At 37.1% G+C, this 72,089-nt stretch overlaps 1 pseudogene across 1 annotated transcript; it reads left to right on the top strand.

Moving 5' to 3' along the window:
• Nucleotides 1-37,225: 37,225 nt before the first annotated feature.
• On the top strand, nt 37,226-62,755 carry LOC309855583 (glutathione S-transferase A4-like; annotated as a pseudogene). Its single transcript has 2 exons — nt 37,226-37,677; nt 62,472-62,755. The product of its transcript is annotated as a glutathione S-transferase A4-like (transcript).
• The last annotated feature ends 9,334 nt before the right edge of the window (nt 62,756-72,089 follow it).

Raw genomic sequence — 72,089 nt, 5'->3', positions numbered from 1 at the left:
TATTTAAACATGAGGGTGGGTAGTTCACAAGACAAATAATTGAAGAAAAATTAGACACTAAGTGACTGTCAGGGTCTGTTAGTGTTCTCAGGAAGCAATGTTTATAACCAGTGGGAAAAATAAGGAAAACGTGGCAATAATATGCTGGAATTCCATAGCCTCACTGTGACACACATAGGATTTCACTGTATAAAGCCTGATTCTGCTTTTACCCAATTGCATTCTCAAAACATAAGCTTCAGATAATCCAGATTACTTATATCTTCAGGATAAGAAGTACCCCAAAACATTATAAATGCCCCTGAATAATAATGTCATTTCATATTGTGACATTTTTCAGTTTACAAAGGCACATCCACATATATTTCTTTATACTTTCTATACAACTCTACAAGTAGAGAGAAAGAGGCACTGTCCTAATCTCTCAGATAAGAAAAATAAGTTTGAGAAAGTCTTCATGGCTTTTCCAGGGTAGCCCAATAGTTAACTGGTAAAATGAAGATTCAAATACAGGCTTTCTGGTAGTATGTCCTGTGCTATGTTTACTTCAGTACAGAGGAAAGTGTATTGAATCTAAGAATCTGCAGAGAGGTTGTAAAAAAATGCATCAGAAAGTGCAGTGTCTACTCTCTGGAGATTAAACACAATTTGAAACAGCTTTACTCTTAACTTGTGCCAAGTAAATTAGCTGTATTTAACCTATTTATTGGATCATTTATTAGAGTACAGGATATATTGGTCCCTTTGATTATTCTACTTTCCAAAAGGGATCATTGTTAGTGGATTTGACATGAAGTTATCACATGTAATCAAAACACCTTGGTGTGGAAATAAAAGGAAAAATATATACTTATGAAATGCTTATTATGTACCTGGTACTTCATTATATATACATTTGTTTAATCCTTACAAAAACTGAAAAAAAGTAAATATATTATTACCTCCTTCATGCAAACAAGGAAACTAAAACCTACAAAAATTAGGTAATTTGTACTAGATCTAGATAATTGATATCCGAAGTAAAATCTATGTGGTTCAGAAGGCCATACTTCCCCCTAACATAACAATTTGTTTTTGCAAATATTGTTTTACTTGCCAAAACACTTTTATATAATGTCAGCTTCACCTTTTTCCACAACATTCCCAACAATTGCTTCTTAACAGCAATGAAGGCAATATCCACAAATGACAGATTAGAAAACTCAGAGATGGAGAAGTCAAGTGACCTGCCAAAGTCCTCACAGAGATATAATTACTAAGGCCGCAACTCAGTATGAGTATTCTATGCTTTTGGCATTTAATTCATGCTGCCTAATAGAGAAAAATAATCAATAAAATAAAATAAGGCAAATTATATAAAATGGCAAAAAGAAAAAGAAAAACTTTAGACATAGAAAAACTATGCATGACATCATCAACAGATTTAAAATGGGGCAATAATTTTTGAGGTTTGGGCACTGGATGAAATTACAAGGAAAATAGAATGTCAATCACAATTCTTAAAAAGCATACAGTATTGAAAAATACCAAAATTCAGTCCATTTTCATATTGTTAAGAAGATAGAGAATGAAGGATAAGGGCTGGAAAAAGAGGATAAGAGAAAAAGGTAACTGAGATATAAAGTAAGGAAAGAATAAAACAATACTGGTTCAAAGAGGAAAACCTAAGATTGGTGGTTTGAAGATCCTGGGTGAAGGTGACTTTTGTTTAAGAAAGAATATTTTAAAATAAAATTATACAACATTATACTTCTATTTGCCTAATTCGATGGTCTTTTCTGAAGCTTCATCAAGCTGAAGGTTTTTTTAACTTTTCTCAGTATGCTGGTAATTAATCCTGTCCGTACTTATCTGTGATATTGGACTTCTCTGGTTCTTTTTCAGTGTATCTGGGAACCAGTGTCAGCTCTGTCAATAATTTATTATTCTTTGACCTTGGGCAACTCATTTATCTCTCGATTGAATTTCTTCAAAATTAGAATGTTGGAATGCATGATCATTAATGTCTTTTCTAGTTTCAGAGGGCCATGATTCTATAACCATCTCTAATAACAATTTCTTATCTCACACTGCAAGCTCTCATTTGGCAATGAGGGATGACTTTCAAATCTTTCTGTCACCTTTGCCCCAAATATCAGACTTCTTTATGTAAACCTTTCCACCTCATGTAGCATAAAACAAACTCATCAAACAAACTCATCCTTGCAAATGTATTCTTCTTTTTACATCTTCTTGTTTCCTTAGTAATATCACAATCTTTTCCAGGTGAAGCCTCTTAAGATCAATACCCTAGGGTGCCTGGGTGGCTCAGTCATTAACTGTCTGCCTTCAGCTCAGATCATGGTCCCAGCATCCTGGGATCAAGCCCCATAATGGGCTCCCTGCTGGGTGGGAAGCCTGCTTCTCCCCCTCCCACTCCCTCTGCTTGTATTCCCTCTCTTGCTATTTCTTTCTCTGTCAAATAAATAAATAAAATCTTTTAAAAAAAGAAAGATCAATACCATAGTGACATCTTCCATTATTTATTTACATAAAGTCAATTAACAATCTATCATGTTTAAATATGAAAGTTTGTTATATTCACCCCATTACTGTTTTCCTAGTGCCCTGTTTTAAGTACTCACATTTCTTAGTGTTCAAAAATAGTGTAACAGTTTTCTAATCTGCAGCCGCCATCCTTCCCATTCTGATCTGTAGTCATTTCTTCAAAGCCATACCTTGTTGCAGCCAGAGCTAACTTCCTTTAACACAGGCCTAATGATATTTGAGAATTACTGCTTATAAAGCATATAGAATGGTCCCTGCAGCATAGTTATATGCTATACAAAAATTGATTATTCTTCTTATGACTCCTCTACACAAAAATCTTTGAAAATTTCCTTTGATATATGGAGAAAAAGTCTATGTTTCTTAGATTAGAATTTAAGAATCATTACAGTTTGGTATCAATTTTAATCTCCAGTTATATTTTCTACTGTATATCACTGAATAATAATTTTTAAAAACCCTTTAATTGCCTGATTTTCACACATCTACATTTTAAGGTGGTGTTGACCATTCCATAGCCACCACTTTATTTTATATCAATTGGTCCTATTCCCCTCCACCCCACACCAGAGCATAAGTGTTTGGATAATGATTAGGCATCGATTATACTATAGAACATCCAATCTGGCTTCCAACTTATCTGTTATATGTCCTGTCACAGATAAAAACTGAACCCAAATCTGATTTTCTTTTTCTTAATAATTTACACTAAAAAAACTTGAAAAGAATTTTAAGAAGGAGTAAAGTGATAATGGAGAAAGAAATAAACAGCAGTGGTCATGATGAGCCATATGTAAGATGAAGTTAGGTGTGGGCAGAAAATAAGCTGAAGCTAAATTAGTTGCTTGGTATGGAAACAAAAAATACCATTTATGCTGAGAAGAGATACACCATAAGAAACTGGGACCACCTGACTCTTAGAGAACTTAAAATAGTAGCTAGATCCTAGAGCTGTTTCTGTTCTGACAACTTCATTTTAGCCCACATGCAATCACCACCCCCTTATTCTTGAGTTAATTAAATGTGTCTTTGTTTCTTGTCACAAATACACAATCTCAATCTCACCTCCTTCAAAAGGCTAGCCCAAATTTCATTCTCAGTTTCATTGTGATTGAGTCTCTCCTACAACAGCTCCACAAGCACACTGTTTGTATTTGAAATACCATCAATCCTACTCACTGTTGCATGAAAGTGGCATGCATGCTAGTCTGATTAGATTGGGATAAGCTTTTACTCACCTGGTGCTCTTTCAAGAGCTGATGTACAGTAAATACTTGATTGATGGAAAGACTGCAATGGAATGAGTGAACTAGTAGTCACTGAGGTGTTCAAGCACAGGCCAGAAAATTTTTTGTCATTCTGTAAGGAGTATTCTTACACTGGGAGAGATAGTAGTAGCCATGGAGGCTTATGTGCTTTTTTCTACTTAAAGATGCTAATACTCTATGTCCAGTGAAAGTAGATTTCTCAGTAAAAGAACAATTGTCATGGTGCTTTATGAGGGGATAGGGACTAGATAACTCCACTAAGAAGCAGAATTATATTTATATATAAATTATATTTATTAAATTTATGTAGATTTCTGTCAATGTATAATGTCCAGAATTTGTAATAACAGGGAAATAGCCATGAACAATTTCCATGTAAAGAAAAAAGAATCATTGAAGAGAAAGATATTAAGATAAGAGATTTTTTAAAAAATTTAAACAATATTTGCTTTGTAAAATGAATATCTTGCATGTATGGGAGAAAAGTCATTGAACATTGCATTGACTATTACCAAAGAGAAAATTTCCCTTAAATAATAATCTTTTTTTTTTTTTTACATTTTTTTTTCATGCTTACATTCTTTTTTTTTTTTTTAATTTTTATTTTTTATAAACGTATATTTTTATCCCCAGGGGTACAGGTCTGTGAATCACCAGGTTTACACACTTCACAGCACTCACCAAAGCACATACCCTCCCCAATGTCCATAATCCCACCCTCTTCTCCCAAACCCCCTCCCCCCAGCAACCCTCAGTTTGTTTTGTGAGATTAAGAGTCACTTATGGTTTGTCTCCCTCCCAATCCCATCTTGTTTCATTTATTCTTCTCCTACCCACTTAAGCCTCCATGTTGCATCACCACTTCCTCATATCAGGGAGATCATATGATAGTTGTCTTTCTCTGCTTGACTTATTTCACTAAGCATGATTCGCTCTAGTTCCATCCATGTTGTCGCAAATGGCAAGATTTCATTTCTTTTGATGGCTGCATAGTATTCCATTGTGTATATATACCACATCTTCTTGATCCATTCATCTGTTGATGGACATCTAGGTTCTTTCCATAGTTTGGCTATTGTGGACATTGCTGCTATAAACATTCGGGTGCATGTGCCCCTTTGGATCACTACATTTGTATCTTTAGGGTAAATACCCAATAGTGCAATTGCTGGGTCATAGGGCAGTTCTATTTTCAACATTCTGAGGAACCTCCATGCTGTTTTCCAGAGTGGCTGCACCAGCTTGCATTCCCACCAACAATGTAGGAGGGTTCCCCTTTCTCCACATCCTCGCCAGCATCTGTCATTTCCTGACTTGTTGATTTTAGCCATTCTGACTGGTGTGAGGTGATATCTCATTGTGGTTTTGATTTGTATTTCCCTGATAAGAGTGATATGGAGCACTTTTTCATGTGTCTGTTGGCCATCTGGATGTCTTCTTTACAGAAATGTCTGTTCATGTCCTCTGCCCATTTCTTGATTGGATTATTTGTTCTTTGGGTGTTGAGTTTGCTAAGTTCTTTATAGATTCTGGACACTAGTCCTTTATCTGATATGTCATTTGCAAATATCTTCTCCCATTCTGTCAGTTGTCTTTTGATTTTGTTAACTGTTTCCTTTGCTGTGCAAAAGCTTTTGATCTTGATGAAATCCCAATAGTTCATTTTTTCCCTTGCTTCCCTTGCCTTTTGCGTTGTTCCTAGGAAGATGTTGCTGCGGCAGAGGTCGAAGAGGTTGCTGCCTGTGTTCTCCTCAAGGATTTTGATGGATTCCTTTCGCACATTGAGGTCCTTCATCCATTTTGAGTCTATTTTTGTGTGTGGTGTAAGGAAATGGTCCAATTTCATTTTTCTACATGTGGCTGTCCAGTTTTCCCAGCACCATTTATTGAAGAGGCTGTCTTTTTTCCATTGGACATTCTTTCCTGCTTTGTCGAAGATGAGTTGACCATAGATTTGAGGGTCTATTTCTGGGCTCTCTATTCTGTTCCATTGATCTATGTGTCTGTTTTTGTGCCAGTACCATGCTGTCTTGATGATGACAGCTTTGTAATAGAGCTTGAAGTCCGGAATTGTGATGCCACCAACGTTGGCTTTCTTTTTCAATATCCCTTTGGCTATTCGAGGTCTTTTCTGGTTCCATATAAATTTTAGCATTATTTGTTCCATTTCTTTGAAAAAGATGGATGGTACTTTGATAGGAATTGCATTAAATGTGTAGATCGCTTTAGGTAGCATAGACATTTTCACAATATTTATTCTTCCAATCCAGGAGCAGGGAACACTTTTACATTTCTTTGTGTCTTCCTCAATTTCTTTCATGAGTACTTTATAGTTTTCTGAGTATAGATTCTGTGTCTCTTTGGTTAGGTTTATTCCTAGATATCTTATGGTTTTGGATGCAATTGTGAATGGGATTGACTCCTTAATATCTCTTTCTTCTGTCTTGCTGTTGGTGTAGAGAAATGCAACTGATTTCTGTGCATTGATTTTATATCCTGACACTTTACTGAATTCCTGTATAAGTTCTAGCAGTTTTGGAGTGGAGTCTTTTGGGTTTTCCACATATAGTATCATATCATCTGCGAAGAGTGATAATTTGACTTCTTCTTTGCCGATTTGGATGCCTTTAATTTCCTTTTGTTGTCTGATTGCTGAGGCTAGGACCTCTAGTACTATGTTGAATAGCAGTGGTGATAATGGACATCCCTGCCGTGTTCCTGACCTTAGTGGAAAAGCTTTCAGTTTTTCTCCATTGAGAATGATATTTGCGGTGGGTTTTTCATAGATGGCTTTGATGATATTGAGGTATGTGCCCTCTATCCCTACTCTTTGAAGAGTTTTGATCAGGAAGGGATGCTGTACTTTGTCAAATGCTTTTTCAGCATCTATTGAGAGTATCATATGGTTCTTGTTCTTTCTTTTATTGATGTGTTCTATCACATTGACTGATTTGCGGATGTTGAACCAACCTTGCAGCCCTGGAATAAATCCCACTTGGTCGTGGTGAATAATCTTTTTAATGTACTGTTGAATCCTATTGGCTAGTATTTTGTTGAGTATTTTCGCATCTGTGTTCATCAAGGATATCGGTCTATAGCTCTCTTTTTTGGTGGGATCCTTGTCTGGTTTTGGGATCAAGGTGATGCTGGCCTCATAAAATGAGTTTGGAAGTTTTCCTTCCATTTCTATTTTTTGGAACAGTTTCAGGAGAATAGGAATTAGTTCTTCTTTAAATGTTTGGTAGAATTCCCCCGGGAAGCCGTCTGGCCTTGGGCTTTTGTTTGTTTGGAGATTTTAAATGACTGTTTCAATCTCCTTATTGGTTATGGGTCTGTTCAGGCTTTCTATTTCTTCCTGGTTCAGTTGTGGTAGTTTATATGTTTCTAGGAATGCATCCATTTCTTCCAGATTGTCAAATTTATTGGCGTAGAGTTGCTCATAGTATGTTCTTATAATAGTTTGTATTTCTTTGGTGTTAGTTGTGATCTCTCCTCTTTCATTCATAATTTTATTTATTTGGGTCCTTTCTCTTTTCTTTTTGATAAGTCGGGCCAGGGGTTTATCAATTTTATTAATTCTTTCAAAGAACCAGCTCCTAGTTTTGTTGATTTGTTCTATTGTTTTTTTGGTTTCTATTTCATTGATTTCTGCTCTGATCTTTATGATTTCTCTTCTCCTGCTGGGCTTAGGGTTTCTTTCTTGTTCTTTCTCCAGCTCCTTTAGGTGTAGGGTTAGGTTGTGTACCTGAGACCTTTCTTGTTTCTTGAGAAAGGCTTGTACCGCTATATATTTTCCTCTCAGGACTGCCTTTGTTGTGTCCCACAGATTTTGAACCGTTGTATTTTCATTATCATTTGTTTCCATGATTTTTTTCAATTCTTCTTTAATTTCCCGGTTGACCCATTCATTCTTTAGAAGGATACTGTTTAGTCTCCATGTATTTGGGTTCTTTCCAAACTTCCTATTGTGGTTGAGTTCTAGCTTTAGAGCATTGTGGTCTGAAAATATGCAGGGAATGATCCCAATCTTTTGATACCGGTTGAGTCCTGATTTAGGACCGAGGATGTGATCTATTCTGGAGAATGTTCCATGTGCACTAGAGAAGAATGTGTATTCTGTTGCTTTGGGATGAAATATTCTGAATATATCTGTGATGTCCATCTGGTCCAGTGTGTCATTTAAGGCCTTTATTTCCTTGCTGATCTTTTGCTTGGATGACCTGTCCATTTCAGTGAGGGGAGTGTTAAAGTCCCCTACTATTATTGTATTATTGTTGATGTGTTTCTTTGATTTTGTTATTAATTGGTTTATATAGTTGGCTGCTCCCACGTTGGGGGCATAGATATTTAAAATTGTTAAATCTTCTTGTTGGACAGACCCTTTGAGTATGATATAGTGTCCTTCCTCATCTCTTATTATAGTCTTTGGCTTAAAATCTAATTGATCTGATATAAGGATTGCCACTCCTGCTTTCTTCTGATGTCCATTAGCATGGTAAATTCTTTTCCACCCCCTCACTTTAAATCTGGAGGTGTCTTCGGGCTTAAAATGAGTTTCTTGGAGGCAACATATAGATGGGTTTTGTTTTTTTATCCATTCTGATACCCTGTGTCTTTTGACAGGGGCATTTAGCCCATTCACATTCAGGGTAACTATTGAGAGATATGAATTTAGTGCCATTGTATTGCCTGTAAGGTGACTGTTACTGTATATGGTCTCTGTTCCTTTCTGATCTACCACTTGTAGGCTCTCTCTTTGCTTAGAGGACCCCTTTCAATATTTCCTGTAGAGCTGGTTTGGTATTTGCAAATTCTTTCAGTTGTTGTTTGTCCTGGAAGCTTTTAATCTCTCCTTCTATTTTCAATGATAGCCTAGCTGGATATAGTATTCTGGGCTGCATGTTTTTCTCGTTTAGTGCTCTAAAAATATCATGCCAGCTCTTTCTGGCCTGCCAGGTCTCTGTGGATAAGTCAGCTGCCAATCTAATATTTTTACCATTGTATGTTACAGACTTCTTTTCCCGGGCTGCTTTCAGGATTTTCTCTTTGTCACTGAGACTTGTAAATTTTACTATTAGGTGACGGGGTGTGGGTTTATTCTTATTGATTTTGAGGGGCGTTCTCTGAACCTCCTGAATTTTGATGCTCATTCCCTTTGCCATATTGGGGAAATTCTCCCCAATAATTCTCTCCAGTATACCTTCTGCTCCCCTCTCTCTTTCTTCTTCTTCTGGAATCCCAATTATTCTAATGTTGTTTCGTCTTATGGTGTCACTTATCTCTCGAATTCTCCCCTGGTGGTCCAGTAGCTGTTTGTCCCTCTTTTGCTCAGCTTCTTTATTCTCTGTCATTTGGTCTTCTATATCACTAATTCTTTCTTCTGCCTCATTTATCCTAGCAGTTAGAGCCTCCATTTTTGATTGCACCTCATTAATAGCTTTTTTGATTTCAACTTGGTTAGATTTTAGTTCTTTTATTTCTCCAGAAAGGGCTTTTATATCTCTCGAGAGGGTTTCTCTAATATCTTCCATGCCTTTTTCGAGCCCGGCTAGAACCTTGAGAATTGTCATTCTGAACTCTAGATCTGACATATTACCGATGTCTGTATTGATTAGGTCCCCAGCCTTCGGTACTGCCTCTTGTTCTTTTTTTTGTGTTGAATTTTTACGTCTTGTCATTTTGGCCAGATAAGAGTAAATGAAGGGGCAAGTAAAATACTAAAAGGGTGGCAACAACCCCAGGAAAATATGCTTTAACCAAATTAGAAGAGATCCAAAATCGTGAGTGGGGAGAAAGGGGATAAAAAAAGGTTCAAAAAGGAAGAAAGAAAAAAAAAGAACAAAGAAAAGAAAAAAAAAAAGAAAAGAAAAAAAAATTTTTTAAAAAAAAAAACACCTGAGAAAAATGTAAAAAAGAAAAAATATATATATTAGATAAACTAGTAAAAAATCGTTAAAAAAGAAAAAGGTAACAGTTAAAAAAAAAAAAATTTCCCCGAAGGCGAGAAGAAAAAAAAAAAAAATGAAAAAGAAAAAATTAAATTAACTGCAAGACTAAAAAAAAATCACAGGAAAAAAGCCATGAGTTCCGTGCTTGGCTTTCTCCTCCTCTGGAATTCTGCTGCTCTCCTTGGTATTGAAACCGCACTCCTTGGTAGGTGAACTTGGTCTCGGCTGGATTTCTTGTTGATCTTCTGGGGGAGGGGCCTGTTGTAGTGATTCTCATGTGTCTTTGCCCCAGGCGGAATTACACCGCCCTTACCCGGGGCCGGGGTGAGTAATCCACTCGGGTTTGCTTTCAGGAGCTTTTGTTCCCTGAGCGCTTTCCGTAGAGTTCCGGAGGACGGGAATACAAATGGCGGCCTCCTGGTCTCTGGCCCGGAGGAGCCGAGAGCCCAGGGCCGCACTCCTCAGGGCGCCCTCAGAGAACAGTGCCCAGTCACTCCCGTCTGCCTGACCTCCGGCCGCGCTCCGAGCTCACCGAGCCTGCGACCGGTTCAAGGTCACCCCGAGCTGCGAGCTTACTGTCGGCTCTGTCTCTGTAGCCGGCTTTCCCGTTCCAATACCCGCAAGCTCTGCGACACTCAGACACCCCCGATCCTTCTGTGACCCTGCGGGACCTGAGGCCACGCTGACCCCGTGTGGGCTTCGCCCTGGTTTAGCCTCTGGAGCGATGTCCCTCAGCGGAACAGACTTTTAAAAGTCCTGATTTTGTGCGAGGTTGCTCCGCCACTTGCCGGGAGCCGGCCCCTCCCCCCGGGGTCTATCTTCCCGTCGCTTTGGATTCACTTCTCCGCCGGTCCTACCTTTCAGAAAGTGGTTGTTTTTCTGTTTCCAGAATTGCTGTTCTTCTTCTCTTCGATCTGCCGATGGATTTTCAGGTGTTTGCAATCTTTAGATAAGCTACCTAGCTGATCTCCGGCTAGCTGAAGCAGTCTCAGCTTGCTACTTCTCCGCCATCTTGACTCCTCCCCTAAATAATAATCTTTAATTAAAAACAAATTCTAGGCGCTCCTGTGTAACTCAATTGGCTAATAAGCTCCTGACTCTTGATTTTGGGTCAGGTCATGATCTCAGGGTCTTGAGATTCTCCTTCTCCCTCTCATTCTGCCCCTCCCTTCTGCTCTCTCTCTCTGTCTCTCTAAAAACAAACAAACAAAACCTAATAATAATAAAATTAAACTAAAATAAGAATAATTCTAAAGCCTAATACTTTTTTTTTATTGATACTTTAAAAAATTTGAGTGTAGGGGTGCCTTGGTGGCTCAGTGGGTTAAAGCCTCTGCCTTCTGCTCAGGTCATGATCTCAGGGTCCTGGGTTTGAACCTTGCATCAGGCTCTCTGCTCAGCGGGGAGCCTGTTTCCTCCTCTCTCTCTCTCTCTCTGCCTGCCTCTCTGCCTAGTTGTTTGTGATTTCTGACTGTCAAATAAATAAATAAACCTTTAAAAATTTTGAGTGTAATTGGCAATAATTTCTGAATACAAACAAAACCACATTTTCTACATGGTCAAGAAAATAGCTCATATTTTTCCTGTTAATTGTTTTCATTTCATTTTAAATATTTAAAAGTTGTTTTAATTTTTACTTTTTATCTCCCAAATAGAACATCAGTATTTTATTTTAAAATGCAGTTTTCTTCCAAAAAAAAGTGTTAGATATATATGAATTAGAATAAGTTCTGCAAGCATACTAGGTAGGATAAAATTAGAAGGACTATATTAATCCTTATGGTATAGGTTATATAGTGATCATTAGCGGAGACTGGGAAGACTTTTTCCTCTTTGATGTAGTATTTTACATTTAGAGTCATTGGGGGTGGGGCAAGGTATGATTTTTAGTGAAGCATCTGATTTTTGCCTCCGCTGGACACAAAGCTGGTCTTGGTGTATAATTGGTTGGATCTGCTCTAGTTCCAATGCTTATCATACTTTGTGATGTGGTATTTTCAAGGATGTAGAGGTTAAAACTTACAACTGGATTACTATACTTTACTAATAAATCATTGTCTTTGTGAAACATAATTATAGGAAGTTTGTATAAAGAGTCTGATTAATATTAAAATGTCTATATGACTAGTTGATGTCATTTTTTCCCACAAGTTCTTTAATGAGACTCCTATACATAAATTGCCACAGTATAAAACCAGCAAAATAAGCGAAAAAAAATTAAAGCCATTTAAACATTTATAGCTGTAAATCGCTATCATCAAACATCTTTGATTTTAAGACTTCAAGATTATTTTTATTTACACTGTAGCCCCTAAGCTATGCCATGATAAATCTGGAAATATCAGAGTATATGAACACATATGTACAATGCACATTTTGAAAAAAAAAAGAATAAAGTTGCTAAAGCTGATAATAAGCACCATTTTGTCGTTTTGCTACTATTTTGCCTTATTTGAACACTTAATATTTTTAAACTTCATTCTCATTAACTTTTCATCACTGCGGTGGAAAGAACATTGAATTCTAAAAACAAATCTGCTGAATTCTTGTCTCAACACTTTTGTCAATAAATGCAAGCAAGTAATTAAGCTAACTATATCTTAATTTTGTTTTCTAAAATTAAGGGACACCTGGGTGGCTCAGTGGGTTAAGCCTCTGCCTTTGGCTCAGGTCATGGTCTCAGGGCCCTAGGATGGAGCCCCACATCGGGCTCTCTGTTAGGCAGGAAGCCTGCTTCTTCCTCTCTCTCTCTGCCTACTTGTGATCTCTCTCTGTCAAATAAATAAATCTTTAAAAAATCAATAAATAAATAAAATTAAATGATTGGTCTAATATTATGATTAAGATTCAGTCCTTTACCTCAAGTGATATTTGTCTTTTCTTTCTCTAAGTATTTTTTTAAAATTTCAGTTAGTTAACATACAGTGCAACATTCGTTTTAGGTATAGAATTTAGTGCTCATCACAATACCCATCACCCACTTAACCCATTCGCCTGTCCACCTCCCCTCCAGTAACCCTTAGTTTGATCTCTACAGTTAAGAGTCTGTTTTTTTGTTTGCCTCTGTTTTTTTTCCCCATGTTCATTTCTTTTGTTTCTTAAATTCCATATATGAGTAGAATCATATGTTTTTTTCTTTCTCTGACTTGTTTCATTTGGCATATTCACTAGCTCCATCTATGTGGTTGCAAATGACAAGGTTTCATTCTTTTTTACCACTAAGAAATATTCCATATCATATGTACATTTATATTTAAATTCCTTATCCATTGATCAGTCAATAGGCACTTGAACTCTTTTTATGATTTGACTATTGTTGATGATGGTACTATAAATATCAGAGTGCATGTAACCCTTCAGTTCCATTTTTTTATCGCTTTGGTAAATACCTAGTGGTGCAATTGCTGGATCATAGGGTAGGTCTATTTTTTAACTTTTCAGGAAATGCCATACTGTTTCCCAGACTGGCTGCACTCCCACCAACAGTGTAAGAGGGTTCCCCTTTCTCAGCATCCTGGCCAACACCTGTTGTTTCCTGTTTGTACATCCTCTTTGGAAAAATGTCTATTCCTGTCTTCTGTCCTTTTTTCAATTATATTATTTCTTTTGGGGGGATATTGAGTTTGATAAGTTCTTTATAGATTTTAGATACTAACCCTTCATCAGATATGTCATTTGCAAATATCTTCTCCCATTCCATAGGCGACCTTTTAGTTTTGTTGTGTCCTTCACTGTGCAGGAGATTTTTATCTTGGTAAAGTCTCAATAGTTCATTTTTACTTCTGTTTCCCTAAACTCAGGATATATCTAATAAGAAGTTTCTATAGCCAATGTCACAGAAGGTACTGCCTGTGTTCTTCCCTACCATTTTGATTTTTTTTTCTTGGTCTCACATTTAGGTCTTTAAACCATTTTTATTTTTGTGTATGGTGTAAGAAAATGATTTAGTTTCATTCTTATGCCTGTTTCTGTCCAGTTTTCTCAACACTACTTGTTGAAGAGCCCGTCTTTTCTTCATCAGATATTTTTTCCTGTTTTTTGAAGATTAATTGACCATATAATTGTGGGTTCATTTCTGGGTTTTCTATTTTGTTCTATTGATCTATGTGTCTGTTTTTGTCTAAGTACCATATTGTCTTGACCAATACAGTTTAATAATATAACTTGAAGAATGGAATGGTGATGCTTCCAGCTTTGTCCTTTTTCAAGTTGCTCTGACTATCCGGGATTTTTTGTAGTTCCATACAAATTTTAGGATTGTTTGTTCTAGCTCTGTGAAAAATGCTGGTTGTATTTTGATGGGGAGAGCATTAAATTCATGGGTTGTTTTGGCTAGTATAGATATTTACACAATACTTTTTCTTCCAATGCATGATCAGGGAATGCTTCTCCATTTCTTTGGGTGCTCTTCGATTTCATTCATAAGAGTTCTATAGTTTTCAGAGTACAGATCTTTAACCTCTTTGGTTAGGTTTATTCTTAGGTATCTTATTGGTTTTGGTGCAATTGGAAATAGGATTGATTCCTTGATTTCTTCTTCTGCTACTTTGTTATTGGTGTATAGAAGTGAACATATTTCTGCACATTGATTTTATATTCTGCAACTTTGTTGAATTCATATATTAGTTGCAGCAATTTTGTGTGTGGGGGGCATCTTTTGGGTTTCCTACATAGTTTATCAGGTCATCTGCAAATAGTGAAAGTTTGACTTCTTCCTTGCCAATTTGGATATCTTTTATTTCTTTTGTTGTCTGATTGGTGAGGTTAAGACTTCCAGCACTATGTTAAATAATAATGGTGAGAGTGAACATCTTTATCTTCTTCCTGACAGTAGGGGAAAGGACCTGTTTTTTTTCCCAATGAGGATAAGCTGTGGATCTTTCATATATGGCCTTTATGAAGTTGATATATGTTTCATCTATCCATATTTTGCTCAGGATTCTTCTCAAGAAATGATACTGTGTTTTATCAAATGTTTTTCTTCATCTATTGACAGGATCATACGGTTCTTATCCTTTCTTTTATTAATGTGGTGTATCATGTTGATTAATTATGAACATTGAATCAGCCCTGGAGCCCAGGAAAAAGTTCTGTTTGATTGTGGTGAATAATTTGTTTAATGTACTATTAAATTCCCTTTGTTTGTATTTTATTGAGAATTTTTGCATCATGTTCCAGAGATACTGGTCTGTAATTCTTCTTTTTAGTGGGGTCTCTAGTTTAGGAATTTATATAAGGCTGGTTTTGTAGAATGGGTTTGGAAGTTTTCCTTCCATTTCTACTTTTTTGAGAACAGTTTGAGAAGAGTACATAGTAATTCTTCTTTTAATGTCTGGCAAAATTACACTGATAAGTCATCTGGCCATAGACTTTTGTTTGTTGGGAAATTTTTGGTTACTGATTCATTTTCTTTGCTGGCTATGGGTGTTTTAAAATTTTCTATCTCTTCCTGTTTCAGCTTTGGCAGTTTGTATGTTTCTAGGATTTGATAATCTCTTTAAGACTGCCAGTTCGTTGGCATATAATTGTTCATATTATTTTCTTATACTTGTTTGTATTTCTGTGGTGTTGGTTGTGGTATCTCTTCTGTCATTCATGATTTTATCTATTTGATTCTTTCTCTTTTCTTTTTCATAAATCTGTCTACAGATTTATTAATTTTATCCTTTCAAAGACCCAATTCTCAGTTTTGTTAATTCATTCTACTGGTTTTGTTTGTTTGTTTCTATATCATTTATTATTACTCCATTCTTTATTATCCCCCTTCTGCTGGTTTTAGGCTTTATTTCCTATTACTTTTCAAGCCCCATTAGGTGTAAGATTAGGCTTTATATTTGAGACTTTTCTTACTTCTGCAGGCAGGGCTGTATTACAATATACTTCCTTTGTAGGACTGACATTGCTGCATCCCAAAAGTTTTGAACTGTCTTGTTTTCATTTTCATTTGTTTCCATGTGTTTTTTTGTTGTTGTTGTTTTGTTTTGTTTCTTCTTTAATATCCTGGTAAACCCATTCATTTTTTAGTAGGATCATCTTAAGCCTCCATACATTTGAGGTTGCTCCAAATTTTCTTCTTGTAGTTGACTTCAAGTTTCACAGCATGGTGGCCTGAAAATATGCATTGCATGTTTTGATCTTTTTGTACTTTTTGAGGGCTGATTTGTGACTCAGTATTTGATCTATTCCAGAGAATGCTTCATGTGTACTCAGAAAAAAATGTGCATTCTGCTGCTTCAGGATAAATTCTTCTGACTATATCTGTTAAGTCCATGTGCTCCAGTGTTTCATTGAAAGCCATTGTTTTCTCTCTCTCTTTTTTTTATTGTATTGTGTTAATCACCATAAATACATCATTGGTTTTTGATGCAGTGTTCCAAGGTACACTGTTTATGTACAACCCCCAGTGATCCATGCAATACCTGTTTTCTTATTTATTTTGTGCTTGGATGATCTGTCCATTGCTGTGAGCAAGGTGTTAAATTCCCCTAATATTTTTGTATTTTTATCAATGTGTTTCTTTATGTTTATTATTAATTGATTTTTATATTTGGGTGCTCCCAATTTGGGGCCATAGATATTTACAATTGTTAGATCTTCTTGATGGACAGACACCTTAATTATGTTATAATTCCCTTCTTCTCTTGTTACAATCTTTGTTTTAAAATCTAGTTTGTCTGATATAAGTATGGCTCTTCTGGCTTTGTTTTGACATCCATTAGCATGATAGATGGTTCTTCATCCCTTCACTTTCAATCTGCAGGTATGTTTAGTCTAAAATGAGTCCTTTTAGGCAGGATACAGAAGATACAGGTGGATCTTGTTTTGCTTTGTTTTGTTAACCCATTTTGATGCCCTATGTCTTTTTACTGGAGGTTTTATTCCATTTACATCAGTGTTATTACTGAAAGATATGGATATAGTGACATGTTACCTGTAGAATTGGTGCTCCTGGTAATTTTCTCTGGTTCTTTCCAGTCTTTGTTGGTTTTGGTCCTTTTTTTTCCCTGACTCAAAGATTCCCCCTTAAAATTTCTTGCTAGGTTGGTTTAGTAGTCATTACCATCTTGTTTGTCTGGGAAATTCTTTATCTCTTCTATTCTGAATGAAAGCCTTGTTGGAAAAATAATTACTGGCTGCATATTTTTCCATTTAGCACATTAAATATTTGCTTCTACCGTTTTCTGGCCTGCCACTTTTCTGCGGAGAGATCTGTGGTGAACCTCGTGTATCTTGTCTTGTAGGTTAAGGACTTTTCTCTTGCCTCTTTTGGGATTCTTTGTCTTTGTGTTTTGTAAATTTGACCATGATATACTTTGGCAGTGGTCAGCTTCTGATGAATTTAATGAGTTCTCTGTGCCTCTTGGATTTTTATGCCTGTGTCCTTCCCCAGTTTAGGGGTGTTTTCAGCTATAATTTCTTCAAATAAACCTTTGGGCCCCTTTTCTTTCTGTTCATCATCTGGGACTCCTATGATATGAATGTTATTCCATTTTAATAGTCTGAATTACCTAAGTCTACTTTTGTGTTCCAATGCCTTCCTTCCCCTTTTCTTTCCAGCTTAATTATTTTCCATAATTTGATCTTCTATATCACTGACTTGCTCCTCTGTTTCATCCATCTTCATCTTTCTTGCCTTCACTTGGGATTGCATCTTGGTAAGGCATTTTTAATTTCATTCTGACTAGATATCATTTTTTTATCTCTACAGCAAGGGACTCTCTAGGTCTCTTGTATACTTTTGTCAAGTCCAGATAATATGCTTATAATTATTGTTTTAAATTCTTGTTCAGATGCCTTACTAATATCTGTATTGATTAAATCTCTGGCTGTAAATTCTACTTGCTGCACTTTCTTTTGGGTTGGATTTCTCCATTTATTCATTTTATCCATAAAAGAAAAAAAAAACAATAACAATAACAAAAAAAGAACAAATAAAACAGAAAATCAAAAACTAGATCCTGGGTGTGGTTTTGTCTGCTAGTTAAAAGAATCGAAATTCCAAAATGAAAAAGGGAGAAAAAGAGAGATAAAGGAAATAAAAGATATATAAAACAATCTATAAACATAAAAATTAAAAATAATAATAATAGAAAATAAGACACAGAGTTGAAAAAATAGAAAACAAATGAAAAAAATTAAGAAAAGAAATCAAACTAAAAGGAAGATTCTTTTTCCCCTAGAGCTGGAGCTTTGCAGTTCTCTACAATCAGTAGAATTGGTGTGACTAAGTTGTTTGTGCTGGCCTTCTGGGGAGGGACTGCTGTGTCAATTCTCAGGTTCCTTCGTTTTAGGGAAAATGGGTTTCTAGGGCACAAGGCATGGGGCTTAGTGTAAGAGGATCCCACCTCCACTAGGTGGTATTGTACTGTGTCCTGAAAACTTTCCAGGTTGAGGGTGGCTGAATATGGCAGAGCCCTGCTCTCTAGCCCCAGAGCTGGAAGTTCATATCCTCACTGTTCAGTGAGCCCTCACAGAAGAGCAATCACCCTTGTTTTGTCCTCTGTTTGGATCTAAACCCTGTGTTCACCCTGCCTGTGTCCTATGTTTTTTATCTCAGGTGCACAACTTAGTTTCAGAACTCCAAGTTTAAGAGACTCCTATGGCCCAGACCCATGCTGTTCCTCTGGCGGAGGGTCCCACCATGTTTTTGTCCTTTGCTAGACAGACTCAGGAAAGTGGGCACATGACTATTCAGCAGTTAGGAGTTTATGGCAAAACAGAACATAAAGCCTGAACCAAGACCTCTTGTTCTTAGAAGATTTCTTAGCTCCTACACCTGAGAAAAACACAGTACATTGGTGCCACCTATTCTTCTTGCTACCCAGGGGATCATCAGAGAGCCCTGTCACTCCTGGGATTCCTCTCCACTTTGCTACCTGAACACCTTTAAGACAGGCATATCCCTCATGGTAGTAGACTTCTATAAATTCAGATTTTGCACTTCATTGCTTATAATACTTGTGGTACTCTCTGTAAGTGGGCTCTCTCCCTGCTGCCATAACCACACCTATATCTCCCCTATGAAAATATTTTGTACCTCTGACTTCCCAAATGGTGGTCACTTTTCTATTTGTAGAATTCATTTTTGTTCTCTCAACCCTGTGATTGATTTCTCAGGTGTTCAGAATGATTTGATAAATATCTAGCTGTATTTGAATGACAGACAAGACAAGCTTAGGCCCCTGATACTTCTCTGTCCTCTTAACTGCATTCCATCTGGACAAAGTAGACTTTAAAACAAAGATTGTAACAAGTGACAAAGAAGGAAAATACATTATAATAAAGGGGACAGTCCAACAAGAAGATATGTCAATTGGAAACTTATGTAGCTAACATAAGAGCACTCAAATACATATCACAATTAATAACAAATATAAGGGAACTAATTTATAATAATACAATAATGGAAGGTGACTTTAACAGCATCCTTACATCAATAAACAGATTATATAAACAAAAAATGAACAAGGAAATAATGGCTTTGAATGACATACTGGAGCAGATAGGTTCAACAGTTATATTCAGAACATTCCATCCTCAAATACCAGAGTACACTTTCTTTGCAGGTCCACATGGAACAATCACCAAAATAGATAACATGTTAGTCCACAAAGCAAATCTTAACAAATTTAAGAAGACTGAAGTAATACCATGCAACTTTTCTTATGAAACTAGAAGTCAACCACAAGAAAACATCTGGAAAGACCACAAATACATGGAGGTTAAATAACATGGTACTAAACAATTAATGTGTTAACCAGGAAATCAATGCAGAAATTTCAAAAAAAAATACATGAAAACAAATGAAAATGAAAACAAAATAATCCAAAGCCTTTGGGATACAGAGAAAACAATTCAAAGAGGGATGTTTGTATCGGTACAAGCCTACCACGTAAAGCAAGAAAAAATCTCAAATAGACAACATTACCTTACACTTAAAGGAGCTAGAGAAAGAGAAATAAGCAACACTGAAAGCCAGCAGAAGGACAGAAATAAAAATAAGAGGAGGAAAAAATGATATAGAGACTAAAAAACCAATAGAGCAGATAAATGAAACTCAGAGCTAGTTCTTTGATGAAATTAAAAAAAAAAAAATAAACCTCCAGACAGAATTATCAAGAAAGCGAAAGGATTCAAGTAAATAAATTCAGAAATGAGAAAAGAGAAATAACGACCAACACAACAGAAATACAAAGAATCATAAGAGAACATTATGAAAAATCCATATGCCAATAACAAACAGAAGAAATGGAGAATTACTAGAAACATAAAAACATAAAAAACAAAGTTGAAATAAGAAGAAATAGAAAATTGGAACAAATAGCAAAAAACTTGAGCCAGTATTTAAAAAACAAAACAAAACAACAACAACAATAACAAAACCTCCCAACAAAAACAAGTCCAGGAGCAGAGAGATTCTGAGGTGAATTCTACCTAACATTTAAAGAAGAGTTGATATTTATCCTTCTGAACTATTCAAAAAAAATTTTTTTTCAAAAAGGAAGGACAGCTTCAAATTTGTTTAATGAGGCCACCCTTATCTTGATACCAATACTGTATAAAGACACAACTAAAAAAGACAAATCAGGGCAATACCCCTATAGAAAATGATGCAAATAACCTCAATAAATTTCTAGCAAACTGAATACAGCAATACATTTTTAAAAAATCACCAGGAACAATTGGGAATTATTCTGTGGTTGCAAGTATTTTTCAATAGTCACAGATCTATCAATGTGATACATCACATTAATAAAAGAAAGGATAAAAACCATATGATCCTTTCAACAGATCCAGAAAAATAATTTGACAAAGGAAACAGCCATTCATGATAAAACCTTTAACAAAGTAGGTTTAGAGGAACATACCTCAACATAATAGAGGCTTTAATATAAAAACAAAACTAATATCATCTTGGATGGGGAAAAATTGAGAGCTTTTCCTCTAAAGTCAGGAAGGAGGCAAGGTTGTCCACTTACACTACTTCTATTCAAATAGTACTGAAAGTCCTATCCACAGCAATTAGATAACAAAAATACATGGCATCCAAGTCAGCAAGGAAGAAGTAAAACTTTCACTATTTGTATATGACATACTATACTATATATAGATAATCCAAAAGGCTTCAATAAAATTTGCTGAAAGTCATAAAAAAATTAAATGAAATTCCAGTATGTAAAATGAACATCCAGAGATCTGTTGCATTTCTTAACACTGATAATGAAGCAGGAGAAAGAGAAAAAAAAATTCTTAAAGGTTTTATTTATTTATTCATGGGGGCGGCTGGGACAGAGGCAGAGGGAGAAGCAGGCTCCTCACAGAGAAGAGAGCCCAGCCAAGGGCTTGATCCCTGGACCCTGGAATTGTGACCTGAACCAAAGGCAGACGCTTAACCGACAGAGCCACCCAGGCACCTAGGCAAAAGAGAAATTAAGGAATCAATCGCATTTACAATTGCACCCAAACCCATAAGATACCTAAGAATAAACCTAACCAAAGAAAAGAAAGTCTTGTACTCTGAAAAGTATAAAACATTGATGAAAAAATTGAAGATGAAACAAAGAAATGGGAAGACATTCCATGCTCATGGATGAAAGAACAAATATTGTTAAAATGTCTATACCACCCTAAGCACTCTGCATATTCAATGCAATCATTATCAAAATAACACCAGGATTTTCCACAGAGCTAGGACAAAAACCCAGAATAGCCAAAGCAAATTTTAAAAAGAAAATCAAAGCTTAAGGCATCACAATTCCATACTGCAGTTATATTACTAAGCAGTATTAATCAAAACAGTCTGATTCTGGCAGAAAAATAGAAACCTGGATCCGCTGGACAGAAGAGAAAACCCAGACAGGAACCCAAATTAATCTTTGACAACACAGAGAAGAATATCTAGTGGGAAAAAGACAGTCTCTTCAACAAATTGTGTGTGGAAAACTGAACAGCAGCATGTAAAAGAATGAAACTGGACCATTTTCTTACATAATGTAGTAAAATAAATTCAAAATGGATTAAATTATTTTTTAAGATTGTATTTATTTATTTGACAGACAGAGATCACAAGTAGGCAGAGAGGCAGGCAGAGAGAGAGGAGGAAGCAGGCTCCCTGCTGAGCAGAGAGCCTGACACGGGACTCCATCCCAGAACCCCAGGATCATGACCTGAGCTGAAGGCAGAAGCCTTAACCTGCTGAGCCACCCAGGTGCCCACAAAATGGATTAAATTCTTAAATGTGGGACCTGAAACTATAAAAATCTTAGAGTAGAACAGTGTTAATAACCCCTTTGACATTAGTCATAGCAACTTCTTACTAGATCTATCTCCCTTAGGCAAGGGAAACAAAAGCAGAAATAAACTACATGGGCTACATCAAAATAAAAATTTTGTTCCTCTGCATAGTGAAGGAAACAATCAAGAAAAGTAAAAGTGAGCTTTTTAAATGAGGGAAGATATTTGCAAATGACATACCTGATAAGGGTTTAGTGCCCAAAATATGTAAAAACTGATGAAAATCAAGAACCCATAAATGAATAATCCCATTAAAATGGGAAGAAGACATGAATAAGTTTTTTTCCAAAGACCTACAGATGACCAACAGACACACAAAAAAAATTGCTCAAAGTCATTGATCATCAGGGAAATGCAAATCAAATCTACAATGAGATATCACCTTACAGCTGTCAGAATGACTAAAATCAATAACACAAAAACAGCAGGTATTGGCAAGGATGCACACTGTTGGTGGGAATGGGAACTGGTGCAGTCACTCTGGAAAACAATATGGAGCTTCTTCAGTTATGTTAAAAATGGAACAGCTCTATCATCCTGCAATTAGACTACTAGGTATTTACCTAAATAGTACAAAAATACAAATTCGGGGTCATACATGCACTCCTGTTTATACCACCACTTTTTTTTAATCCTACATGGATCTATGTATTTTTGTTGTTGTCGTCAGGAGGCTTGCACAGAATATAAATAAAACAGTCTTTTTAAAGCTGATGGCAAATTAACTTCCATTGCATACAAAAGCTCCAACATTTAACTTACCCATTTCTCATATTTTTGATATTACAGTACCTTTTTTATATTACATATTTATTAATAAATTGTGGTTGCCATAATTATTATTTATATTATTTTCCTTTAATATTTATACTATTATTAAGTGATTAGCACTGTTGTCTAAAGCTTATTGTATACTCACATTTACCAGTGTGTTGTGTACTTTCATAGGTTTCCACGTAACTGATTAATATTTTCTCATTTCTGCTTTAAGATCTCATTTCAGGGGGAGGCATTAAGATGGCAGAGGACTGGTAGACCCAAAGTTTGTCTCATCCCTTGAACACAAGTAGATAGTTATCAAATCATTCTGAACACCTGAGAAATCAAATTGTGGTCTGAGAAAACAAATGCTTTAATTCTACAAATTGAAAAACAACCACCAGTTGGAAGGTAGGAGGTATGGAGACTTGAATCCAGTGTGATACAGCTGAGGATACAGTGTCAGGGAGGGAGCCTGCTTAATAAGGCTACTGCCTTCTAGCTCTCTGCCTGCCTCTCTGCCTACTTGTGATCTCTCTCTCTCTCTCTCTGTCAAATAAATAAATAAAATCTTAAAAAAAAATAAAAGAAGGCTACTGCAAAGTGTTATAAGCAGAGAGCAAAATCAGAACATTTAGAAATCTACTACACTGGGGGCACCTGGGTGGCTCAGTGGGTTAAAGCCTCTGCCTTCAGCTCAGGTCATGATCCTGGGATCCAGCCTGGAATCGGGCTCTCTTCTCAGCGGGGAGTCTGCTTCCTCCTCTCTGCCTGCCTCTCTGCCTACTTGTGATCTCTATCTGTCAAAAAAATAAATACAATCTTAAAAAAAAAAGAAATCAATTACACTGGGGGATATGCCTGGCTTAAACATGCTCAGGTGGTGAGGCAGGGCAAAATCCCAGGTGTGATAGTGTGGTCTGAGGGTCCCTGGGGTTGCAAGAAGAACAGATGGCACCTAAGTGCCATTCTGCATGGTTCCCAGATATAAAAGCATGGAAGCTGGCTAAGAACAGTGAGTCTAGGGGGCACCTGGGTGGCTCAGTGGGTTAAGCCGCTGCCTTTGGCTCAGATCATGATCTCAGGGTCCTGGGATCTAGCCCCACATCAGGCTCTCTGCTCAGCAGGGAGCCTGCTTCCTCCTCTCTGTCTCTGCCTGCCTCTCTGCATACTTGTGACCCCTGTCTGTCAAATAAATAAATAAAATCTTAAAAAAAAAAAAAAAAAAAAAAGAACAGCGAGTCTAGGTGCTGGCTTTCTAATCTGTGTTGTCATAAACTGTGAACCACTGCCGAGTCATGTAAGGGCTTTACTAGGACAGGTGTAGCAAAAAGCAAAAGTGTGGCAAGATAACCCCACTACAGGAGGAGGAACTTGGAAGTTCCTAAAAGTTTGAGTTTTGAAACTCAATCACGTGCCTGAAATAAAAAGGCTCAGACACAGGCAGGGGGAACACAGAGCTCTGATGAAAACTGGGAAGACAAAGAAACTGACTGCTCTTCTGTTAGTGCTCACGAAAGAGTGGGGAGCATTAATTTTCAACTCCAGGGCTAGACAGCAGGGTGCCACCATATTCCTCCTGCCCATCAGTGCTGAAGACCAACAGGGAGCGAAACAGTGCCACCTAGTGGAGTTCAGACCTGCTTACACCGAGCCCAGCCTCCCTGTGCACTGGAGGCAAATTTCCACCAAGTCAAGTCTACCTGAGAATCAGCTTAACAGGCCACTGCCGCCAGAACACCAGAATAAACAACTCACTCAAATCAAGTTTATTGATCACAGAGGGCTGCAAAGCTTCAGCTCCTTGGGAAAACGGTACATATTATTCTTTGTATTTTTATTCTTTAGATTTGTATTATTTTTTCAGTTATATTCATATTTTTCCATTTTCCATTCTTGTTAATTTTATTATATATAAATTATATATTATTTTATATATTTTCTATATTATTTAATTTTATATTTTGTTTCCTTTCATTGTCGTGTGTGTGTGTGTATGTGTATATATATATTTATGTGGGAACTAGTTTTTTTTTTTTCAGTGTTCCAAAAATCATTGTTTATGCACCACACCCAAAGCTCCATGCAATACATGCCCTCCTTAATACCCACCACAAGACTCACCCAACCCCAACCCCCGCCCCTCCAAAACGCTCAGTTTCTTTCTCAGAGTCCACAGTTTCTCATGGTTTAATCTCCCCCTCTGACTTCCCCAACTCACTTTTCTCCATCTCCCAATGTCCTCCGTGTTATTCCTTATGATTCATGAGTAAATGAAACCATATGATAATTGACTCTCTCTGCTTGACTTTTTTCACTCAGCATAATCTCCTCCAGTTCCATCCATGTTGATACAAAAGTTGGGTATTCATCCTTTCTGATGGAGGCATAATACTCCATTGTATATATGGACCACATCTTCCTTATCCATTCATCTGTTGAAGGGCATCTTGGTTCTTTCCCAGTGTGGCGACCATGGCCGTTGCTGTTATGAACACTGGGGTACAGATGGCCCTTCTTTTCACTACATCTGTATCTTTGGGGTAAATACCCAGTAGTGCAATTTCAGGGTCATAGGGAAGTTCTATTTTTAATTTCTTAAGGAATTTCCACACTGTTTTCCAAAGAAGTGGCTGCACCAACTTGCATTCCCACCAACAGTGTAAGAAGGTTTCCCTTTCTTCGGCTCAGGTCATGATCCCAGGGTCCTGGGATCAAGCCCAGCATTGGGCTCTCTGCTCAGCGGGGAGCCTACTTCCCCTCCTCTCTGTCTTCCTGCCTCTCTGCCTACTTGTGATCTCTGTCTGTCAAGTAAATAAATAAAAATCTTTAAAAAAAATAGAAGGTTTCCCTTTCTCCACATCCTCTCCAACACTTGTTTACTGTCTTGGTTATTTTGGCCATTCTAACTGGTGTAATGTGGTATCTCAATGTGATTTTGATTCGAATCTCCCTGATGGCTAATGATAATGAACATTTTTTCATGTGTCTGTTAGCCATTTCTATGTCTTCTTTGGAGAAGTCTCTGTTCATGTCTTCTGCCTATTTTTGACATGATTATCTGTTTTGTGTGTGTTGAGCTTGAGGAGTTCTTTAGATCATGGATATCAGCCCTTTGTCTATAGTGTCATTTGTTAATATCTTCACTCATTCCATGGGTTGCTTCTTTGTTTTGTTGACTGTTTCTGCCATAAGTTACTGCCTATGTTCTCCTCTAAGATTTTGATAGATTCCTGCCTCACGTTGAGGTCATTTATGCATTTCGAGTTTATCTTTGTGTATGGTATAACAGAATGGTTGAGTTTCATTCTTCTATACATAGCTGTCCAATTTTCCCAGCACCATTTATTGGAGAGACTGTCTTTTTTCCACTCTATAATTTTTCCTGATTTGTCAGAGATTATTTGACCATAGCATTGGGAGTCTATATATAAGCTGTCTACTCTGTCCCACTAGTCTATGTGTCCGTTTTTGTGCCAGTACCATGTTGTCTTGGTGATCACGTCTTTGTAGTAAAGCTAGAAATTAGGCAACTTGATGCCCCCAGTTTTGTATTTCTTTTTCAACATTTCCTTAGAAATTAAGGGGTCTCTTCTGGTTCCATACAAATTTTAGGATTGTTTGTTCCAGCTCTTGGAAAAATGCTGATGGAATTTTGATAAGGATGGCATTGAAAGTATAGATTACTCTAGGCAGTATAGACATCTAAACAAAGTTTATTTTTCTGATCCATGAGCATGGAATGCTCTTCCATCTTATTGTGCCCTCCTCAGTTTCTTTCATGAATGTTTATATTTCCTTGAGTACAGATCCTTTACCTCTTTGGTTAGGTTTATTCCCAGGTATCTTATGGTTCTTGGTGCTATAGTAAATGGAATTGATTCTCTCATTTCCCTTTCTGTATTTTCATTGTTAGCATATAAGAAAGCAACTGATTTTTATACATTCATTTTGTATCCCGCCACATTACTGAATTGCAGTATGAGTTCTAGTAGTTTGGGGGTGGAGTCTTTTGGGTTTTCCATATAAAGTATCATGTCATCTGTGAAGAGAGAGAGTCTGACACCTTCTTTGCCAATTTGAATACTTTAATTTCTTTTTGTTGTCTGATTGCTGTTGCTAGAACTTCTAGTACCATGTTGAACAAGAGTGGCAAGAGTGGGCATCATTTTCGTGTTCCTAATCTCAAAGGGAAGGCTGTTAGCTTTTCCCCATTGAGAATGATATTCACTGTCGCTTTTTTCATAGATAGATTTTATGAAGTTGAGAATATTCCCTTTATCCCCATATATTGAAGAGTTTTAATCTGGAACGGATGCTGTATCTTGTCAAATGTTTTTTCTGCATCAAGTTAGAGGACCATGTGGTTCTTCTCTCTTCTCTTATTGAGTTGTTCTGTCACATTGATTGATCTCTGAATGTTGAACCACCCCTGCATCCCATGGATAAATCCCACCTGGTCATGGTGGATAATCTTTTTAATGAACTATTGGGTCATATAGGCTAGGATCACATTGAGAATCATGGCATCCATATTCATCAGGGATATTGGTATGAAATTCTCCTTTTTGGTGGGGTCTTTGTCTGGTCTGGGGATCAAGGTAATGCTGGCTTCACAGAAAGAGTCTGGAGGTTTTCTTTCTGTTTCTATTTTTTGATAGAGATTCAGGAGAATAGGTATTATTTATTCTTTGAATTTTTGGTAGAATTCTCCAGGGAATCTGTCAGGTCATGAGCTCTTCTTTTTTGGGAGGTTTTTGATCACTGCTTCAATCTCGTTACTAGGTATTGGTGTATTCCAGTTGTCAATTTCTTCCTGATTCTGTTTTGGAAGTCTATCGGTTTCCAGGGATGCATCCATTTCTTCTAGGCTGCTTAACTTATTGGCATGTAGCTGTTGATAGTAATTTCTGGTTACTGTTTCTCTTTCTTTGGTGTTAATCGTGATCTCTCCCCTTTCATTCATAATTTTATTAATTTGGGTCCTCTCTCTTTTATTTTGGATTAGTTTGGCCAGTAGCTTACAATCTTATGCTTCTTTAAAAAACAGTTTCTATGGGAAAATTGGACAGCCATGTGTAGAAGAATGAAACTCGACCATTCTCTTACACCATACACAAAGATAAACTCAAAATGGATAAAAGACCTCAATGTGAGACAGGAATATCTCAAAATCCTAGAGAAGAACATATGCAGTAACCTCTTGGACATCAGCCACAGCAACTTCTTTCAAGATATGACTCCAAAGGCAAATGAATCAAAAGTGAAAATGAACTTTTGGGACTTCATCAAAATCAAAAGCTTCTGCACAGCAAAGGAAATAGTCAACAAAATAAAGAGGCATCCATGGAATGAGAGAAGGTATTCACAAATGAAAGTACAGACAAAGGGCTCATACCCAAGATCTCTAAAGAATTCTCAAGCTCAACACACACAAAACAGATAATCATGTCAAAAAATGGGCAGAAGACATTAAAAGACACCAAGGTGCCTTTCAACAAACAAATGGATAAAGAAGATGTGGTACATATATACTAAGGAGTATTATGCTGCCATCAGAATGGAGGAATACCCAACTTTTGTATCAATATGGATGGCACTGGAGGAGATTGTGCTGTGTGAAATAAGTCAAACAGTCAATTATCACATGGTTTTGCTTATCTGTGGAGCATAAGGAATAACACATAGGAAATGGGGAGATGGAAAGGAGAAATGAGTTGGGGGAAATCGGAGGGGGATACGAACCATGAGAGACTGTGGACTCTGAGAAATAACCTGAGGGTTTTGGAGGGGAGGGGGGTGGGAGGTTGTGTGAGTCTGGTGGTGGGTATTATGGAGGACATGTATTGCTGGAACACTGGGTGTGGTGCATAAGCAATGAATTCTGGAATGCTGAAAAGGAGTTGAAAAAAAACCTTCTAGTTTCACTGATGTGTTCTACTATATCTCTAGTTTCTATCTCATTGATCTCTGCTCTAATCTTGATTAGTTCCTTTCTTGTGCATGGGGTTGACTTAATTTGTTGTTAATTCTCCAATTCTTTAAGGTATAAAGGGAGCTGGTACATTCTGGATTTTATTTTATTTTATTTTATTTTATTTTATTTTATTGTATTTTGAGTGAGGCTTAGATGGCTATGCATTTCTACCTTAAGAGTGCCTTTGCCATATCCCATAGGTTTTGGACTGATGTGTCTTCATTCTCATTGGTTTCCATAAATTGTTTAAGTTCTGCTTTGATTTCCTGGTTGATCCAAACATTCTTAATCAGGATGCTCTTTAGCTTTCAAGTGTTTGAATTCCTTCCAAACTTTTTCTTGTGGTTGAGTTCCAGTTTCAAACCACTGTGGTCTGAGAATATGCAGGGAATAATCTCAACATTTTGGTATCAGCTGAGTCCTGATTTGTGACCCAGTAGGTAGTCTATTCTAGAGAAAGTTCCAAGTGCACTTGAGAAGAATGAGTATTCACTTGTTTTAGGGTGGAATGTTCTGTATGTATCTATGAGGTCCATCTGGTCCACAGTGTCATTCAATGCTCTTGTCTCTTTATTGATTTTCTGCTTGGATGATCTGTCTATTACTGAGAGTGGCGTGTTAAGTTTCCCTACAATTAATGTTTTCATATCAATATGAGTCTTCATCTTGATTAACAGTAGGCTTATGTAGTTGGCTCCTTTTGTATTGGGGGCATAAATATTTTATAATTGTTAGATATTCTTGGTGGATAGACCCTTTAAGAATGATGTAGTGTCCTTCTGTATCTCTGACTACGGTCTTTAGTTAAAACCTAATTCATCTGATATGAGAATTGCTACCCCAGCTTTCTTTTGAGGCCCATTGGCATGAAAGTTGCTTCTCTATCCCTTCACTTTTAGTGTGGGTGTATCTGTAGGTTCCAAATGGGTCTCTTGTAGGCAACGTATGGATGTGTTCTATCATTTTATCCAATCTGCAACCATGTGCCATTTTATGAGAGCATTTAGGCCATTCACGTTCAGAGTGGTTATTGAAAAATACGTTTTTATTGACATTGTGTTGCCTGTGAAGTCTTTGTTTCTATAGATTGTCTCTGTAAATTTCAGTTCTATGTCACTCTTGGGTTTTTTTCTGCTTTTAAAGTGCCATTTTAATATTTCTTGTAGTGCCAGCTTGGTGGTCATATCCTCTTTTAAATCTTGCTGGTCTTGGAAGCTCTTTAGCTCTCCACCCATTTTAAATGTCAGCCTTGCTAGATAACATATTCTTGGATGCATGTTATTCCCATTTAGTGCCCTGAATATGTTTTTCCACACTTTTCTGGCTTGCCAGGTTTCTGTGGACAGGTCTGATGTTATTCTGATGGACGCTTCTCTGTATGTAAGGAATTTCTTCCTCCTAGCTGTCCTCAGAAGGGCTTGTGTAAAATTATGATTCGTCAGTCTGACAATCAAGTGCCTTGAGGTCTTTTTTAGATTCATTGATCTTGGGGGGGGGGTGTTCTTTCTGTCTCTAGGACACGAACACTGGTTCCATTCCCCAGACTGGGAAAATTTTCATCCATAATTTGTTCAACTATATCTCTTAGTAGTCTCTCTTTCTCTACCCGCTCAGAGATCCCAATAATTCTGACCTTGGAATGTTTCAAGGTGTCATTTATTTCCTTAATTGTGCTCTCATGGCTTCTAAGTTATTTCTTCTATGACTCCTCCTGATCTTCTTTTCTCTATCAGTCTGTCCTCTAGATCACTATGTCTGTCTTCTGCCTCAGTTACCCTAGCTGTTAGAGTATTTAGATTAGATTGGATCTCACTGATGGCATTTTTAACTTCTTCCCAGGTGGATTTTACTTCTGCCCTTAGAGATTCTATGTTGACACTGATGGTTTTCTCCAACCTAGCCTTTGCCTGGATAATTGCTACCCTGAATTCCCTTTCTGGCATACTGTTTATGTCCATATACAATAGTGCTGATGGAGAGGGCACATTCTCTGAATTTTTCCTCTGTTGGGTGTTCCCCCTCTTAATCATTTTGGTGAGATGCAGTTGAGGGGATGTATAGCTGAATACATTAACCAAGATCCCAGCAAGGTGCACCCTGGAACACTTCAAAGCAATTGGAAGTCACCAACAAAAAGAAAGAAAAAAGAAAAAGAAACAGAGAAAGAGATAGAGAGAGAAAAGGGAAGACCCAGCCAGAATGAGCCCCCAAAGTAAAATTTATAAGGTATACAAACAAAAATGGACAAAGAAAAAGACCAACAAAAGTAAATGACAAGGAAAAAAAAAGAGAACCCAGCCAAAATGAACCATAAGGATACATTTTATATAATACCAGAACAAAAATAAATACACAGAAACACTGACAGAAGAAAAAGATGGGAGGGTGGTTATAAATTCTTGATGTGGGCGAGGAAGGTTATACTGATTCTTGATATTGTATATCTTGATATTTTTGTTAAAGGACTCAAATTTCCAGAGATAAAGGGAGATTAAAACTGGCTTATATATAGGGGTAGTATTGATTAGGGAAAGAAGATTACCTTGAAGCTTATATCTATATGTATATTTTTTAAAAATAGAAAAGAAAAAGAAAAACACAGGTACATGTATGAAAAAGTTCTGGTTAAAAGGTTATTATGGAATATGTTGTATTAAACCTCTAGTTGTAATGCTAAGTAAGTTAAAAAAAATTTAAAAGAACAAGAATAGTGAGAACAAATTAAAATTAAAAATTGTATCTATAAAGGTTTTAGAGCAATACCATGAGCTTAATATATTGTTTTCCCCTGATGTTGGGGTTTTACAGCTTTATGGTGACCCTGTGGTGGTTGTCTTCTCATTCTTTTGGCTCTCCTTCTTGTGGAGGGGCCTGCTGCATTGTTTTCCAGTCCCTCTTGCTTGGGTTGAGTCCTCATGTCCCCAATCAAGGGACTGGGCTCTGTGGAAACCGGTTTTTCAGACTTTTGTTCTCTGGAGGGTTTTGCTCTTTGGCGGCTTTTTATGGCTTTTCAGAAGTTAAGTAGAAAGCAAACTGCACCCAGACCTCCACCTTAGAGAGAAGCCTCAGTCTGCTCCCCTCTGTATGGTCCAGAACACACGGACTCCCCTCTGGAAATTCCGCTGAACTCCACAACCTCCCACAGGCAGTGCACATCTCCAGCCACTGTCTCAGTGGTCTCCCAAAGTGCCCACTTCTCTATGCACTCCTGTGCCACTAAAATTATGAGCAATATTGGTCCAGAGAGGCCGCTTCTGGTGGCTGCCTTTGCTGGGACTGCTGTCTGGTGTCCAGACCTCATGGTTGTGCAGGTTGCCTCCAAGGGATCCCAACCAGAGATCGCACTGAGTTTTTCAGGCCCAGGCTGGGAGAGTCCAGACACTCGGCTAGTTCTAGAGACCACCAGCTAGTGCCTGCACAGAGCTTTCTCAAGCGCGGGCGGGGAGTGGATCAGATGCCATTCTCACAGTGCTTGCAGAATGAAGAAGGCTGTAGTTCCAGAGAGTGCAGGCTGACACCCATATCAGAATCTCCCATGTGAGGGCTGGAGTGCACCCCCAGAGCAGTGGTGTAAGCCGTGCAACCCTGGGGGCTCAGGGACCAGGAACTGGAGGCTCTGCCACACTCTCTCTGGCATGGGTGGTCGCCAGCAGTGGCCATCCTGGGTCCATGTGCTTATGCCCATGCCTGTGGCCGCCTGATTCCATCAGTTTCCCCTTAAGACCCTTTGATCTTTTTGGGTGATTTTAACCAGACTCCAAGTTAATGCTGGTCCCCAATCATAGGGCACTTTTGTATTGGGGTATTACTTTCCAATGGGTCACTTCTGTTGGCTCCCTCCCCCTTCTGTTTATCCTCTTATATCAGTCTCAGTGTTCTGACTCCACTTTACCTCTCCACTGGTGTCTTCTGTCCCCATAGAGGTACAGAATTGCATAATTCTACATCTCAGGCTGATTTCATGTGTTTTCAGAGTGTTCTGGTAGATAATTAGCTCACTTTAGTGTACCAGTTGAAACAGGATCTCCTACTTCTCTTCCATCTTGTCCCAATATCAGGATCTAGTTTCTTTAAGAAGCAGACAAAAACACACCCAGGATCTTGTTTTGTTTTGTTATTGTTATTTTTGTTTTTGTGGATTTTTCTCTTTTCCTTTCTTCTCTCTTTTATGAATAAAATGACTAGATGGAGAAATTTACTCCAAATGAAAGAGCAGGAGGTAATATTCACAGCCAGGGATTTAATCAATATGTATATAAGGTTGGTGACTGGACTAGAAATTAAAATAACAACTATGAAGATATTAGCTGGGAATGAAGAAAATATTGAAGACACTAGAGAATCCCTTAATATAGAGATAAAATAACTAAAAGCTAATCAGGCAAATTAAAATTGCTACTACTGAGACAGTCCCAAAATGGAGGTCATGAAAATGAGGATGAATGAATCAATAATGTTGAAGATAAAATTATGGAATATAATGAAGCTGGAGAGAAAAGGAAAAGAAAACTGTTAGATCAAGAAGGTAGACTTAGGGAATTCAGTGATTAAATGAAAAAGAAATACATCCATATTATAGGACTCCCATAAAAGAAGAGAGAGGAAAAAGGGAAGAAGTTTTAATTGAACAAATTAAAGAGTTTTCCCTAATCTGCAGAAAAAAAAAAAAACATCCAAATCCAGAGAACACCCTTATAATCAACGTAAAATATGCCAAACCATGAGATATTATGATGAAGCTTGAAAATTTCTAAGGGCTCAGGACAAGAGGTTTTTCATCTACAAAGTGGACACATAAGGCTGGCAGCAGACCTGTCTACAGAGACCTGGCAAGCCAGAAAGGACTGGCATTATATATTTAAGGTGCTATATGGGAAAAAAATATGCATTCAAAACTTTATCCAGTGAGTCTGTCATTTAGAATAGAAGAAATGATAAACAGTTTCCAAGACAAACAAAAACTAAAAGAATTTGGGAACATGAAACCAGTGCTCCAAGAAATATTAAAAAGTACCTATTGAATGGAAAGAGACCAAAAGTCACAAAGACCAGAAAGGAACAGAGAATGTAAAAGAACATTGACTTTAAAGGTAATATAATGGTACTAAATTCATACCATTTAATTATTCTGAATTTAAATGGACTAAATGTTCCAATCAAAATATAGGGTATTAGAATAAACAATTAAAAAAATACCCATCAATATGCTGCTTACAAGAGACCATTTTAGACACAAGGACAGCTCCAGATTGAAAGTTAAGGGGTGAAACAGTGTTTATCATGCTAATGGACATCAAAAGATAGGTGGAATAGCCATCCTTATATCATAAAAACTAGATTTTAAACAAAAGTCCCTAATAAGAGATGAAAGACACTATATCATAATAAAGGAGCCTATCCAGCAAGAATATCTACCAATTGTAAATATTTATGCCCCTAACATGGGAGCAGCCAACTATATAAATAAATTAATAACAAAAGTATGGAAACTTGTTGATACCATTACAATAAGAGTAGGGGGCTTTAACACCCCAGACATAACAATAGACAGATCATCTAAGCAGAAGATCAATAAGGAGACAATAAGGAAATAAGATCAATGACATACTGGACCAGATGGACTTAACAGATATATTCAGAGCATTTCATCCTAAAGCAGCAGAATATATAATATTCTCTACTGCACATGGGACATTCTCCTTAACAGATCACATACTGCCTCACAAACCAGGCCTCAACAGTACAAAAAGACTGAGGACATACCATGCATATTTTAAGGTCACAATGCCTTAAAACTTGAAGTCAATCACAGGAAAAATATTGGAAGGACCACAAATACATGGAGGTTAAAAAGCATACTACTAAAGAATGAATGGGTCAACCAGGAAATTAAAGAAAAATATATGTTTATAAAAAAATAAAAAATAAATAAAATAAAATGGGGGGGGGAAACACACATGGAAACAAATGAAAATGAAAACACGAGAGTTCTAAACTTATGGGAGGTAGCAAAGGTGGTCCTAAAAGGGAAGTATTTTGTAATACAGGCCTTCCTCAATAAACAAGAAAAGTTTCAAATGCACAACCTAACTTGACACCTGAAATACCTGGAAATAGAAAGCAAATAAAGCCTAAATCTAGCAGGATATGGGAAATAATAAAGATTAGGGCAGAAATCAATGAAGTAGAAATTTTTAAAAATAGAAAAGAGCAATAAAACTAGGAACTAGTTCCTTGAAAGAACTCACAAGACTGATAAATCCCTAACCTGACTTATAAAAAAAAGAAAGGAAGAGAAAGCACTCAAATAAATAAAATCATGAATAAAAGGGCAGAGATCACAACCAACACCAAGGAAATACAAACAGTTGTAAGAGAATATTATGAGCAAATATAAGGCCAACAAATGAGGCAACCTGGAAGAAATAGATAAATTCCTAGAAATATAAAACTGCCAAAACTAAACAGGAAGAAATAGAGAATTTGAAGAGACTCATAACCAGCAAAGGAATTGAATCATTAATCAAAAATCTTTCAACAAGGGGCGCCTGGGTGGCTCAGTGGGTTAAGCCGCTGCCTTCAGCTCAGGTCATGATCTCAGGGTCCTGGGATCAAGTCCTGCATCGGGCTCTCTGCTCAGCAGGGAGCCTGCTTCCCTTCCTCTCTATCTGCCTGCCTCTGTCTACTTGTGTTCTCTGTCTGTCAAATAAATAAATAAAATCTTAAAAAAAAAAAATCTTTCAACAAACCAGAATCCGGGACTGGATGGCTTCCCAGGGGAATTCTACAAAATAATTAAGGAAGTTCCTATTCTTCTGGAACTGTTTCAAAAAAAAAAAAATGGAAGGAAAATATCCGAACTCATTCTGAGGCCAGTATTACCTGGAATCCAAAACCAGACAAAGACACACTATAAAGAATTGCAGTCCAATATCCCTGATGAGCATGGATGCCAAAATTCTCACAAAGATACTATCTAATAGGATACAACATTCAAAGGATTATTATGACCAAGTGGGATTTATTCCTCAGCTTCAAGGGTGATTCAACATCCCCAAATCAGTCCACATGATACCTCACATTAATAAAACAAAGGATAAGAACCATATCATCGGAGCGCCTGGGTGGTTCAGTGGGTTAAAGCCTCTGCCTTTGGCTCAGGTCCTGATCTCAGGGTTCTGGGATTGAGCCCGACGTCAGGCTCTTTGTTCAGCAGGGAGCCTGCTTCCTCCTCTTTCTTTGCCTGCCTCTCTGCCTACTTGTGATCTCTCTCTCTGTGTGTTGGGTAAATAAATAAAATCTTAAAAAAAAAAAAAAAACCATATCCTCTAAATAGATACACAAAAAGCATTTTTCAAAATACAGTATTCTTTTTTTGATAAAACCTCTCCACAATGTAGGGATAGAGGAAACACACCTCAACATCATAAAAACCACATAAGAAAGACCTACAGCATACATCACCATCAATGGGGAAAAAATGAGAGTCTTTCCCCCAAGGTCAGGAACATGACAGGGATGTCCACGCTCATCACTGTTGTCATAGTACTGGAAGTCCTAGCCTCAGCAGTCAAACAAGAAGAAAAAATAAATGCATCCAAATCAGCAAAGAAGAAGTTAAACTTTCAATTTTTGTAGATGACATGATACTACATGTAGAAAACCTGAAAGACTCCATCAAAAAATTGCTATACCTGAAAGACAAATTCAGAAAGTCACAGGATATAAAATCAAGGCTCAGAAGTCTGTTGCATTTGTATACACTAACAATGAAGCAAAAGAAAGATTAATCAAGAAATCAATAGCAATTACAATTGCACCAAAACTATAAGATACTTTGGAAGAAACCTAATCAAAGAGTTTAAAAAATTGTACTTTTAAAATTGTACAACATTTATGAAAGAAATTGAGGATAACACAGAGAAATAGAAGAACATTCTATTACTAAAGATTTGGAAGAACAGATATTGTTAAAATATCTATGCCATCTAAAGCAGTCTACACGTCCAATGCAATTCCTATCAAAATACTACCAGCATTTTTCAGAGCTTTAATAAACATTTCTAAAATTTGTGTGGATCCAGAAAAGACCCTGAATATCCAAAGTAATATTGAAAAAGAAAACCAAAGTGGGTGACTTGACATTTCTAGACGTCAAGCTGTATTAGAAAGCTATAATCATCAAGACAGTGTGGTACTGGCACAAAAACAGACACATAGATCAAAGGAACAGAATAGAGAACCCAGAAATGGACCCTATGGTCAACCAATCTTCAACAAAGCAATAAAGAATACCAAATGGAAAAAACAGTCTTTTCAACAAGTGGTGCGGGTAAAATTGGACAGCCACATGCAAAAGAATGATACTGAACCACTGTCTTACACCACACACACACACACACACACTCAAAATGAATGAAAGAGGTGCAGCTCCGTGTGCTCCAAGCGGACTTCAGCCTGAAAGGCCATCATGGCAGCAAAGCCCAAACTCCACTACCCTAATAGAAGAGGCCGGATGGAATCTGTAAGATGGGTTTTAGCTGCCACCGGAATTGAGTTTGATGAAGAATTCTTGGAAACAAAAGAACAGTTTCAGAAGTTGCAGGATGGTAACCACCTGCTGTTCCAACATGTGCCAATGGTTGAAATTGATGGGATGAAGTTGGTGCTGACCCAAAGCATCCTTCACTGCATAGCACATAAACACCACTTCTTAGGCAAGGATCTCAAGGAGAGAACCCTGATTGACATGTACGTGGAGGGAATACTAGATCTACTGGAACTGATTATCATGCATCCTTTCTAAAACCAGAAAACCAACAAAAGAAAGTGGTTAACATGGCCCAGAAGGCTATAATTATATACTTTCCTGTGTTTGAAAAGGGTTTTTATTTTTAATTTTTTATTTTTTTATAAACATGTATTTTTATCCCCAGGGGTACAGGTCTGTGAATCGCCAGATTTACACACTTCACAGCAATCACCAAAGCACATACCCTCCCCAATGTCCATAATCCCACCCCCTTCTCCCAAACCCCCTCCCCCCAGGAACCCTCAGTTTGTTTTGTGAGATTAAGAGTCACTTATGGTTTGTCTCCCTCCCAATCCCATCTTGTTTCAAGATAAAGAGTCATATTGATATGAATACACTAATCATAGGAGATCTTAACATGCCTCTCTCTGAAATAGATCATCGAAGCAGAAAATCAATAAAGAAACAAGAGCATTGAATGACACATTGGACCAGATGGACCTCATAGATATATACAGAACATTCCACCCTAAAACGATAGAATAATCATTCTTCTCAAGGGCACATGGAACCTTCTCCAGAATAGACCACATACTGGGTCACAAATCAGGACTCAACCAACACCAAAAGACTGAGATTATTCCCTGCACGTTCTCAGATTACAATGCTTTGAAACTAGAGCTCAATCACAAGGAAAAGTTCGGAAGGAACTCAAACACCTGGAAGCTAAAGACCATCTTGCTTAAGAATGATTGGATCAACCAGGAGATCAAAGAAGAACTGAAACAATTCATGGAAACCAATGAGAATGAAGACACTTCGGTCCAAAACCCATGGAATACAGCAAAGGCGGTCCTAAGGGGGAAATACATAGCCATCCAAGCATCCCTCAAAAAAATGAAAAATCCAGAACACACCAGCTGTCTCTACACCTTATAGAACTGGAGAATCAACAACAAATCAAACCATCTCCACACATAAGAAGGGAAATAATCAAGATTAGAACTAAGATCAATGAGGTAGAAACCAGAGATACAGTAGAATGTATCAATGAAACTAGAAGCTGGTTTTTGAAAGAATCAATAAGATCAATAAACATTTGGCCACACTAATCCAAAAGAAAAGAGAGAAAGCTCAAATTCATCAAATTATGAATGAAAAGTGAGAGGTCACAACGAACACCAAGGAAGGAGAAACAATCATCAGAAGTTATTATCAACAGTTATATGCCAATAAGCTAAGCAAACTAGATGAAATGGATGCATTCCTGGAAAACTATAAACTCCCAAAATTGAAGCAGGAAGAAATTGACAACTTGAATAGACCGATATCTAGTAACGAGATTGAAGCGGTGATCAAAAACTTCCCAAAAAACAAGAGCCCAGGACCTGATGGATTCCCTGGGCAATTCTACCAAAATTTCAAAGAGGAAATATCACCTATTTTCCTGAAGCTGTTTCAAAAAATTGAAGCAGAAGGAAAACTTCCAGACTCTCTCTATGAAGCCAGCCTTACCCTGATCCCCAAACCAGGCAAAGACCCTACCAAAAAGGAGAATTTCGGACCAATATCACTGATGAATATGGATGCTAAGTTTCTCAACAAGATCCTAGTAAACAGGATCCAAAGCACATTAAAATGATTATCCACCATGACCAGGTGGGATTCATGTACCAAGCTATCTTGATCACTACAGCTTTGTTATACAGCTTAAAGTCCAGAATTGTGATTCCTGTAGCTTTGTTTTTCTTTTTTGGAATCCTTCGGCTATTTGCATTCTTTTATGCTTCCAGATTGTTTGTTCCACCTCTGTGAAAAATGCTGGTGACATTTTGATAAGGATTGCATAAAAAGTGTAGATTGCATAGTATAGACATTTTAATAATGTTTTTTCTTCTGATCCATGGGCATGGAATGTTTTTCCATTTTTTTGTGTCCTCTACAATTTATTTCGTAAGTGTTCTATAGTTTTCAGAATACGGATATTTACCTCCGTGCTTAGGTTTATTCGTAGGCTTCTTATATTTTTTGGTGCAGTTGTAAATGCAACTGATTCCTTGATTTCCTTTTCTGTTTCTTCGTTGGTGTATAGAAATGCAACAGATTTTATAACCTGCGATTTTCTTGAATTCAGGTATTAGATATAGGAATTTTTTGGTGGAGTCTTACATCAGTTATGTTTTGTTTTGCTTTTTTTTGTTTTGTTTTTGTTTTTATTTTCACATATAGTATTATGTTGTTTGCAAAAAGTGAAAGTTTGACTTCTTCCTTGCCAATTTGGATGCATTTATTTCTTTATGTGACTGAATGCCGACATTGTCTTCCATTACTATGTTAGGTGGTTAGGTGCCCTGAATATATCTTGCCAGCCCTTTCTGTCTTGTTCCTGACTGTAGACAAAAAACAGAAACAAAAACAAAAACAAGAAAATAAAAAACCAATACCAAAAAAAAAAAAAACCAACCAACCAAACAAACAAACTGTAAACATCTCCGTATTTTTTCTCACTGTGGATATTAGCTTGTGGGTCTTTGGTATATGGCCTTTGTGATGTTGAGGTATGTTTCATCTATCCCTACTTTGTTAAGGGTTTTAAATATCAAGAAAGGTTGCTGTATTTTGTCAAATCCTTTTTGACAGAATCATGGTTCTTATTCCTTCTTTTATTAATGTCGTGTCTTAACATTGTTTCATCTGCAATATTGAACCACTCTTTGAGCCCAGGAACAAATTCCATTTGATCATGGTGAATAATTCTTTCAATGTTCTATTGGATTCAATTTACTGGTATATTGTTGAGAAATTTTACATTCATATTCATCAGGGTTATTAGCCTGTAGTTCTCCTTGCTAGCATACTAGGATGAGTTTGGAAGTTTTCCTTCCATTTTTATTTTTTGGAACAGTTTAAGAAAAATATGTATTAGCTCTTCTTTAAATGTCTGGTAGAAGGGTGCCTGGGTGGTTCAGTCTGTTAAGTGTCTGCCTTCAGCTCAGGTCATGATCCCAGGGTCCTGGGATTGAGCCCTGCATTGGGCTCCCTGCTCAGCGGGGAGTCTGCTTCCCTATCTTCCTCTGCCTCTCTCCCCTGCTTGTGCTCTCTCTCTTAAATCAATCAATCAATCAATCAATACAATCTTTTGTAAATAACAAATAAATAAATAAATAAATTTTTGGTAGAATTTCCCTGGGAAACCATTTGGTCCTGGACTTTTGTTTGTTAGGAGAGTTTTGATGACTCTTTCAATTTCATTGTTGGTTTTGGGCCTGTTCAAATTTTCTTTCTAATTTTTCCTGCTTTAGTTTTGGTAGTTTGTACATTTCTAGGAATTTATCCATTTTCCAGATTGCCCATTGTGTTGGCATATAATTTTTCATAATATTCTCATATAATTATTTGTATTTCTGTGGTGTTGGTTCTGATGTTTCCTCTCTCATTCATGAGTTTATTTTTTTTTTAATTTTAATTTTTTATTTTTTTAATTTTTATTTTTTATTTTTAAAAAAGATTTTATTTATTCATTTGGCAGAGAGAGAGAGATTACAAGTAGGCAGAGAAACAGGCAGAGAGAGAGGTGGAAGCAGGCTCCCCACTGAGCAGAGAGCCTGATGCGAGGTTGATCAAAGGACCCTGAGATCACAACCTGCACCAAAGGCAGAGGCTTAACCCACTGAGCCACCCAGGCGCCTCTCATTCTTGATTTTATTTATTTGGTCCTTCTAATTTTCTTTGTGTAAGTCTCCCTAATGATATATCAATTTTATTAATTCTTTCAAAGAACCAGCTCTTAGCTCTTTTGATATGTTCTAGTGGTTTTGTTTCTTTTCTTTTCTTCTTCTTCTTCTTCTTCTTCTTCTTCTTCTTTTTTTTTTTTTTTGGTTTCTTTCTGTATTATTTATTTCTGCTCTAATCTTTAGTATTTACCTTCTCCTGGCTATAGGTTTAATTTATTGTTCCTTTTCCAGTTTCTTTAGGTATAATGTCAGGTTGTGTATTTGAGATTTTTCTTGCTTCTTGATGTAGGCCTATATTGCAAAATTCTTCCCTATTAGGACTACCTTTGCTGTATCTCAAAGGTTTTGGACTGTCATATTTTCATTTTCATTTGCTTTTTTGTACTTTTTTTTTTTACTTCTCCTTTAGTTTCCTGGTTAACCCATTCATTCTTTAGTACTATGTTCTTTAACCTCTAAGTTTTTGTTGTCTTTCCAAAATATTTCTTATGGTTGACTTCAAGTTACATAACATTGTTGCCTGAAAATATGCATGGTATGATCTTGATCTTTTTGTAGTTGTTGAGGGCTGATTTGTGAGCCAGTATGTGATCTATTCTAGTGAATGTTCCATGTGTAGTAGAAAAGAATGTGTATTCTTCTGCTTTAGGATGAAATGTTCTGAATATATCTGTTAAGTCCATCTGGTCCAGTGTGTCATGTCATTCAAAGCCATTGCTTTCTTGTGATTTTCTGCTTAGATGATCTGTCCACTGATGTAAGTAATGTAGTATAGTCCCTTATTCTTTTTGTATTATTATCAACGAGCTTCTTTGTGTTTATTGTTAATTGAGATATGTACTTGGCTTCTCCCATATTGGTGCATAAATATTTACATTTGTGCGATCTTCTTTTCAAAATATTTTATTCATTTATTTTGAGAGAGAGAGAGAGAGAACAGAGGGAGGGGCAGAGGGAGAGTAAGAGAGAGAATACAAAGCAGACTCCTCACTGAGAGTGGGACTTGATATGTGTCTTAACCTCGCATCCACGGTTATTAACTGAGCCAAAATTGAGTTGGACATTCAGCCACCTGAACCACACAGGTGTTTCTACAATCATTAGATCGTCCTGAAGGATAGATCCCTAAATTATTATATAATACCTTTCATCATCTCTTGTTGTGGTCTTTGTTTTAAAATCTAGTTTGTCTAAGATAAGTATGGCCCTTCTGTGTGTCTTTTGATGTCCATCAGTGTGATAGATGGTTCTCCATCTTCTCACTTTCAATCTGCAAGTGTCTTTCAGTCTAAAATGAGTCTCTTACAGGAAACATATAGATGGATCTTTTTTTTTTTTAATCCACTCTGATACCCTATGTCTCTTGATTGGAGTATTTAGTCCATTTACATTCAGAGAGATAATTGAAAAATATGAATGTAGTTCCATTGTGTTACTTGTAAAGTTGATTTATGGTGGTATTCTCTGTTATTTTCTAGTCTTTGTTTCTTTGGGTCCTTTCCCCCTCCACTTTAAGAGTCTCCTTTAATATTTCTTATAGGGATGGTTTGGTGGTCAAAAATTCCTTTAGCTGTTGTTTCTGTGAGAAACTATTTCTCCTTCTATTCTGAAAGATTCTTGACTACATACTTTTCCTTTTCAGTGCACTGAATATGTCATGCCAGACTATTCTGGCCTGCCAAGTTTCTGTGGACAGATCTGCTGCAAACCTGCCCTGTCTTCCTTTGTCAATTTAAGGACTTTCTCCTTGATGCTGTCAGGATTGTTTGTGTATTTCATGAATTTGACTATGATATGTCTTGGTGATGGCATACTTTTGATGAGTTTAATTGAGAGTTATCTCTGCTTCTTGGATTTTGACATCTATGTCCTTTCCCAGGTTAGAGAAGTTTTCAGCTATAATTTGCTCAAATAAACCTTCTGCCCTTTTTCCTCTCTCTTCATCTTCTGGGATGCCTATGATATAAAATGTTAATAAGTTTTAAGAAATTGCTGCGATCCGTATGTTTACCTTCATAATTCAATACCTTTCTCACTCTCTTCTTTCAGCATCATTATTTTCCATAATTTTATCTTCTATATCACTGATTCATTCCTCTACTTCATTCATCCTTGTTCTTATGGCATACATTCAGGTTTGCCTCTCAATTAAAGCATGTCAAAAAAATATATATATATATATAAAAGAAAAAACAGGAAGTAGAAGTAATGGCCAAGGATTTAATCAGCACAAATGTAAGTATCTATCTGAATAAGAATTTAAAACAACAATTACAAGGATACTAACTGGGATGGGAAAAAGCATAGAATATATATATTACACACAGAGAGCAAGAGCACAAATAGGGGGAGCAGCAGGCAGAGGGAGAAGGAGAATCAGGCTACCCACTGATCAGGGAGCCCAATGCAGGACTCGATCCCAGGGTCCTGGGGTCAAGACCTGAGCCAAAGGCAGCTGCCTAACCAACTGAGCCACCCAGGCAACCCTCGATTACAGGACTTTTTAATTTTCATTTGACCACATTGTAGTTCCTTTATCTGTACAGTAAGGGAGTTTCTAGTGTCTTCTATGCTTTTTCCCAGCCCAGTTAGTATCCTCGGAATTGTTGTTTTAAATTCTTATTCAGATAGATACTTACATTTGTGCTGATTAAATCCCTGGCCATTACTTCTACTTCCTGTTTTTTCTTTTAGGGTGAGTTCCTCTGTCTTGCTATTTTGTCTAGAAAAAATAGATAAAATAAAATAAATAAATAAAATAAAATAATAAAAAAGGTAGATCTTAGGTGTGTTTTGGCTTGCTTGTTAAAAGAAGCTAGACCCAACAACTAAAAATCAATCAATAAATAAGTAAATAAATAATTAAAATATATGTTTAAAGTAATAAATAAAAAAGAGTTAAAAAATAAAAATGATAAAATAATAAAGTGAAAGAAAGATATAAAAATGAAAATAAAAATGAAGCTAAGTCACATTTCCCCTAGAGCTGAAGCTTTTCAGCACTCTGTGATCAGTATACATGGTTCTTGTGAGGGCTTTGTTCTGGTCTTCTAGAAAAGGAGCATGTTGTACTGATTCTTGGTTGGACTTGCCCAAGTGGAGATGTACTTGTGCCTGCAGCATGCTGGGGGTGTGATTTGTAATTGGCTCCAGTCTCCAGTTGGTGGCATTGTTAAGTTCATTGTGGTCTGTTAGTGCTTATGAGCAGGAGGTCAGTATGGTGTCACCCTCTCTCTCCTCTGTTGCCTCTGGTCTCTCTCCTCTGTGGAGCTGGGAGTTCAACACCGACACTCTTCAGAAAGCCCTTACAGAAGAGTAAACAATCACTGTGTTTCAAAAACTATAAATTTTAGAGACTACTGCTAAGTTGCCCTGTGCTGATCCTTTAGGGAAGGGTCTCACCCCAGTTTTTTCAGTTGCAGACCCATCCTAGGATAGTGGTCCCATGACCATGTAGCAGTTTGGGGTTTATGGAGAAGTGGAGCAGATAGTGAGCACCCAGGCTCACTGCTAAGCCAACATTCCCACTCCTATGCCTTGGAACAGTGCAACATATTGGTGCCATCCATTATTCTAACCCTGAAGGGGCCTTACCATTACTCTCAAATGCATTCCAAGCAGGGGAACCATTTCTCCCTAGGGAACCCAGGGGATCCTCACACCATGTTGTCTGCTCCCCGAACTCTGCCCTCCTTCTCCACAAGAGCACTGCTAAGCTAGACAGGCACAAATTCAGTGGTGTAGACTTCTAAAATTTCAGATTTTTCTCTCTGCTGCTTATGATACATCTCTGTAAGCAAGACTCCTCCCCAGTTCTTATTTCTCCCAAGTCAATTCTTTGCAGATCCTACCTTCCACAATTCTTATAGACTCACAGTTTTGTTATTTTAGTCTTCAGATTGACTTCTTTGGTATTCATAATGATTGGATATTTATCTAGCTGTGTTTCAGGGACAAGGCAAACTTAGGGTTTCCCACTCCTCTGCTATCTTCTGTAGTTAGTTCTCTTTTTTAGTGGTGTCTTTAACTGTTTTTGGTGATACTGGCCTTATAGAATGACTTTGGAAGTTTTCCTTCTTTTTTTTTTTTGGAAATAGTTTATAAAGCATAAATGTTAACACTTCTTTAAGTTTTTTGTAGAATTTGCCTGTGAAATCTGGTCCTAACTTCAATGTGTTGGGAGTTTAAAAATTATTGATTCAGTTTTCTTGCTGCTTGCTCCTTTGGTCTGTTTACATTTTCTATTTCCTCCTGGTACTTTTTTGTTATGTTATATGTTTCTAGGAATTTATCCATTTCTTTTAAGTTGTCTAATTTATCAACATGTAGTTTTACATAATATTCTTATGCAACTCTTTGTGTTTCTGTGGTGTTTGTTATTATTTCTCATCTTTCTTTGGTGATTTTGCTTATTTTAGTCCCCCCCGCCATTTTTGTTTTTGTTCTGTTTTGTTTGATAAGTCTGGTTAGAAGTTCATCCATTTTGTTGATCTTTTCAGAGAAATAGTTCCTGGTTTCATTAATTGATCTGTTTTTTTTTATATATACTTCACATATCACTTATTTCTTCTTTAATCTTTATTTCCTTCCTTATGCTTGTTTGGGGGCTTTTGTTTGTTCTTTCTATAGTTCCTGCAGGTTAACTTGTTTATTTGAGATTTTTCTTGCTTCTTGAGGTAGACCTATATAGTTATAAATTCCCCTTTTAGAGTATCTTTTTAAAAAATTTTATTAAATTATTTGAGAGAGAATGAATGCATGAATGGGGTAAGGGAAAGAGAGAGAAGAAGACTCTCCAAAAAGCAGGGAGCCTGATGAGGGGCTAGATCCCAAGACTCCAGGATCATGACTTGAGCCAAAGGCTGACACTTAACCAATTGAGCCACTCAGGCTATCCCCACCTCCCCCAGAGGTTTAGAACATCATGAGAAAATTGTGTATTCTCCTTTTTTAGGCTGGAATGTTCTAAATATATCCCTTAAATCCATGTGCTCCAGTGTGTCTTCAAAACCATTGTTTCTTTATTGACTTTCTGCTTGGATGATCTGTTCATTGCTGTAAATAGGGTGTTAAAATCCCCTACTATTATTGTATTACTGTCCATTCCTTCCTTTATATTTCTAGTAACTGTTTTATGTATTAGGGTTCTCTCATGTTGGGTGTATAAATATTTACAATTGTTATATCTTCTTGTTGGATTGTCCTTGTATTATTATTTAATGCACTTGTCTCTTTTTATGGACTTTGTTTTATTTTTTTAAAGATTTTATTTATTTATTTGGCAGAGAGAGATCACAAGTAGGCAGAGAGGCAGGCAGAGAGAGAGTGAGGGAAGCAGGCTCCCCGCCAAGCAGTGAGCCCGATGCAGGGCTCCATCCCAGGACCCTGAGATCATGACCTGAGCCAAAGGCAAAGGCTTAACTCACTGAGCCACCCAGGCACCCCATGGACTTTGTTTAAAGTCTTTTGTCTGATATAACTATTGTCACTCTTGCTGTCTTTTGACATCTATTTACATGATAGTTTCTCCATCCCCTCACTTTCATTCTTTAGTTATCTTTAGGTCTGCAATGGGTTTCTTGTAGGCAGCCTACAGATAGGTCTTCTTTTAATTAATTAATTAATTTAATCAATCCATACTGATACCCTATATATTTTTATTTAAGCATTTAACCCATTTACATTCAAAGTATTTATTGATAGATATGCATTAATTGCCTTTTTTTTTTTACTTGTTTTGTGGTTGTTCTATAGTTTTGTTCTGATTCTTTTTTGTCTTTCTCTCTTTCATGGTTTGTTGTTTTTCCTTAGTGATATTCTGGAGTATCTTACTATATTTTCTGCATATCTATTACTATTTTTTGTTTTGTGATTATCATTTTCTTTATAGGTAATGTCTTTTGCTTATATCAGCCTATATAATAAGCTGGTGGTCATTTAATGCTGAATTCATTCTTTACTCCTCTCCCTTCCACATTTCAGATATTTGCTATTATATTTGACATCTTTACATTTTATGAATTCCTTGACTAATTTTTATATAAATGCTTATTTTTACTGCTTTTACATTTTTTACTTTGTATCTTCTTTAATTGTGGGGTTTGTCTCCTGATCTTTGGTTCACTCTTTGGTTTATTCACTCAGATGTATGTGATATCTATTTGTAAACATGAGATGGGGTGAGCTTAGGGTCCCTCTACTCTGCCATCCTGAACCTCCTCCAGATAGTTTCAGTTCTTTCCCAGGCATATTGTTTATCTCCATTTCATTTAACTCTTTTGCTGTGACTTTGTCCTCTTCTTTCATATGGGATATATTTCTCTGTTTCATTTTGTCTGACTCTCTGTGTTTGTTTCTATGTATTAGGAAAGTCAAATACATCTAATTTTCAAAGTAGTTACCTCATGAAAAGTAGGTTCTGTAATTCCCTAGTACCCTGTAGTGTCAAGTTCCCGGTTCACCAGAGCCACATGCTTTAAGGTTGTCTCTGAGTGTTTTGTATGAACCCTACCGTTGTGGCTGACCATAGTTTGCCTTCATTTCAGTTATCTGCAATGGCCCACTTTGTGTATTGTGGGTAGGGTTTTGTTTCTGTGTTTTCAAGGGGGAAGCCTGGAGCAACCTTGGGTTTGTAGTTGGGTCAGACCAAATGTGGGCCCTCAGTCCATTTGCCATGGGTCTGTAGCAGCAAACTGCAGGGTGTTGTCCATGCATTATCCCCTGAAAGCCTTTCATCTGTGGTTAAGGCCTGTAGTTAGACCAGAGGTCTGCCTCCAGTCTGTACATTGTGTTTGTAGTAACCCTAAACTACAGGGCTTTTTGCTTTGTCCTGCTCCTTTGACAGTTTTGGTGGTGGGTAGGGCTGGCAATCAAATCAGTTGTCTGCCCCCAACCAGTGTTGAGGCTGCTGTGGAACTGGTGAATGTGGTTATCTTCCCTTCCCCCATGGCAAAAGTGATTTGGAGTGGTGTTGGTCTTTCTCTTGGTTGCTTTCAGAATGAAATTAGTCAGGAGCCCCAGTGGACAGACTCCTGCAGAGTGTCGGGGGGATTGGATGAGGTAAGTCTGTGGAACATAGGGAGGGGTATTGAGTGTTAACAAGGCAGGTAGAGAGTGAATGTGGCACTGGTCCCTGTGGGGGCTGCTTATAGGGTGAGATATGAGAGGGTAGGTTGGATGTAGAAAATCTGCAGATCATGGGATGGGACACAGTGTCAGCAAATAGGTCAAGAGTATTCATGATGGCTTGCACAGATGTCTGAGTATCTGGGCTAGGAGGGGGGATAGAAATGGTGCGTAATAGCTTTTTTATTCTTAGAAAAGTCTCCTAAAGATCCCTGCCCCTCCGGAACATGTTCTGAGATTAGTAAATAAATCTACTTTCCTTCCATATACTCTAGGTGCTCTACAAACTGCTTCTTCCATGCCATATCCTGGTAGGGTTTTTTTGTTATGCTGACTCTTTAAGGGTGGGGACTCAGTATCATTCAGTTCTCCCAAAGCTAAGTCTTCTGATTTTGAAAGTACTGAGAGTTAAGCCAGTTCGTTGCATAAATTCATGATGTTATACCCTATTACTTTTCAAAGCCAAATGCTATGAGGACTGTCTTCCCAGGGTTGGTACCCCAGGTCTGTAGTGCCTGTTGTGGGATTTGTTCCTCTCCCTTTTCCATGTTTGTTGTGTCCCTCCCATGTGTAGTTAGTTCCACAAGGAGTTTGGTTTCAGAACACTTCACCCACCCTCTAGGATTAACGGTGAGAGTCTGTTCTGTCACTCTTCAAGTCATTTTCTGGATCAGTAGCACTGATGAGGCTGCTATCTTTGTGTATCCATGGGGCAAGGTGAGCTTATGCTTCCATCTTTCCAAACTTCTAATTTATTTATCATTTGTAAGCAAAATAAGAGAACTTTTGTGATAGTAGGAACCCTGGATTTGGAATGAAGCATATTTGGGTTCAAATTTCAAGTCTGGTCATCCTTAGATGTACAGAAAAACCAATAAAATTCTCTATGTCTCAATTTCTTCATTTGTAAAATGAGATAGCAAATAATCCTAGCTTACAGAATTCTCTTCAGATTTAAATAAAGTAATATCTGGATAGTTTCTAGGTCTGTGCCTGGTATATTGTAGAGTATTCAATAAGATGTAGCTATTTTTATTGATATGAGGTTTTCCATATAGCTATTCTTGGCCAGATAACCATTTTACCTCTAAATGACAAAGAAAAGCTTCATATTGGATGGAAATATTTATATTACTTTTTTATTATTTCAGTAGACTTACTGAACATAAGTGACATTTTTAAAAGTTTTAATTCCAGTACAGTTAACATACAATGATATATTAATTTTATGTGTATAATATATAATTCCACAATTCCATATTTCACACAGTGCTCATCAAGACAACTGCATGCCTTAATCTCCATCACCTATTTCACCCATTCCCCACTTACCTCTTCTCTGCTCACCATCATTTTGTCCTCGACAGTTAAGAGTCTGTTTCTCAGTGTGTCTCTCACTCTCTCTTTTTCTCCTTTGCTAATTTGTTTTGTTTCTCATATTTTACATATCAGTGACATTATACGGTGTTTATCTTTCTCTGACTGAATTATTTTGCTTAACATAATACTCTCTAGTTCTAGCTATGTCATTGCAAATGCCAAGATTTCATTCATTTTTTAGCTGAATAATATTCCATTTTATATAAATATACCATTTCTTTATCTGTTCATCAATCCATGGACACTTGGGGTTCTTCCACAATTTAGCTGTTGTAAATAATGCTGAAATAAGCATACGGGTGCATGTATCCCTTTGAATTAGTGCTGTTGTATTCTTTGAGTAAATAGCCAGTAGGAAATTTCCTGGGGTTTAGGGTAGTTCTATATTTAATTTTTTGAGAAACCTCCATACTGTTCTCCACAGTGGCGGACCAGCTAGCACTCCCACCAACAGTGCAAGAGGGTTCCTTTTTCTCCACATCCTTGCCAACACTTGTTTCTTGTGGTTTTGATTTTAGCCTTTCTGAAAGGTGTGAGGTGATATCTCATATTATATTTCATGCCCAATCCTCATTGCCCATTCCATATTAGTTTTGTTGGTTTTTTCCTTCACTTTGCAGAAAATTTTTATTTCTATGTAGTCCCAATAGTTTATTTTTGTTTTTGTTTCCATTGCCTCAGGAGACATATCGATAAAGATATTGCATGACTGATATCAGAGAAATAACTGCCTATGTTCTGTTCTAGGATGTTTATGTTTCAGCTCTCATGTTTATGCCTTTAATCAATTTTCAGTTTATTTTTTGTATGTTGTATGAAAGTGATCTTTATTATTTTGCATGTAGCTGTCCAGTTTTTCCAACACCATTTGTTGAAGAGACTATCTTTTTCCAACTGCATATTTTTGTCTCTTTTGTGAAAGATTAACACTGTATTTCTGGATTTTCTATTTTGTTCTATTGATTTATGTGTCATTTTTGTGCCAGTACCATACTGTTTTGATTACTACAGCAATTTTTATTATTTTATTTTACTTAAATATTTATTTATTTGAAAGAAAGAGAGAGTGTGTGTGGTTGTTGGGGGGGCAGATGGAGGAGAGAAAGAATCTCTAGCACAAGCAGTCTAAATCCCGTGACCCTGAGATCACAACCTGAACTGAAATCAAGAAGCAGACTCTTAATTGACTGAGTCTCCCAGGTGCCCCTTAAGATTTTATTTGTAAGTAATTTCTACACCCAACATGGGGCTCAAACTCACAACTCCAACATCAAGAGTTACATGCTGTAGTGACTAAGCCATCAGGGTGCCCCGATTATTACAGCTTTGTAATACAACTTGAAGTGTGGAATTGTGATACCTCCAGTTTTGCTTTGCTTTTTCAAGTTTGTTCTGACTATTCAGGATCTTGCATGCTTTCATATAAATTTTAGGATGTTTTGTTCTAGTTCTGTGAAAAATCATGCTGGTATTTTAATAAGGACTATATTAAATATGTAGATTGCCTTGGGTAGTATAGACATTGTAACAATATTTGTTCCACCGATCCATGAGCATGGAATGTCTTTTCATTGCTCTGTGTCATCTTCAAATTCTTTTATCAATGTTTTATAGTTTTCAGAGTACACTTTCACTCTTTAGCTAAGTTTATTCCCAGGTATTTTATTATTTTTGTTGAAATTGTGAATGTGATTATTTTATTAATTTCTCTTTTTGTTGCTTTTTTTTAGTGTATAAAGATGCAAGAAATTTATGTACATTAATTTTGTATCCTTTAGCTTTATTGGATTCATTTGTCAGTTTGAGTAGTTCTTTAGTGGAGTCTTAGGGTTGTCAATGCATGGTATCAAGCCATTTGCAAATAGTGGAAGTTTTGATTCTTCATTACAAATTTGAATGCTTTTCATTTCTTCTTTTTCTTCTTCTTCTTCTTTGGATCATTGTGTTTTCATTTTCATTTATCTCTATGTATTTTTTTATTTCTTCTTTGATTTTTTTCTTAACCCATTTAATGTTTAGTCGCATGTTATTTAACTTCCATATATGTGTGCTCTTTCCAGGCTTTTCTTGTTAATTTTTAGTTTCATAGCATTATGGTTAGAAAAGATGCATGGAACAACTTCAAGTTTTTAGAATTTTTAAGACTTGTTTTGTGGCCTGATATATGATCTATTCTGGAGCATATTACATAAGCTCTTGAAAAGAAAGGTGTTCTACTCTTTTACGACTGTTAAATATGTCTGTTTCAGTGGGCCATTCAAAGCCACTCTTTCATTGTTAATTCTCCGTTTGGAATGTATGTCACTGATACAAGTGGGGTATTAAAAGTCCCCTACTATTACTGTGTTATTATTGATCACTTCCTGTATGCTTGTTATTAACTGTTTTAAGTATTTGGGTATTCACATGTTGGGTGCATAAATATTTACAATTACTATATATCTTCTTGTTGGATTGTCCCCTTAATGATTATGTAGTATCCTCTTTATCTCTGATTAGTCTTTGCTTTTCTTTGCTTTAAAGTCTATTTTGTCCTGTATAAATACTGCTATCCTATCCTGGCTTCTTCACACATCCATTTGAATAAGTGTTTCTTCATCCCTTCACTTTCAATCTGCTTGTGTATTTAGGTCTAAAATGAGTCTTTTGTAGACAGCATATAAATGGGTCCTGGATTTTATTTTATTTTATTATTTTATCCATTCTGTCATCCTATGGCTTTGATTGGAGCATTTACATTCAAAAGAATGATTGATAGATATGTATTTATTGGCACTTTTTACATGTTTTATAGTTGTTTCTGACATTTTTCTTGGATCTTTTTTCTCTTTTGCTATTTCATGTTTTGCTTGTTTTCCTTAATAATATAGTTTTCTCTTTTTTCTTTTTTTTCCTAATCTTTGCACATGTATTAGTGGGTTTTCATTTGCGGTTTCCATTATGCTTGTATATAACAGCTGCATATAGCAGTCTATATTAGATTGATGATTGTTTAAGTTTTAATCCATTCTTTAACTCCTCTTATCCCCAGGTTTTAGGTGTATGTTGTCATATTTTACACCTTTTTATCTTATGAGTTCTCTGATTAATTTTTTACATTTTTTTCCCAGAAATACTCATTTTCACTTCTTTTGTGTTTCCTGATTTCATACTGTCACTTTAGGTGTTTCCTTTCTACTCAGTTTCCCCCTTAATATTTCCTGCTGGACTGGTTTGACGGTCATGAACCCCTTTATTTTTTGTTTGTGAAACTCTTAAACTCTCTTTTTACTCTGAATGAGAGCCATGCTGGATAGAGTATTCTTGGCTGCAGACTTTTTCTATTCAACACTTTGAATATATCATGCAACTCTCTTCCGGCTTGTAGTTTCTGCTGAAAAATTCACCAATAGACTTATGGGGTAACCCTTGTAAGTTAAAGACTTCTTTTGTCCTGATGCTATTATTTTTTTTTCTTTTTAAAAATAATTTTGTACTTAAATTAAATTAATTAACATATATTGTATTCATTTCAGAGGTAGAGTTCAGTGATTCATTGTTTTATATAATACCCAGTGCTCATTATATCATGTACCCTCCCTAATGTTCATAACCCAGTTACCTCATCCCCCAACCTCTCCTCCTCCAACAACCATATTTGCTTCCTATGATAAAGAGTCTCCTATGGTTTATCTCCTTCTCTGATTCCATCTTGTTTTATTTTTCCCTCCCTTCCCCTATGATATTCTGTTTCATTTCTTAAATTTCACATATGAGTGAGATCATATGATAATTATCTTTCTTTGATTGACTTGCTTTATTTAGTATAATATCCTCTAATTCCATTCATGTCATTGCAAATGTCAATATTTCCTTTTTTGATGACTGAGTAATAATATATATATATAGAGAGAGAGAGATCTATATCTATCTATCTATCTATCTATACGACATCTTCATCTGTACATATTTTTTTTTCCTTTATCACTGCATTTTGCCTTCCTAATTACAGTATGACTTATGGATCTGCTTTTGTTGATTTTGTTGTGGGTTCCCCTAGCTGCTGGATCAGGATACTATTTGCTTCCCCAGATTAAGGAAATTTTCAGCTGTTATTTCTTCAAATAAATTTTTGCCCTGTTTACTATCTCTTCTTCTGAGATCCACACAATGTAGATATTATTATACTTAATGAAATCACTGAATTCTCCAAGTCTATTCTTATGCAGTATATGTTTGTCTTTTATCTGCCAGCTTGATTGCTTTCCATTATTCTATATTCCTGGTCACTGATCTTTTCCTCTGCTTCCTGTAGCCTACTATTCATTCCATCTATAATATTTTAAATTTCATTTATTGAATTCTTCATCTCTGATACATTAAATTTTATCTTTATTTTAAAGGTTTTACTGATGTCCTCCACCCTTTTCTCAAGCCCAGTGAATACCTTTATGATCATTACATTAAATTAGGTATCAGTCATTCTACTTATTTTTGTTTCACTTAGATCATAATGTCTTTTAATTGTAAAAAAACTCCACTGTCTCCTCATTTTGTCTACCTCTCTGTGTCTGTTTCTGTGTTTTATGAAAATCAGCCACATCCTCTGGCCTTGAAGGTAGCACCTGAAGTGTAATGTTCTCTGTTCACCAGTACCTGGCACATCAAGGAAGTCTCCTATGTTGCTTGCATCCTGCTATTGTGTTTAGGTAGCTTTCCCTTTCAGTCCAGCCTTCTGCACTGACTGCCTTTAGTGGGCTGTGCTTACTCTCTGTGGTGTTAGTGAGACCCAGGCAGGCTGGTTCTGTGGGGTTGTGATCTTAGAAGGGTTTGTGGGTGGGGTAGCAATGTCAGCAAAATTTGAACTGAGTCACTAGTCCTAGGCTGGATCCTCTGAAGTGTGCTGAGGGGTGTCATGCACACTAGTGGCAGCAGCCAAGGACAAGGTGCATGGCTGATGTGGTGGCAAGCAGTAAGTGTCTTTTGGGTGTCATGTTCATGTATGCAAAAGCTAGTCAAGGAAAGGGTAGCAACCGGGAGTCTGTGGTGGCCTGACGAGGTGCATCTTGCATTAGCAAAGTTCACACGAACATTTAGTCCTAAACCAATCCCTCAAAACATGGTGGCAGTGGAGGATATGGTGTGCAGACAACAGCAGCAGCAGCAGCAGCAGAAGCAGCAGCAGAAACAACTGGTACACATGGTATCTGTGTGCCTGTTGGTTGGGCAAGGCACACTGTGTCTGTGTGCATGGTGGATGGGTGTTGAGTGTGATGGTTGAGGTGAGGCTCATATGTGAACATGGTTGAGTGTGCAGGGTATAAACAGCATTAGCAAAATTTTCCCTTGGGCCAAATCTCCTAAAAGGTATTGGCCAAGGGTGTAGAGAACACAGAAGCAGTTATTGGATGGGGCATGTACAGTCTTAACAAAATTTGTTCTAAGTACAGGACCAAGGCCAGCAAGCTTGGAGTAGGCAAGTCCTCAGAAGAGCTAGTGATTGGGGTATGTTGCAAGCAGGTTAGTTAGCAAGTGTCTATATAGTGTTGCCTCCTGCACTTGGCTTTGTTTTTATATTGGGGTCCCGAGGAGGAAAACAGTGCCTGCGAACCCCTTTGTTCCTAAAGGATTCCCCCACAGGATCCAAATTCAGTATTAACAAATCTCATTGTGCAAGCTGTTGCTTCAATGCTACCTCTCCTTGAGCTCTTGTCTCTTTAAGGCAAGGAACTGGCTATCATTCACCCTTGCAGTTTGTCCTGTGCTGAGTCAGCTGACTTGTAAAACTCCAGGCTCCAAGTCCCACTGGTTGTACAAACTCATGGAATTCAGACCCTCTGGTTTTCAAGGCCAGACGGTAGGGGGTTCCTTTTTCCTGTGGGCATTCCCTGAAGCTTTCCTCTCTCTGTGATCATGGCTCCTTTCCTCTTGCAGGAAGCTCCTAACTACCTTTTGTATCCTTCCTAAACTCTCAAATGTGGCTTTTCCCTCTATTTTTAGTTGTGGAGTTTGTTCTGCTAATCTTTGGATCACTCTACAGTTTATTCACTTAGATGTGAGTGATATCTAGCTGTAAATTTGGGACAAGGTGAGCTTAGGATCCTCCTACTTCACCATCTTGCACCTCCCTCTATTACTCGTTTTTGATTTCTAGTTACCTTTCTGTTTGTATATAACATTATATATATTCATATATATGTGAATATATAATAGTCTATATTTAAAGTTGATACTCACTTAAGTTTGAACCTATTCTTTATTCCTCTCTACTCCATGTTTTCATATATGGTGTCATATTTTACATGCTTTTATTTTGTGAATCTCTTGACTGATTTTTACAGATATACTAATTTTTTGTGCTTTTGTGTTTCCTGTTTTTTATAGTCTTGCTTATAATCTTTCCTTTCTACTCTGTGTCTCCTGGATCTGGATATCTTCTTCCTTCCCCAGATTTGGAAACTTTTCTGCTGTTATTTCTTCAAATAAATTTTCTTTCCCCTTTTTATTTTTCTCTTTTCTTCTTCTTGGACCCCTACAATGCAAAGGTTGCTATGTTTGATGGAGTCACTAACTTCCCTGAGTCTATTCTCATTTTCTATATTTTTCCCCTCACCCGCTCAGCTTGATTACTTGCTATTACTCTTTCTTCTAGGTCATTAATTAATTTCTCTGCTTCCTCTAACCTGTGGTTTACTCCATTTTGTATATTTTTTATTTCATTTTTTTGAGTTATCTCTGATTGTTTCTTTTTTTATGTTCTCCATCTCTTTAATAAGGGTCTCACTCATACCATCCACTCTTTTCTCAAGTCCAGTGAGTGTCTTTAAATCATTACTTTAAATTATTTATCAGGTACATATTACTTAAACCTGTTTCACTAATGTCTCTTTCTAAGGTTTTGTCTTGTTCTTTCATTTGGAACATATTCCTCCATCTTCTCATTCTATCTATCATTGTATATCTGTTCTGTTAGCAAAGTCAGCTACCTCTCCTTCTCTTGAAATTAATGGTCTTATGAGGAAGAGGTTCTGTAATGTTCTGCAACACAGCATTTTCTATTCTTCAGGACCTGGTGCTTCAGGGGGTGTCTCCTACATATGTTACATGTGCCCTGCTACTGTTTTCTGGCTGCTTTTTCCTTCAGTCCTGTCATCTGCAGAAGCTCTCTTTGCCAATATTTTGCAGTGTTTGGTCCCTTGCTGAAATAGGGCATAGTTTAAGCAAGTTATGTACTGGTCTGCTTGGGAATGAGAACTTCTAAGGCTGCTGGGACCAAGGTCACATGGGTGAGGTGTATATTTTTAACTCTGTTATGTGCCTAGGGCTTCTACAGGGCCTGATGCTGCCATCACGAAACTTATAAGTTGAGAGACATGGTGTTGGTGGTGTTAATACTGGTCTTCCAGGGAAGGAACCCACAGTGTTAAGACTGAGGCAATAGTGACTGGAAATTGTGGGACCTCTGATGTGTGAGAGGGCAAGGACTTGGATTAAACAAGTTAGGTAAGGGGTGTTTGTGCTGTGCTGGTTTCTGAAGTTGGTTGTATGTTTATACTGAGGGGTAGGAGAGGGAAATGGTGCTTTACACATATGTTGTTCCTAGAGGTGTCTCCCTATGATTCCTGCTTTTCTGGGCATGCTCTGAGATGAGTAGATAACATCCCGTTCTGTTTGTCCCAGGTGTTTTTCAAACTGCTGCTGCTTTTTTTTTTAATTTTTTATTTTTTATAAACATATATTTTTATCCCCAGGGGTACAGGTCTGTGAATCACCAGGCTAACACACTTCACAGCACTCACCAAAGCACATACCCTCCCCAATGTCCATAATCCCACCCCCTTCTCCCAAACCCCCTCCCCCCAGAACCCTCAGTTTGTTTTGTGAGATTAAGAGTCACTTATGGTTTGTCTCCCTCCCAATCCCATCTTGTTTCATTGATTCTTCTCCTACCCACTTAAGCCTCCATGTTGCATCACCACTTCCTCATATCAGGGAGATCATATGATAGTTGTCTTTCTCTGCTTGACTTATTTCGCTAAGGATACGCTCTAGTTCCATCCATGTTTTCGCAAATGGCAAGATTTCATTTCTTTTGATGGCTGCATAGTATTCCATTCTGTATATATACCACATCTTCTTGATCCATTCATCTGTTGATGAACATCTAGGTTCTTTCCATAGTTTGGCTATTGTGGACATTGCTGCTATAAACATTTGGGTGCACGTGCCTCTTTGGATCACTACGTTTGTATCTTTAGGGTAAATACCCAGTAGTGCAATTTCTGGGTCATAGGGCAGTTCTATTTTCAACAATTTGAGGAACCTCCATGCCGTTTTCCAGAGTGGCTGCACCAGCTGGCATTCCCACCAACAGTGTAGGAGGGTTCCCCTTTCTCTGCATCCTCACCAGCATCTGTCATTTCCTGACTTGTTGATTTTAGCCATTCTGACTGGTGTGAGGTGATATCTCATTGTGGTTTTGATTTGTATTTCCCTGATGCCGAGTGATATGGGGCACTTTTTCATGTGTCTGTTGGCCATCTGAATGTCTTCTTTGCAGAAATGTCTGTTCATGTCCTCTGCCCATTTCTTGATTGGATTATTTTTCTTTGGGTGTTGAGTTTGCTAAGTTCTTTATAGATTCTGGACACTAGTCCTTTATCTGATATGTCGTTTGCAAATATCTTCTCCCATTCTGTCAGTTGTCTTTTGATTTTGTTAACTGTTTCCTTTGCTGTGCAAAAGCTTTTGATCTTGATGAAATCCCAATAGTTCATTTTTGCCCTTGCTTCCCTTGCCTTTGGCGATGTTCCTAGGAAGATGTTGCTGAGGCTGAGGTCGAAGAAGTTGCTGCCTGTGTTCTCCTCAAGGATTTGGATGGATTCCTTTCGCACATTGAGGTCCTTCATCCGTTTTCAGTCTATTTTCGTGAGTGGTGTAAGGAAATGGTCCAATTTTATTTTTCTGCATGTGGCTGTCCAGTTTTCCCAACACCATTTATTAAAGAGGCTGTCTTTTTTCCATTGGACATTGTTTCCTGCTTTGTCGAAGATGAGTTGACCATAGAGTTGAGGGTCTATTTCTGGGCTCTCTATTCTGTTCCATTGATCTATGTGTCTGTTTTTGTGCCAGTACCATGCTGTCTTGATGATGACAGCTTTGTAATAGAGCTTGAAGTCCGGAATTGTGATGCCACCAACGTTGGCTTTCTTTTTCAATATCCCTTTGGCTATTCGAGGTCTTTCTGGTTCCATATAAATTTTAGAATAATTTGTTCCATTTCTTTGAAAAAGATGGATGGTACTAATAGGAATTGCATTAAATGTGCAGATTGCTATAGGTAGCATAGACATTTTCACAATATTTATTCTTCCAATCCAGGAGCATGGAACATTTTTCCATTTTTTTCTGTCTTCCTCAATTTCTTTCATGAGTACTTTATAGTTTCCTGAGTATAGATTCTGTGCCTCTTTGGTTCGGTTTATTCCTAGGTATCTTATGGTTTGGGGTGCAATTGTAAATGGGATTAACTCCTTAATTTCTCTTTCTTCTGTCTTGCTGTTGGTGTAGAGAAATGCAACTGATTTCTGTGCATTGATTTTATATCCTGACACTTTACTGAATTCCTGTACAAGTTCTAGCAGTTTTGGAGTGGAGTCTTTTGGGTTTTCCACATATAGTATCATATCATCTGCGAAGAGTGATAATTTGACTTCTTTGCAGATTTGGATGCCTTTAATTTCCTTTTTTTGTCTGATTGCTGAGGCTAGGACTTCTAGTACTATGTTGAATAGCAGTGGTGATAATGGACATTCATGCCGTGTTCCTGACCTTAGCGGAAAAGCTTTCAGTTTTTCTCCATTGAGAATGATATTTGCTGTGGGTTTTTCTTAGATGGCTTTGATGATATTGAGGTATGTTCCCTCTATCCCTACACTTTGAAGGGTTTTGATCAGGAAGGGATGCTGTACTTTGTCAAATGCTTTTTCAGCATCTATTGAGAGTATCATATGGTTCTTGTTCTTTCTTTTATTGATGTGTTCTATCACATTGACTGATTTGCGGATGTTGAACCAACCTTGCAGCCCTGGAATAAATCCCACTTGGTCGTGGTGAATAATCCTTTTAATGTACTGTTGAATCCTATTGGCTAGTATTTTGTTGAGTATTTTCACATCTGTGTTCATCAAGGATACTGGTCTCTAGCTCTCTTTTTTGATGGGATCCTTGTCTGGTTTTGGGATCAAGGTGATGCCGGCCTCATAAAATGAGTTTGGAAGTTTTCCTTCCATTTCTGTTTTTTGGAACAGTTTCAGGAGAATAGGAATTAGTTCTTCTTTAAATGTTTGGTAGAATTCCCCCGGGAAGCCATCTGGCCCTGGGCTTTTGTTTGTTTGGAGATTTTTAATGACTGTTTCAATCTCCTTACTGGTTATGGGTCTGTTCAGGCTTTCTACTTATTCCTGGTTCAGTTGTGGCAGTTTATATGTTTCTAGGAATGCATCCATTTCTTCCATATTTTCAAATTTGTTGGCGTAGAGTTGCTCATAGTATGTTCTTATAATAGTTTGTATTTCTTTGGTGTTAGTTGTGATCTCTCCTCTTTCATTCATGATTTTATTTATTTGTGTCCTTTCTCTTTTCTTTTTGATAAGTCGGGCCAGGGGTTTATTAATTATGTTAATTCTTTCAAAGAACCAGCTTCTAGTTTCGTTGATTTGCTCTATTGTCTTTTTGGTTTCAATTTCATTGATTTCTGCTCTGATCTTTATGATTTCTCTTCTCCTATTGGGCTTAGGGTTTCTTTCTTGTTCTTTCTCCAGTTCCTTTAGGTGTAGAGTTAGGTTGTGTACCTGAGACCTTTCTTGTTTCTTGAGGAAGGCTTGTACTTCTCTCTTTCTTCTTCTTCTGGAATCCCAATTATTCTAATGTTGTTTCGTCTTATGGTGTCACTTATCTCTCGAATTCTCCCCTCATGTTCTAGTAGCTGTTTGTCCCTCTTTTGCTCAGCTTCTTTATTCTCTGTCATTTGGTCTTCTATATCACTAACTCTTTCTTCTGCCTCATTTATCCTAGCATTGAGAGCCTCCCTTTTTTATTGCACCTCATTAATAGCTTTTTGGATTTCAACTTGGTTAGACTTTAGTTCTTTTATTTCTCCAAAAAGGGCTTTTGTATCTCTCGAGAGGGTTTCTCTAATATCTTCCATGCCTTTTTCGAGCCTGGCTAGAACCTTGAGAAATGTCTCTCTGAACTCTAGATCTGACATATTACCAATGTCTTTATTGATTAGGTCCCTAGCCTTCGGTACTGCCTCTTGTTCTTTTTTTTTTTTGTGGTGAATTTTTCCACCTTGTCATTTTGTCCAGATAAGAGTAAATGAGGGGGCAAGTAAAATACTAAAAGGGTGGCAACAACCCCAGGAAAATATGGTTTAACCAAATCAGAAGAGATCCCAAATCGTGAGGGGGGAGAAAAGGGATAAAAAGAGATTCAAAAAGAAACTAAGAAAAAGAAAAGAAAAAAGAGAAAAAAAGAAAAGAATTTTAAAAAGGAAAACGAATAAAGAAAAATATAAAAAGGAAAAAAATATATATTAGGTAATCTAGTTAAAAAACGTTAAAAAAGAGAAGGGTAAAAGTTCAAAAAAGATTTTAGCAGAAGAAGAGAAAAAAAATGAAAAAGAAAAAAATTAAATTAACTGCAAGACTAAAAAAATCACAGGGAAAAAATAAAAGAAACGAAAAAAAAATCACAGGGAGAAAGCCATGAGTTCCGTGCTTTGCTTTCTCCTCCTCTGGAATGCTGCTGCTCTCCTTTGTATTGAAACCGCACTCCTTGGTAGGTGAACTTGGTCTTGGCTGGATTTCTTGTTGATCTTCTTGGGGAGGGGCCTGGTGTAGTGATTCTCAAGTGTCTTTGCCCCAGGCGGAATTGCACCGCCCTTACCAGGGGCCGGGCTGAGTAATCCGCTCAGGTTTGCTTTCAGGAGCTTTTGTTCCCTGAGCGCTTTCCGTAGAGTTCCAGAGGACGGGATACAAATGGCAACCTCCTGATCTCCAGCCTGGAGGAGCCGAGAACCCGGGGGCCCCACTCCTCAGTGCGCCCTCAGAGAACAGCGTCCAGTTACTCCCGTCTGCCTGACCTCTGGCCGCGCTCCGAGCTCACCGAGCCTGCGACCGGCTCAAGGTAACACCGAGCTGTGAGCTTACTGTCGGCTCTGTCTCTGTAGCTGGCTTTCCCATTCCAATACCCGCAAGCTCTGTGACACTCAGACACCCCCGATCCTTCTGTGACCCTGCGGGACCTGAGGCCACGCTGACCCTGCGTGGGCTTCGCCCTGGTTTAGCCTCTGGAGCGATGTCCCTCAGCGGAACAGACTTTTAAAAGTCCTGATTTTGTGCTCCATTGCTCCGCTGCTTGCTGGGAGCCAGCCCCTCCCCCCCGGGTCTATCTTCCCGTCGCTTTGGATTCACTTCTTTGCAGGTCCTACCTTTCAGAAAGTGGTTGTTTTTCTGTTTCCAGAATTGCTGTTCTTCTTCTCTTCGATCTGCCGATGGATTTGCAGGTGTTTGCAATCTTTAGATAAGCTATCTAGCTGATCTCCGGCTAGCTGAAGTTGTCTCAGCCTGCTACTTCTCCGCCATCTTGACTCCTCCCTTAGCAGAGCCGGCACCTCCGGGAGCATCCGGGATGAGCGGCGCAGAGGCCGACCGCTGGGCGTGGGTCTTGAAAACGTTTTAAGAGATCATGGTCAGAGGTTTCTGGTTGGTAACCAGCTGAGCCTTGCAGATGTGATTCTACTACAAACCATTTTGGCTCTAGAAGAGAAAATCCCCAATATCCTGTCTGCATTTCCTCATCTCCAGGAGTTCACAGTGAAAATAAGTAATATCCCTACAATTAAGAAATTTCTGGAACCTGTCAGCAAGAAGAAGCCTCCTCCTGATGACATCTACGTGAGAACTGTCTACAACATCTTTATGCCATAAAACATCACGTACATCTGTGATTGAGAGCTAGCGCCTAGGGATTTCTATGCCCACAGTAGAATCTTAATTGATGAATTGATCCCAGCTCTGTCGTGGTGCTATGTATAACATTTCCTTAGTTGGGTCTTTCATGCTGAGATCTTTTCTAGAAACATTCATTGACCTTTTGTTTTGTCTGGTGAATAATTGTTAACACTGCTTTTTCATGAAAGCCTTTTTGGAGAGGCTGGCATTTCAGTTAGATCTGATGTGGTGACTCATTTCCTGACAACTAGGCTGGGCAGGACCTTGTGTTCTCACTTGAGTTTCTTTTCCCCTTCTTCTTACCCCTTTCTAAAAGCCCTCCAGTCTCCTCCTGATTTTTGGTGTTTAATGACAACAGAATATCTAGTGAATAATTCTCCTGAGCTATAATAAATCTGTGGTAGTAATGAAGGCAGTCAATATTAGCCAAAATAAAGAATTCACAAATCACAGAAAAAAAAAAAAGAATGAAAGACCTAAATGTGAGACAGAAATCTATCAAAAGCCTAGAGGAGAGCATAGGCAGGAACATCTTTGTCCTCAGCTGCATTAACTTATTCCTAGACATGTCTCCAGAGGCAAGGAAGACAAAAGTAAATATGAACTAATCGGGCTTCATCAGGAAAAATGCTTTTGCACAGCAAAGAAGACCGTCAACAAAACTAAAAGTCAAACTGTGGAATGGAAGATATTAAAAAAGAACTTAATCAACACTCAAAAAACAAAACAAAAAAAATCCATTCAAAAAATGGGCAGAAGACATGAACAGATATTTCTCTAATGAAGACATAAAATGGCTAAAAGAGACATGAAAAAGTGCTCAATATCCCTCAGCATGAAAGAAACAAATCAAAACCACACTGAGACACCAATTCACACTGGTCAGAATGACTAAAATTAACAAGTCAGGAAACAACATATGTTGGCAAGGATGCAGCAAAAGGGGAACACTCTTACACTGTTGGTGGGAATGCAAACTGGTGTAGCCACTCTGTTTAACAGTATGGAGGTTTCTCGCAATGTTAAAATTAGAACTACCCTTTGACCCAGCAATTGCACTACTAGGTATTGATCCAAAGTATACAAAAATAGTGATATGAAGGAGCACCTGAATTCCAACGTTTATAACAGCAATGTCCACAATAGCCAAAATATGGAAAGAGCCCAGATATTCATCAACAGTCCATGGATAAAGAAGATGTATATATATACAATGGACTATTATTTAACCATCAAGAAGAATGAACTCTTGTCATTTACAATGATGTGATTGAAACTAAATGGTATTATGCTAAGCAAAATAAGTCAGAGAAAGACAAATACCATATGACTTCACTCATATTTGGAATTTAAGAAACAAAACAGGTGAACACAGGGGAAGGAAAGGAAAAAAATAAAATAAGATGAAAACAGAAAGGGAGGCAAACCATATGAGACTCTTAACTATAGGAAACAAACTAAGGGTTGCTGGAGGAGAGGTGGGTGGTGTATTAGATAACTGGGAGATGGGCATTAAGGAGGGCACTTGATCTAATAAGCACTGGGCATTATATGCAACTAATGAGCACTAAATTCAACCCCAGAAACTAATAATGTGCTTTATGTTAGCTAAATTGTATTTAAATAAATAAATTTTTAAATCTATAAAGAACTCCTCAAACTCAACACCCCAAAAAAATAATCATGACAAAAAAATGGGCAGAAGACACGAACAAACATTTCTCCAAAGAAGACATACAAATGGCTAACAGACACTTGAAAAAATGTTCATCATCATTAGCCGTCAGGGAAACTCAAATCAAAATCACATTGAGATAACAACTTACCCCTATTAGAAATGTCCAAGATTAAAAAGACAGGAAACAACAAGTGTTGGAGAGGATGTGGAGAAAGAGGAACCTTCTTAAACTGTTGGTGGGAATGCAAGTTGGTGCAGCAACTTCTTTGGAATACAGTGTGAAGATTCCTTAAGAAATTAAAAATAGACCTTCCCTATGACCCTGCAATTGCACTACTGGGTATTTACCCCAAAGATACAGATGTAGTGAAAAGAAGGGCCATCTGTACCACAATGTTTATAGCAGCAATGGCCACAATCACCAAACTGTGGAAAGAGCCAAGATGCACTTCAACAGACAAATGGAAAAAGAAAATGTGATCCATATATATAATGGAATATTATGCCTCCATCAGAAAGGATGAATACCCAACTTTTGCATCAACACGGATGGGACTGAAGGAGATTATGCTAGTGAAATCAGTCAAGCAGACGAAGTCAATTATATGATTTCACTTACTTGTGGATCATAAGGAATAACACAGAGGACATGGGGAGATGGAGAGAAGAAGTGAGTTGGGGGAAATCAGAGGGGGAGACAAACCATGAAAGACTGTGGACTCTGAGAAACAACCTGAGGGTTTTGGAGGGGAGGGGGTTGGGGAAATTGGTGAGCCTGGTGGTGCGTATTAAGGAGGGCACGTATTGCATGGAGCATTGCCTGTGGTGCATAAACAATGAATCTTGAAACACTGAAAGAAAAAGAAAAAAAGATCTAATATGAGTTTTTCTTTTGTTTTTGTTTTTTGTTTTTTGTTTCTTTGTTTGCATTGCAGTTCTAATAGTGATAATTCCCAAAGTTTTTGTTTTTCTGGTAAAGTATTTCTCCTCCATATCTGAAAGTTAGTTTTGGCATATAGAGTTCCTTGTCTGGCAAACTTTTTCTTTAATTTTTTAAAAAAGATTATTTATTTATTTATTTATTTGACAGAGAGAGCGAGAGAGATCACAAGTAGGCAGAGAGGCAGGCAGAGGGGGTGGGGTAAGCAAACTCCTCGCTGAGCAGAGAGCCCAATGTGGGGTTTGATCCCAGGACCCTGAGATCATGACCCTAGCCAAAGGCAGAGGCTTAACCCACTGAGTCACCTAGGCGCCCTGTTCTTTAATATTTTGGATGTGGAACTCCTCTCTCTCTCTTGTTCTGTATAGTTTTTGCAGAGAAAATTATTGAGCCTAATGGGGCTTTCTATAGATTAGTCTTTTTTCTTTGTATTCAATTTTCAACAATTTATTGTAATGTATCTTATAGAAGATAGATTTCCATTGAAATGATGAGGTGATCTTTCAGCTTCATGAATTTGGATGTTGAAGTCTTTCCCCCCCCACTTCTGGAATGTTCTCGGGTATTATTCTCTTAAATAAACTTTGTACTCATTTCTTCCTCTCTCCTAGTTTTGGAACTTCAATTATTCTAATATATGTTTGTTTTTATGAATGTCATTGATGATAGCCTTTCTTTCTCTTATTCATTTTTTTTGTTATTCTTCTGAGTTGTGTAAAAATTCTTGTACTTTGCATAACTTATTGTTTCAGTTGCAGTACTTGGCTGTAGCTTTTATCTATTGCACTTTTTCATTTAACAAAATCTTCAGTTTTGGATTTTGTTTTTTAATGATTTCCATGTTTATAAAACTTAACAATTTGGTCTTGTTATGTTTCCCAGATTGTGCTGAATTGTTTTTCTTTGTTTTCTTGTAGCTTGTTTGGTTCCTCAAAAATGTCATTTGAATTTTTTTTTCTATCACACAGATAACAAAATTCCAGGTCTTTGAGCTGAATCATTGGAGCAATATTCTTATCTTTTGTTGATGATATGTGTTTTATTAATTTTTTTTACCATAGTTGACAGACATTATTGTATTAGTGTCTGGTGTACATAATAGTAATTGAACAAGTTTATACCTTATGCTATGCTCACCAAAAGTGCAGTTACCATCTGTCACCATACAAATGCTATAACAATCTCAATGACCATATTCCTTATTTTGCACCTTTTATTCTCATGGTTTATTTATTCCATAACCAGAAATCTGTATCTCCAGTTTTTGCCCATCCCATACCACCATTATATCTGGCATCCATCAATTTGTTCTCTGTATTTATAGACATGATTCCACTTTTAATTTATTTATTGTTTTAGGTTGCACATGTAAGTAATGTTATATGATATCTGTCTTTCTTAGCATGATTTTTGTCAGGTAGCATAATACCCTCAAGGTCCATCCATGCGGTTGCAAATAGCCAGACTGCATTCTTTCTATTGCAGAGTAATATTGCAGTGTGTGTGTGTGTGTGTGTGAGAGAGAGAGAGAGAGAGAGAGAGAGAGAGACGTCTTCTTTATCTATTTATCCATCAATGTTTAAGGTTGTTCCCATACCTTAAATACTATAAAATACATTCCAAATATTAACCCTTATCAAAACAATTTGAAAACATTTTCTCCTACTCTCATGATAGTGTTCTTTGATGCACATAGTATTTCATTTTGATGAAGTACAATTTATCTCTTTTTCTTTTGTAGCCTATGATTTTGGTTTCCATACTTAAGAAATCATTGCCAAGTCCATTCTTACAAAGCTTTCCCCATACATTTTCTTTTAAGAGTTTTACAAATTTTTTCTTATGTATATGCCTTTGATTAATTTGAGTTAACTTTTGTATATGGTGAGGTCATGGGTACAACCTTATTATTTTGCATGTGTGTATCCAGTTTTCCTAGCACATTTTGTTGAAAAAAAAAGTGTCTTTTTACCAATGGAATTGTCTTGTCTGTCTTGATGACAATTATTTGGCCACATATATATGAGAGTTTATTTCTATGTTCTCTTTTCTGTTTTTAAATGATTATTATTTAGTATAGCTGACACACAATGATACATTAGTTTTGGGTATACAACATAAGGATTCAACAAGTTTATACATTATAGTATGTTCATTACAAATGTAGCTATCATCTGTATGGATACAGCACTATTACAGTACCATTGACCATATTAATTATGTTGGGACTTTTACTCCCATGACTTATTCATTCCATAACTGGAACCCTGTATCTACCACTTCCCTTTGCCCCTTTTGCCCTACCTCCACCCCTTCTCCTCTGACATCTGTCAGTTTATTGTCCATATTTATAAATCTGACTCTGTTTTTATTAAAAATATTTTTGTTTGTTTGTTTATGTATTTATGTGTTTATTTGAAAGAAAGAGAAAGAAAGGGAAAGTGAGTGGGAGGGGAAAATCTGAATCAGGTTCTGTGCTGAGTGCAGAGACCAACCTGAGGCCTGATCCCACACCCACAAGGTCATCACCTGAGCTGAAACCAAGAGTTGGATGCTCATTGAGCCACCATGGGCCTCCAATTCTGCTTTTATTGTTTATTCATTTGTTGTGTTTTTTTTTAAAATCCACTTATGAGTAAAATAATATGGCATTTGACATATTTTACTTAGCATAATATTCTCTAGACCTATCCATGTTGTTGCAAATAACAAGATTTCATTCTTTATGGGTCATTAATATTTCACTGGGTATACATGCCACTTCTTTTTTTTCATTATTGAGTATTTATTGGTTGTTTTGAGGACTAATACAAAAATTTCAATTTGTACACAATTCTTAACATATTTACTGAAAATCTAAAAAAAATCAGTTGTAAAGTCATTTTAGTAAACTTCTGCCTTAAAATTTGGAGACAAATTTTCATTAACAATATATCAACTAAAAATATCTTCAAATGTTGATACACTCTTATGTTGTTGAGTCCAATTAATTAATAATTAATATAATATAGAGTATATACTCAAATTTTCAATCTTGTACACCACATTAATAAAGTTACTAGGAAAACTGGATCACCATGAACAAGATGTTACATAGTGTACAAATTTCATCCAGGGAAAGTAAAGATCAAGGAGTAAAACAATTCCACCAAAATAACATGGGAACAGAAGTAATTTAAAATGTTCAAGATATATTAAATGCACAACCGACTTCAAATTGCCATTTAATATGATTTGTATTACAGGATATAAATACTAACTCATCTGTGAAATGATAAGCTGACACTCAAGACAATCAAAGCCTCCCATATCCAATATACCGCTATTTTCTGGTTGTAACAAAAAAATAAACAACCAGAAAGTTATTTCACCTCTTAAAAAATTATACCTATGTAGTGAAAAGAAGGGCCATCTGTACCCCAAAGTTTATAGCAGCAATGGTCATGGTCGCCAAACTGTGGAAAGAACCAAGATGCCCTTCAATGGACGAATGGATAAGGAAGATGTGGTCCATATACACTATGGAGTATTATGCCTCCATCGGAAGGGATTAATACCCAACTTTTGTAGCAACATGGATGGGACTGGAAGAGATTATGCTGAGTGAAATAAGTCAAGCAGAGAAAGTCAATTATCATATGGTTTCACTTATTTGTGGAGCATAACAAATAGCATGGACGACAAGGGGAGATGGAGAGAAGGGAGTTGAGGGAAATTGGAAGGGGAGGGAGGTAAACCATGAGAGACGATGGACTGAAAAACAATCTGAGGGTTTTGAAGGGGTGGGGGGGAGAGGTTGGGGGAACCAGGTGGTGGGTATTAAAGAGGACATGGATTGCATTGAGCACTGGGTGTGGTGCAAAAACAATGAATACTGTTACACTGAAAAGAAATTTTTAAAATAGTGAAATGAAATATTCAAAAAAATTATACCTAAAATAAGGCATAAAGGTGGATTCTCTCCTTCTCAAAAATTTTTCTAGAGCTAATAAGAAACTTGCATTTACAAAACAGTTGATAAAAATATTCCTCTGGATTGTACAAGAGAGAAGACAAAGACCACTGATGAGACATAGTATATGATATTCATCAGACTTGCCTTCTTTCTCTCCTGCTTCATTAGAGGCTATAATCTCCTCCCCTTCAGTTTCTCCTTTTCCTGCAAGTAAGTCTTCTTTCATTTCTTGGTTAGCCACTTCAGCCTGTTTTCCCTCTGGTCCCCCATCCCCCTTTGTTTCCACTTTCTTTGTTGCCTAAAGATTTATTCCTTCCTGCCACATTCTCTGACTTCTTTGTTTCCACTTTTGCTGGAGCACATTTGACTAACAACTTCACCAATCTCCTCTTGGGCTCCTTCTTCACCACCCCTTCAGTGGAGCTGAACTTTCTCTTGGGCATCATGGCAATAGGGCTGGCACATGCTGGGTGCCTGAGGTCCATGGGGTACTTAGAGCTGTCATGAAGCTGGGCTCTATACTATTTCTTCTTTATCTTTTCAACTGTGAATGAACACTTAGGTTGTTTCTATATCTTAACTATTGTAAATAATGCTACAATAAACTTGGGGTTGTATATATGTTTTTGCATTAAGTTTTTGTATTTGGGACATAAATACCCAATAGTGGCATTATTGGATCATATGGTATTTTTATTTTTTAAAAATTTTTGAGGAATTTCCATAGTATTTTCCACAACAGCTATACCAATTTACATTCCCACCAAGAATACACAAGGGTTATTTTTTCTCCACATTTTCATCAACACTTAGTATTATAATTTTGACTTTAGCCATTCTAATTCATGTGAGGTGCTATCTCATCTATCTCATTGTGGGGTATTTTTGTTTTGTTTTGTTTTCTTTTCTTTTATAATTTTTATTTTTTATAAACATATATTTTTATCCCCAGGGGCACAGGTCTGTGAATCACCAGGTTTACACACTTCACAGCACTCACCAAAGCACATACCCTCCACAATGTCCATAATACCACCCCCTTCTCCCAAACCCCCTTCCCCCAGAAACCCTCAGTTTGTTTTGTGAGATTAAGAGTCACTTGTGGTTTGTCTCCCTCCCAATCCCATCTTGCTTCATTGATTCTTCTCCTACCCACTTAAGCCCCCATGTTGCATCACCACTTCCTCATATCAGGGAGATCATATGATAGTTGTCTTTCTCTGCTTGACTTATTTTGCTAAGCATGATACGCTCTAGTTCCATCCATATTGTCACAAATGGCAAGATTTCATTTCTTTTGATGGCTGCATAGTATTCCATTGTGTATATACACCACATCTTCTTGATCCATTCATCTGTTGATGGACATCTAGGTTCTTTCCATAATTTGGCTATTGTGGACATTGCTACTATAAACACTCATTGTGGTTTTGATTTGCATTTCCCTGATGACAATGACTGACGTGGATAAACTTTTCATGTGTCAGGTAGTCATCTGTATGTCTTCTTTAGAAAAATGTCTATTCAGGACCTTTTCCCTTTTTAATCAGATTGTTTAGTTTTTTTTGGTCTTGAGTTGTATGAGTTCTTTATATATTATGGAGACTGACCCCTTGTAGGATATATCATTTGCACATACCTTCTACATTAAGTTTTCTTTTTGTTTTGTTGATGGTTTGCTGTACAAAACTTTTTATTTTGATATAGTTATAATAATTAAATTTTGCTTTTGTTTCCCTTTCCTTAGGAGATCTATATTTAGAAAAAATGTTGCTTTGGTTATTGTCAGAGAAATTATTGCCAGTGCTCTCTTTTAGGATTTTTATAGTTTCAGGTGTCACATTTAGGTCTTTAATCCATTTTGAATTTATTTCTGTGTATGGTGTTAGAAAGTAGTGCACTCTAAATCTTTTATATGTAGTTGTTAAGTTTTCCAAACACTGTTTGATGAAAAGACTTTCTTTTTATCATTCTATAATCTTGTTTCCTTTGCTAGATTAATTGACCATATAACTATGGATTTATTTCTACTGTTCTCCAGTTTCTTCCATGCTTTTTTCAAACTGAGCTAGTATCTTTATAATTCTTGATCTAAACTCTAGTTCAGACATTTTACTTATATCTATATTGCTCATTTATTTATTTTTTAAAAATTCCTGGTGGTATTACCTCCTGTCCTTTTGGGGTGAATTTTTCTGTCTAGTCATTTTGCCCAGAAAAGAAAGGAGGAAAGAAAAAGAAAGAAAGAAAGAAAGAAAAGAAAAACCCAGCTGTGACAACAACAACAGCAACTTCAAGAAGTGTTCCTGGTGTATGCTGTGTACACTCTGTTGTTGTGTTTTGGCTGTTCTTTCCCACTGTTCCTTCTTCTACAGAGTTCATTCTTGCTTGTAGTGGGGAGTGTTTGTACATTTAAGTACATGCACTTCGATTTGTTTGTCAAGATAAAGCCATGAAGAAAGAAGAAAAAATTAAAAGAAACACAAACAAACAAAAACCAAAAAGTCTGATCCAAAACAAGAGAAAAGAAAAAGGTACCAAAATGTGAAGAAACAGATAGACAAACAATAAACTATAAGCCCGAGTCTAAAAAAATAAGAAAGACAAAAAAAAAAAAAAAGAGTAAGGAACGAAGAGAAAAAGAAACTAAGTACCCTTATCTGAAAAATAAGAGAATGTAACAAACAAAACAACATATGAAAAAAACACTATACACCTGATAAAAAAGATAGAGAAA

Source organism: Mustela nivalis (genome assembly GCF_964662115.1).
Source record: "Mustela nivalis genome assembly, chromosome: X".
In the NCBI taxonomy this organism is placed as follows: domain Eukaryota; kingdom Metazoa; phylum Chordata; class Mammalia; order Carnivora; family Mustelidae; genus Mustela; species Mustela nivalis.
The sequence above is the reverse complement of the archived record's forward strand: the minus strand, read 5'-3'. Positions and strand labels throughout refer to the sequence as shown.